This window comes from Pecten maximus, chromosome 7, assembly GCF_902652985.1.
Source record: "Pecten maximus chromosome 7, xPecMax1.1, whole genome shotgun sequence".
Classification (NCBI taxonomy): Eukaryota; Metazoa; Mollusca; class Bivalvia; order Pectinida; family Pectinidae; genus Pecten; species Pecten maximus.
In genome coordinates, this window is record NC_047021.1 from 45958298 (window position 1) to 46030386 (window position 72089).

Genomic DNA, 72089 nt, shown 5'->3' on the forward strand with positions numbered 1-72089 from the left:
CCGTAATCTTGCAGTTACCTCCCTTACAACAGTAAATACGTTCCAAGTATCGCCTACAACAAGCAATCCCGTGCACATAACAACAAGATATTATCATTTGCATTTGATTTATTGGTCATTTTCGTCAAAGGAAAATGGTATATGGAAATCGATGACAACGTTAACGCTATGAGTAGTCACCCTGACCACAAATGCTACCTAATTGTAAGCCTATATAAATATGTACAGTTCTTTCTCGCAAACACGTAGAGTATGATACAATGTATCGTCTCGTATGCCGTTATTGATATATTTCTTTCTCTAAATTATAGAAATGCACACCTAGTTGATAATGATGTAACATTCTAGAATATATATATTACACATTTAAGTAATTCGCGGACATATTTGCAGACCTATGCTATAATGTCAGCCGTTTTGGAATGAACACGGAAGAGCAAAACTTTTTTAAACATCCGGAGACGAATGCGCCTGCGCAATAGTTGTTTACATATATATATTGACCTGGAGTTATTCGCAAAGTTCAGGTTCATTTAGTCTTCACATTTCGCTAGCGTTATGCATTTCCCAAATCGTATGCATCTTGAAAACATCTACTGAATACATTTCAACATTTTCGGTAAAACTACTATATAAAACGAAGATGTTTTTGCAAGTAAATTATTTGAAGCGTAAGGCAATGGGGGCAGCCATATTTCATTGAAACAGACAGTAGATGGCGTATTGGTGAATGTGGTTACCAAATATGGTCATATTTCTCAGTCCAGTTCTTGATTGCAATAACCGAACATTAATGTTCGTTTAAAAAACACTTAAAACAGCACCTAAATCAACGCTTAAAACAACACCTAAAACTACACCTAAAACACCACCTAAAATTACAGCTAAAACTACACCTAAAGCAACACTTAAAACAACACCTAAAACAACATGTAAAACAACACTTAAAACAGCACCTAAAACAACACTTAAAACAACACCTAAAACAACATGTAAAACAACACATTCTCTTTCCCTCGATCGCCACGAACACCCCCCTTGACAACCAAAGACTTTGGTCTTTTGTGATTTTATTTTCATTTTCACTGGTGTTAGGCAAGGATCGCCAATGTCAGCTATACCAGGTTTTCTTCTGTCAAATGGACCTTTTCAGTAAGAAAATCAGAATTTGACCTGCATCTCATTATCATATAGGACTACATACATATTTATAAAGAGAAACGTAGATATGGCAGTCAAAGGCACTGGTCATTCTAGGGCGGGGCATAAATATCAGGATTTTAGTAAAACCAAACAAATGTTTCCCTTCACACGCCCGACGTTGACTATGTGGTTTTTGATACAATGATAATTATTTAAGTTACAAATGATAGTGCAATAACAATGTTCACAGTGCTGTTATTTGATAAGGAATCTGGTTTACCACTACAGTGTACTGTAAGATTGAAAGGTAAATCCGGCTAATCGCTCGCCTGGCTCATTTACAAAGACTTGAATACTCTTAGAGATGCTGCAGATCTTCAAACCTACGTTGATAGGTTGCTAGAGGGAATACTTTTTACTGAGCAGGAAGCAAAGAAGGCTTTGAAGGCTTCCAAAGTTCACCAAAAAGATTTTACCTCTTATATAGGACAGTCTCCAACGCTTCTGTCTGTTTGGTAAGGTCCTTTTGTAATAACAAAGAAATACGGCCCGGTCGTGTACGAGGTCAGTGAGCGCATGACCGTTTGAAACTTTTCTTATCTGATGTCCTTTTGTGATAACAAAGAAATACGGCCCGGTCGTGTACGAGGTCAGTGAGCGCATGACCGTTTGAAACTTTTCTTATCTGATGTCGTATCAGCCTGGTTACCAAGGTTAAACATTCTTTTGATGTTTCTGTTCTTCCTACAATTGTTGAGGACTACCATTGTCCCTCTGATCCACAGGAACCAGCGACTATTGAAAAGCCGATGTCTTACGAGGAGCAGCTCGATCAGTCATACCCGCCGTTGACTGAGGCGAACGAATCAAACCAGGATATGAAAACATTCATAGCAGCCCAGTACGGGTGGACAAGCAAAAACCTCTCGGTTTGGACGAAAGTATAAGAAGACACCTAATCGACTTGGTGTTTAGTTGGAGCTAGTTGTGTGTTATATACTGCTATGTACGTTTTCCGTTGTTCGTTGAGTTTTACCGCCATTAAACCTAAAGCTCTAAAGATCTTGTTATTTAACAAGACTACAGCGAGCCACCCAGCATAACACTATTGGGGAGAGTTGTTCAGATGTCCTGTCGGCAGTAAGGGCTAAGGGAAGGTCCCAGTCAGACTGATTTAATACGTTGATAACGCGTCTACACAGAGAGTTATATCGTATATTTCGGCCAATCCTCTTGTTTGGGGATGGTATGGATTTGAAAACAGGTGTTCAGTTAAAAAAAACTGCATCCATGGCGTCGTTGATTGTATTACAAAACTCGCCACCTTGATCAGTGATAATTATTTATGACACACCGTGCATGCAATCGAATCCACAGCATTCGGCTTGTCTTTGGTAGGCATCAATTTACTTTGTTAAATACTCTGTAGGTCTTTTATGTTGTAGTCAAACTAGAATCCCGTAGTCTCTATATCGAATTAACAGAAGTAACCATTCGGAAGTCAGTGTGACATATCTCTCCTGTTACCACGTCGCTCCAAACCTTAAGTTGTTTTACCTGTAAGACATGAGGTAATTCAGTTAATGGATCATTTCTGATGTTGATTAGTACATCAATGTAAAGATATCAAACGATTAAGTTACAATTTTTTCGAGAAATATCACTTTTTAAATAACCGATAATGATTCAATTGAAGGGAATATGACTGGTTCATTTTCCTTTAGTAAAAAAATAAACCACTTAAACTTATTAATTGTCCAATTTTGGACCCGGTCACTTTTTTCCATATCAGAAAATTTGCCAGGGACATTTTTTTCCATCGTAGAAAATATACCAAGGGCACTTTTCCACAGAAGAAAATATACCTGGGTCACCTTTTTCTGTATTAGAAAATATACCCAGGTCACTTTTCCACGGTAGAAAATATGTCACCTTTTTCTGTATTAGAAAACATACCCTTTATTTTTCTACTGAAGTTGACTAACTTTTGAACTTTTTACCCGATATATTAACGTATTTAAGAAATCATTCACGAGACACACACGTGTTACTTATCTGCAGTATAGACAGTCTACTTTTAAACTCCTTTCCCTTCACTAGAATGGCCAAATCGAAATCTATCTAATTTGTAATCAGAATTGCAGTACGAATGAGGATGTGCGTGTTAGATATTGGTCGTAGATTGAACAAAACCCAATTGATGTTTTAAAAAATCTCAGAAATATTCAATTTCTCTAAGATATCTTTAAATACACAAAACATAGTTCCGATAAGCTTGTCAAAAAGAACACCAAACACTCGGTTAACTCTGATAATTAATACTTATTTCAATTTCTTTTGTTAATAATGCTGATATTTAACATTCAAACGTTCCGGGTCAGGTCATAGTGACGTCACCCTATCGAGAACAAGAGCATGTTCAAAAAGCACGTGTAGCTTGTCTTTTCCCTAGGGTGAGATAAGAACTCACCCCGGTAAAACTGCGGATATCCCTGTCCAGGGTAAGAGAAAGATGTATTCTCTGCTACACCCAACCCCCCGGTGGCAATAACAAACAATCATTGATTGTCCACAACGCACTAACGATGCCATAATAATAAAATACATACGAGAGGGATATTGCCATGGAATGTGTTATTTCATTATATAGCTACACGTATTTACCGTTTTTTATTAAGTTTTTGGTCTCTTATGCGTGTTTGTGAATTTCACTTTCGAACCATTTACACGAAAACAGCCATTCGGGTTCCAACACGTGCATCGAAGGCAAAAATGATATCGCTAAAAATCTGTATGAAATCGGACTTTAAAAATAAGCACACACCAAGATTAACACGTTGGCACATTAAATACTGCAAACACATTGCAATCAATATATGTTTATAACTCATAATTACGTTTTTGTCGCTGTCATTCTTTCTACTTTCACTTCATGCCGCCATCATGCCGTTTATGTTATGAAAATATTAATGCGCACAGGAACCTCCGATATCAAATTTCGCATGTAAGTATATATTGTCTGCCATTAATTATTTTAATATGTTTTCTGTATTTCTATTTATCATAACTTTACGTTTAATAACACCACATAATCAATTTGACGATAATAAATATATTTCTATTTCCGATAGCGTAGGGGGCCAACCGATTTACTTACTTCCGGATTTATGTATCTTCGTTGGTAAATTTTAATTGAAAGTGTGTTTTTGTGATAATTGGACTCTAATGACGAAGTAACGGATAGTGTGACATTTCATTACAGTTATGAGCTTATTATGCATTGATGAGGGACGCAATCGCGTTGAAGATTTTTCAACAACATGATCTCAGGTAAGATTCATGTGTTATAAAACGACAATTTTGACAGGTAAGTTGTTGATTTCACAAGGGTGTATTATAGGATATAAATCTTTTTTAATATGGCAGGAACCGATTCTTTCGGTTTATTAGCTACAAGTTTTTAAGAGAAATATACAAAATCCAATATAGTTCAAACTGAAACATTGATAATATTCATACAACTATTGTTATTCGTAAAGTCCATCATACAATTTACCCTATTTGGCCCCTTTATGTATGTGCAGTACGACAACACGTACAACATGCGTGTACTACTACAGCTTAAAGGTGCCGTGTGACCACATGGATACTGTTGATGTATTTGTATAGATTAGATAATTGCCATAATTAAGGATTTTCTTTTACTGGTGACACTTATATATCATACTCTATATACAGATGACTGATCTACCCAATGAAATCCTGTGTACATATATGTATGTTTACCTGATGATACCTGATACCTCTTCTTCTACGTCACTGGTTAGCTGATATCAGCTAATTCTGACGCATCTTGTAGGAATAACTCACTTTTATCCGGTTGCCCATCATAAAAAACTTGGGTAAAACTTAAAAGGTACTTTGTGCCAATGTGGTTATTTAGACCATTTTTAGAAACATTTAGAGTGGGGGCTTCTACTACTGAACTGGGGATTAAACTCCACGAATCCACCACTCGTCGACTAAAAATTCCCTGTGTGACTGTCGTTCTGCTCTGGTTTTTATATAGTTTTTTTAATGTCCTCTGGTGTTAGTTTGTGCCATCGTGAAAAGCATGTTTTTATCCAATATATATGTCTATATTGTTGAGTATTTTGTAAACTTCAACGACATCATTACATTTACGTCTGTATTCTAGTGTTGGTAGCCCAAGCTTTTTTAGTCTTTGGTGATATGGCAGGTCTTTTATGGAGTGTACTCTTTTTGTAGCTTGTCGTTGGACATTTTCAATCACTATTTGGTCTGTCCTTAGTTACCAGACTTGTGTTGCATATTCTAAATTTGGTCGAATCAGGTTTATATAGTGTTAGAAACATGATTGTGTTCATGTACAGAAAATTTCTAAAAATTAGACCCAGAATACTATTTGATTTACTGACTGTTTGGCTAACATGTTGACTAAATTTCAATTGTCAAAGGTCACCCCTAGGTCTTTTTCTTTTGCTACTTTCTCAATTTGATTGCTAGGAGGAAAGTGGTTTTGGGCTTGATGTCCAATGTTTAGGTGCGTACATCTTTTTGTATTCAGTGTTAGGGTAACGTACATCGATGGTTATCTCCTATGTACTCCGGCTTGGTCCACCATTAAAACTGTCATGTCCTTACATAACCATAAGTGGTTTACTGGACGTTAAACTCTAGCTCCCCCTTCGTACTAAATATTGTAAACGTAACATTAATGGGCAGGTGTAGACGAGGAAAAATGCTGTTTTTACGTGAATAAGGGCAATTTTCTGTTTTTATTCCAGTAAAATGATATAATGAGAAAATGTTTCATTTCTAATTCCACAGTTCCAGAACCCACTTTATCAACAAGAAGCAGTGGACGTAAAAGATGCATGAAATTTGTTTTAATTTTTTATGCATTATTATTAGTTTGTAGTGATATTTCTTGCAGTCTTATTATATTATGGGCTTGTGACCGGTTTATACAGGTGTTCAGTTTATACAAGTTTTTGGTGTATATACAATTAAAATGTATTCTCTGTGTGTTTGCTTTTTAGATGTTTATAATGTAAATACTCTTGATTTTTTTGTTATTTTTGTCCTGCATGTGAATTATTTGTTCTTAGAGAAATCTCTTGTAAATGTCTCTCAATTCACTTCAGGGAAAAGATGGTGACAGGAAAGCTGTTTATGAAGTTGCATATGAGGGGGAGGCAGCTTCCAGCACAGTATCAAATTTGCAGCAAGACTTGGACAAAGGTTCCCTGAAGTTTATAGATATTTAGGTAATATTTAACATATGTTACAGTTAAAGTAAACATTATGGCCTTCATTTGTTTAGATGGAGATAATTGAGGTAAGAAATGAAGCTTGAATAACAGCTTATTGGTGCATAATTACATGTATAAAGTACAAAGTGAAGTACAATAATGTGAAGCAAAACACCATAGAGGTTGATGTAAAGGTAGACCTTATGAATGGTCACCTATAATTTTGGGATATAAGTCAGTTGATGGGTAAATTTTGTCACTCCAGTCAGCCAGTCGCCTATCCAGTCAGTCACCACTGCAGTGAGCCACCTCTCCAGTAGTGTACACAGCCACCAGTGCAGTAAGTTTATTTGTTAATGTGAACACAGTTCTACATTACTGTATTTATCATAGAGACACCATGTGACTGTTTATACACATTTGAAAATATCTTACAATAAAGATGTTCAAGAAAATAATATAATATTCAGGAGACCTTTCTATCATTGAAAACGATGACGTAAGAAGCACTATTAGCAAAGGTCCCAAATACCATGAAGCACAACCTATTAAATGGACATAACATTTAAAGTGCTCATTGATTCTGTTGAAGTAGAATAACAAATATACATACCATAGGTCTAAACCCCCCAAAAAAGGACATGAACTCAATAGTCAAGGGACAAGAAAAAACAAACAAACAAACATACAGCGACAGGACACAACATGAACCTCCATAAAAATCATGATGGGTGCCACATGCGGAGCAGGAAATGCTTACCCTTCCGGAGCACCTGATTTCACCTCCAGTTTTTGTGGAGGTTCATGTTGTGTCCTGACACTGTGTGTTTCCTAAGTTTCACTTGTTATGTCCTGTCCCTTGACCATTGTGTTCATTTTAGTCCCTTTGTTTAAATGTGCAGTATATATTTGTTCTTCTATTCTATTACAGTCAAATGTAGACAGTGAGTCCGGCATTAAGTCAGTCATCAATCGATCAGTCCAGTAGCCAACCAGTCAAATCTGCTATCAACTAAGTAAGCTATAGTTTTGTTTATTTTAGTTTGTTTGTGTAAGTGTAGTTGTTTATTAAGTTTTATTGACAAATATTGATTCAGCTAAGACCATTCAATGTGCAGCTTTGTTATCTCTCCTCAAAAATAGATCATTCAATAGATTATTTTAATTGTAAACTAAGTCCATTGAAAACTATTACTTGATAATGATTAAGTGTCCTCATTTTACAGATAAATGTAGAAAGATATTGTTTGAAACAAATTTACCACTTTCACTTTTCAGTCAAATGTACACATGGACTCGGCCATCAGTCAGCCACTAGTCACCAGTACAGCCACCAGTGACCAGTATGTCACCATTCAACAGTATGTCATGATCAGTCACCAGTCCAATTGCCAACATTGTCACCAGTTCAGTTACCAGTTGCTAGGCACCAGTCCAGTTACCAGTCATCAGTCCAGTTACCAGTCATCAGTCCAGTAACTAGTCACCAGTCACTAGTCCAGTTACCAGTCACACGGCACCAGTCCAGTTACCAGTCGTCAGTCCAGTTACCAGTCATCAGTCCAGTTACCAGTCACAAGGCACCAGTCCAGTTACCAGTCATCAGTCCAGTAACTAGTCACCAGTCCAGTTACCAGTCATCAGTCCAGTAACTAGTCACTAGTCCAGTTACCAGTTACAAGGCACCAGTCCAGTTACCAGTCATCAGTCCAGTAACTAGTCACCAGTCCAGTTACCAGTCCAGTAACTAGTCACCAGTCCAGTTACCAGTCATCAGTCCAGTTACCAGTCACAAGGCACCAGTCCAGTTACCAGTCAGCAGTCCAGTTACCAGTCATCAGTCCAGTAACTAGTCATCAGTCCAGTTACTAGTCATCAGTACTAGTGTGTCACCACAATCTGACAATCCTATAGTAGAGTAAGCCAGTAGTGTCAGTCACTCTTTTCTAAAGCCAATATGAGTGGGATTTGATTTTAAAAAGTATATTTGTTATTTTGTGTACAAATTAAGAGAATAAATTTCATATTATCAAATGTTTAAAAAAATAAAGGCAGACATTGGAGAATACCTGATTTTTAATTTTTATTATTCATTTCATACATACAATGTATCTATGTATATACTCTATACATGTGTGGAAAGAAAATGATAACAAAAATCCTTCCACCATCATCACATTTTCAGGGATGAAAAAATCCCCCCCCCCCCCCCCCCCCCCCCCCCCCCCTCATTCTTTGTGGAAACTTAAAACTCCGAAACAATACATTAACCTTTGGCCTAAAAGCATTCAAAATTGCAAAAGAAATGAGATAAAAAATGTCAAGGGGAATAACTCCTATAAAAGTTTTGCATTCATGGGCCTCCATACTTACTAGTTGGAACTACTTTTATGTAAGCAACATGGCTTCTCAGTGAAGCCATTTTGACTTGACCCTTGGTTGAAATTTATGACTGAGATGCTGATATACGGAAACGTAATTAAATTTCATTTGTAAATATGTATAGGTGGAAGATGTCAGAATATGAATATTGATAAATCAGATTTTAACATGTGGTGGTATCTGAGATTTTGAAACATTTCTGGAATCCACTTTAAAGTCAGTTTTTAATTTAATTTTCACATTTATGAATTTCTTGGTATAGTAAATATGTGTTTTATATCATACCATAGACATTGAGTGCATTTTTGTTTTTTTATCAGTAATTTTTGAAGAGTTTTTAGTCCTTCTACATGTAACCCCAATATGGCTGACATTAGTAAGTCCAATAGTCCTTAATAACCACTAGTTATCAACATTACAATCCAATATACATAAAACCATTACTATCCATACATCTATAATGCATATATATGCATTAACTTTCATATCCTAATTACATAGTTCACAAAATGATTTTTATAATAATAAAAAAGAATTTTCTGCTCAACCTGGACCACCGAGTGCGTTGCCTGAACTGACCTGGCACTGCACGTGCCACAGGTACCTCAAGTACCGCCACCTGGCGGTCAGACTGGCAGAGAAAGTAATTTCCCGCTAATTCCAGTGTCAACCGCGGGAAATATGATTTCTGCCCTGTCGATAAGCACGTGCAGTCGGCACGTTCATTTTCCATCAGGGTGATCCACCATACACTTGAAAATTTTGGGATGGGCAGTATTTCTACCATGAGGAGGTAATTTTTTATATCTCTGATGCCAATGTCTATGTCTATGAACGCTGCCATTATATAAATCATTACGGAATTATAAATAGCACACACCACTCCCTCAAACCCCTCAAAGATTGACGAAAGTTGTTGCGATTGATAATCACTTATTCAAAAGTGTCCTTGGTGCAAGTTTTCACCTGCGCTGGTCGATAAATCATTAACTTATTGTAAATTCAATAATTATAGGATATTCTTCCTAAAGAAAAACTAAACCGGAGAAATTTCAATTCAATTCATTTCTAAATGCAACACAGCATATAGGATATCAAGATATTCAAATATATGTATATATATTGCAAATTGAATGACAAGATGGCGGAGAACAAAACACAAGCAATATAATTACGACACATAATCATTAATGAATTACATATTGATTTTTAAAAACTTGTAACTGATGAACGATAATTGAGTATTTACGTAATGCAAGCCTATGACGTCATGACAGTATGACGCCATGATTTAAGCATATACTGCTCAAAATAAGTAACTAATTTCTACATATTTACAAGAAAACTATACATCAAAATTGTGATCTTAATTTCCGAATCATATTTAATTTAGCTACTTATGAGGAGGAGGCTTTCCTGTCTGCTGTGGCATCCATTACAAATTTTACCACTTGTACTGGAAAAAAAAATGTATTAATTTACATACACTTCAACGACGATGATAATGCTTTTTGATGATGTTTTCTTTAATCCAGGAAATTAATTTGCAGGACAAAGAAGCACAAAATTTACTTCGTCCTTGACGTCATTTTTGTCAAAAACTGTGCATAGTCTTTGACTTCTAGGTGCTTTTTTGTAGCGCCCAGATTGAATATTAATTCCTTGCATACGGAATCGACTCAAAAACGTTTTAGATTTATAACACATTAGCTTAATAAGATAACATTGAGCATTGACTGTATCCACAACATTGTAACAATGTTACCCTGATTCAGCTGAACGACCAGGCAAAAAGTTAAGTTTAATATAATTTTTATATCATTTACAATTAGAAGAGTACGTGTGACCAATGTATTAGGTTGCATCAGCAGGAGTGACCAATAGTTATCACCGACAAACGAGGTCATAGACAGGATACGGTAATCAGTTAAAGGTAGAACAATAAAAAGAGGAGATAACTCGTCACAATATGTTTGTTTAAATAACATCTCGAAGATATATCAAACGCATTGCGTAATTCTGTAATATATACTTGCATCAAATGATTTTCATTTAAAATATAGTGGCTGGTCAAAACATAACCAAAACCAAAACTTCAAAGCTCATTTTTAATATGATCAACCCAATCATTTAAAAAAAATCGTTATTCAATTCGACATGTGCATCATAACAGGATTTTAAAACGCGATTATCATTAAAAATATAGCAGAATTCATAGTTTTCTTAACAAGTCTTTGAGAAAAAGGAGATGAATCTTTTTCAATTTGTGGTGATACAGCTTGTCTCCATACTTCACATCCGTAATTCAAAACACATGCAACATAAGTGTCAAATAAAGATATTTTCGTTTCAGTATTAGGGGTGAATCCTTTCATTTTTCTAGTGATAATATGCTTTTCGCCCTTGAGAAGTCAAAGTATCTACTGCTACAGTAAATCTACCTTTAAAGTAAAAAAATCAGTCCAAGGTAACAAAACTTATCGACAACGTCTATTGAGGTTTCCATTAAAAGTCAAGCTTTCAGAGGGAAGCCCAGGGATTTCAACTTCCCTTTTTTTTCTTTTTTTTAATGTTTTATTAACATTATTATTGATTATGTTCTCATTGAGTATTTTTCAATGTGATAAGCATCCTTGTATTTTGGTATAGAGACCTCTCCGTCTTTGTGTAGCACTTTTCCAAATTTATCGGGTATCCCTCAGGGTTGCCTTCATGTGGGATTGCAGTGAGCTCCTTGTGGCCAGTAACCAGTGATTCCCGATAATGGTTCACTTGCTCGTGTTGGGTATTAATTTACTTGGCGTTGCTGGGGTTTTATCCTGGAGATGACGATTGGCGAGATGTCAATGAAGATGGGTATATGATCTAATGTGTTTGTTGATACCAAATATGGGCAAACACAGCAATTCTACTCTGGATTCCAATAATAATAATGATAGGGAAATCTTATTTATTAACATCATTTTAAACGAACATTAATGTTCGTTTAAAACTGATGTTAATAAATAAGATTTCCCTTTATTATTATAATTCCTATTAACTTTTAACTTTTAACGTTTAACTTCTTATTAATAGCAAGGGTCATTTAAGGACGAGTCAGGGTTTGGAGAGGAGGAAAGCCGGAGTACTCGGAGAAAACCACCGGCCTACTATCAGTACCAGGCAACTGTCACACGTGGGTTTCGAATTCAAGACCCAGATGTAGAGAGTTAGAGTCGAAGTGTCGGGACACATTAACCACTCGGCCAGCACGATACTATAAACAATAGTAAAGACTACACCCTCCCCAGGGGGAAATGTTAGGCCTCAGATCAGGAATTATATAATTTTGATAAAGCACCTTAAGATCCTTCCATCTATGGAGATTATTTAATTCTTTCACATCTGGATATTGTGAAAGTGTTTTGAATTTCAGTAAATTTAAACCTTTTTGACCCCGCCAAAAAGGCCTTTTCGTTGTTGAGAAAAAGGCGTGTTATATTACCATTCAACCACAGAATTATCTCTCTGTCCATGTTATATTACCATTCAACCACAGAATCCTCTTTCTGTCCATGTTATATTACCATTCAACCACAGAATTATCTCTCTTTCACAGAATTATATAACCATTCAACCACAGAATTATCTCTCTGTCCATGTTATATAACCATTCAACCACAGAATTATCTCTCTGTCCATGTTATATAACCATTCAACCACAGAATTATCTCTCTGTCCATGTTATATAACCATTCAACCACAGAATTTTATAACCATTCAACCACAGAATTATATAACCATTCAACCACAGAATTATCTCTCTGTCCATGTTATATAACCATTCAACTACAGAATTATATAACCATTCAACCACAGAATCCTTCTCTCTGTCAATATGTTATATAACCATTCAACCACAGAATCCTTCTCTCTGCCCATGTTATATAACCATTCAACCACAGAATTATATAACCATTTAACCACAGAATTATCTCTCTGTCCATGTTATATAACCATTCAACTACAGAATTATATAACCATTCAACTACAGAATCCTTCTCTCTGTCAATATGTTATATAACCATTCAACTACAGAATCCTTCTCTCTGTCAATATGTTATATAACCATTCAACCACAGAATCCTTCTCTCTGCCCATGTTATATAACCATTCAACCACAGAATCCTCTTTTTGTCCATATGTTATATAACCACTCAATCACATAATTATCTCTCTGTCCATGTTATATAACCATTCAACCACAGAATTATCTCTCTGCCGATGTTATATAATCATTCAACCACAGAATCCTCTTTCTGTACATGTTATATAACCATTCAACCACAGAATCCTCTTTTTGTCCATATGTTATATAACCATTCAACCACAGAATTATCTCTCTGCCCATTTTATATAACCATTTAACCACAGAATTATCTCTCTTCCCATTTTATATAACCATTCAACCACAGAATTTTCTCTCTGCCCATCTTATATAACCATTCAACCACAGAATTATCTCTCTTCCCATTTTATATAACCATTCAACCACAGAATTATCTCTCTGCCCATTTTATATAACCATTCAACCACAGAATTATCTCTCTGCCCATTTTATATAACCATTCAACCACATACTTATCTCTCTGCCCATTTTATATAACCATTCAACCACATAATTATCTCTCTGCCCATTTTATATAACCATTCAACCACAACCTTTCTCTCTTTCTAAGTATAATAAAACTAGTGAATCGTAAAATAATTATCTCTGCCAACGTGTATTACCTTTCAAATTATGAATCATCTACGCCGACAAAACAACAATAATTTTGTCATTCAAAATGACATTCTCACAATTCTCCTACACATAATATTTTGAGCCAGGTAAGGTAGTATTTCTTCAATTCCTTCTCATGGAAAACCGTTTTTAAGTCCGTTGTTTAATTTCCACAAGTCCAAGGCGAAGCTGTGTCGGGAACTGTACTAGGTACGGACCATGGTAGATAAGCCCTTTGGGAATAGTCAGCGTTTTAGTCCCTGATGAGATAGATTATGTACATGACAGACACCTAGATGTCGTTTTAATTAGGATTTGGTTCCTCAGATGGTTCGGCCCTGGTTCCACCCTGTAATGTATAAATATCATACAGCGTTATAAACAGATTATCCATTTGACCATTATTTAACGTTCCCGTGTTCTTTTGAATATTGTTCTTCCACAATCAAAGTACTGAGACTTATAATACAGTCTATATCACAAACTATAAATGGCATTTATACCTCTAGCATAGGCAAAGGGGAAGTAACTCCATACTATATGGATTGTAAGGGTTGCACAATACATACACTCATAAGCAAACAGTACTTGTTGTGTTGATTAGTAATGACTACATGTTTGCTATATATATATATATAATGATAATATAACTTAGCAACACAAATGACGAAGGAAGACAATATTTTGACTCGTGCCCTGACCGGGCCTCGAACTCACGATCTACGGCACCCAATCGCCTAGCCAGAAATACCAGCAGCTTATACCACTGCGCCACATCGGCGTTCTAAAAAAAAAGAACGCTTCAATGGCACAGTGATGGTCGGCCCTATAACCTGACATGATCATTGTGGAGGTCGTCTATAAGATGATATGAATACCTGGATCGCAATGTATTTACATACATGGATACGAATAGTACATAATTATAGATATTTCTCTCAGTACAACTACGACAGGAATACAATGATTATGTAATATATGTATCCACACAGTGTACTGGTGGATTGCCTACTGAATTAGTTTTTAGGCAATACCTTGGTACACTAATACCAAAATAATATATTGATAGTGCAAGCAGTAGATGGTTTATACCACAAATTCCAACATTCTACACATAACCGCCGGAAACGGGTGATTTATTGTCTTTAATTTCTTTGTTTGCAACAAGCTGCAACTTGTAATTGCTATAAATGGCAAGCACAATTTTAACTCATAGAAGACAAAGTAACAGATCAGTCATATCGGCATTAAGACGTCGCCGAAAATGCAGGGATACATCGAGATTAAATGTCCCGTCACAATATCGAATTCGACAAACTGAAATCCTCAGAAGGAACGAGCACTTTCATGTCTTGTAGACATATTCCTAATTTCCAAAAAGTATATCTTCCTTTCTATATATATGTGTGTCTATACAGGCATGAGAGAACAATAACATCTCTCACCTTTACATACATGGATGCGAATTGTACATGTATATGTATTTCGGATCACCAACACATATTGTACATAATATTATGATACATTGTGATAATTATTTGATAAATAACATAGTAACACAGTTTTTTGACTCGTGCCCTGACTGGACCGATATACATAACTATCATCGATATTGTTATTTGTTTAACGCTTAGAATGCTAGTTTACAATATCAATGATTTTAAAAATGAATATTATAACACAAACAAGAAATGTCTTAAAAAAAGACCAACGGCATAGTTTTAATGCTGGTGGTAATAATGTAAAACTGCTGGTGGTAATAATGTAAAACTGCTGGTGGTAATAATGTAAATCTGCTGGTGGTAATAATGTAAAACTGCTGGTGGTAATAATGTAAATCTGCTGGTGGTAATAATGTAAAACTGCTGGTGGTAATAATGTAAATCTGCTGGTGGTAATAATGTAAATCTGCTGGTGGTAATAATGTAAAACTGCTGGTGGTAATAATGTAAAACTGCTGGTGGTAATAATGTAAACCTGCTGGTGGTAATAATGTAAATCTGCTGGTGGTAATAATGTAAAACTGCTGGTGGTAATAATGTAAAACTGCTGGTGGTAATAATGTAAAACTGCTGGTGAAATTTAATCAACGAACTACAATGATGTAATGCGTTTCAGCACGGATAACAAAATTATATCAGTTAGAGCAATTTTTGGTGATAATAAGACTGCATTTGAATCAGGAATATAATTTTATTAATGTGTCATTTGAATAGATACATCCACTTACTCAGCTTCCATTCGATCTTAACTTTGTTTCGTTTTTAACAGCATATCTGCATTTTGCATTTCCCGCTACATTGACCAATCACATACTTCATCTTGACCAGTAACGCCACCTGTCGCGTCATATCCGGGACCAAAAGAATAGTACACGGCTATGACGAAAAAGATCAGTTTTTAATCCCAGGCCACACAAGTAATGTCTACTGAGTAACATAATCTAGTCATGTCGACACCATACGACTCATAAACAGGAGATACCGACACAATGGAGGAATCTTATCGCCCAACAGTCCGCGGGTAACCCGAATATAATCAGTGCTGCTGGAACATTCACTCCGACCCCCACGTGCTAATGGTGTAGTAGGTCCAGATATTGTTCTCAGTGTGGAACCTACCTAACATGTAACAGAACCTGACATCTGTACAGATACACTGACGTGTAAAATCATAAAACCACACACAAGCCTTATTATTGATCATCCTTACCATACCAACCCTTAATATTGATAATCCTTACCACACACAACCCTTAATATTGATAATCCTTACCATACCAACCCTTAATATTGATAATCCTTACCATACCAACCCTTAATATTGCTAATCCTTACCATACCAACCCTTAATATTGCTAATCCTTACCATACCAACCCTTAATATTGATAATCCTTACCACACACAACCCTTAATATTGATAATCCTTACCATACCAACCCTTAATATTGATAATCCTTACCATACACAACCCTTAATATTGATAATCCTTACCATACCAACCCTTAATATTGATAATCCTTACCACACCAACCCTTAATATTGATAATCCTTACCACAAACAATCCTTAATATTGATAAACCTTACCATACCAACCCTTAATATTGATAATCCTTACCACACACAACCCTTTATATTGATAATCCTTACCATACCAACCCTTAATATTGATAATCCTTACCATACCAACCCTTAATATTGATAATCCTTACCGCACACAACCCTTAATATTGATAATCCTTACAATACCAACCCTTAATATTGATAATCCTTACCGCACAAAACCCTTAATATTGATAATCCTTACCATACCAACCCTTAATATTGATAATCCTTACCGCACACAACCCTTAATATTGATAATCCTTACCATACCAACCCTTAATATTGCTAATCCTTACCATACCAACCCTTAATATTGATAATCCTTACCATACACAACCATTAATATTGATAATCCTTACCATACCAACCCTTAATATTGATAATCCTTACCACACACAACCCTTTATATTGATAATCCTTACCATACCAACCCTTAATATTGATAAACCTTACCATACCAACCCTTAATATTGATAATCCTTACCATACCAACCCTTAATATTGATAATTCTTACCATACCAACCCTTAATATTGATAATCCTTACCACACACAACCCTTTATATTGATAATCCTTACCATACCAACCCTTAATATTGATAAACCTTACCATACCAACCCTTAATATTGATAATCCTTACCATACCAACCCTTAATATTGATAATCCTTACCACACACAACCCTTAATATTGATAATCCTTACCATACACAACCCTTAATATTGATAATCCTTACCATACACAACCCTTAATATTGATAAACCTTACCATACCAACCCTTAATATTGAACCTTACCATACCAACCCTTAATATTGATAATCCTTACCACACACAACCCTTAATATTGATAATCCTTACCACACACAACCCTTTATATTGATAATCCTTACCATACCAAGCCTTAATATTGATAATCCTAACCACACACAACCCTTAATATTGATAATCCTTACCATAAACAACCCTTAATATTGATAATCCTTACCATACCAACCCTTAATATTGATAATCCTTACCATACCAACCCTTAATATTGATAATCCTTACCACACACAACCCTTAATATTGATAATCCTTACCATACCAACCCTTAATATTGATAATCCTTACCACACACAACCCTTAATATTGATAATCCTTACCATACACAACCCTTAATATTGATAATCCTTACCATACCAACCCTTAATATTGATAATCCTTACCATACACAACCCTTAATATCGATAATCCTTACCACACCAACCCTTAATATTGGTAATCCTTACCATACCAACCCTTAATATTGATAATCCTTACCATACCAACCCTTATTATTGATAATCCTTACCACACACAACCCTTAATATTGAACCTTACCATACCAACCCTTAATATTGAACCTTACCATACCAACCCTTAATATTGATAATCCTTACCATACACAACCCTTAATATTGATAATCCTTACCATACACAACCCTTAATATTGATAATCCTTACCACACACAACCCTTAATATTGATAATCCTTACCATACCAACCCTTAATATTGATAATCCTTACCACACACAACCCTTAATATTGATAATCCTTACCATACCAACCCTTAATATTGATAATCCTTACCACACACAACCCTTAATATTGATAATCCTTACCATACCAACCCTTAATATTGATAATCCTTACCATACACAACCCTTAATATTGATAATCCTTACCATACCAACCCTTAATATTGATAATCCTTACCACACACAACCCTTAATATTGAACCTTACCATACCAACCCTTAATATTGAACCTTACCACACACAACCCTTAATATTGATAATCCTTACCACACACAACCCTTAATATTGAACCTTACCACACACAACCCTTAATATTGATAATCCTTACCACACCAACCCTTAATATTGATAATCCTTACCATACACAACCCTTAATATTGATAATCCTTACCGCACACAACCCTTAATATTGATCATCCTTACCACACACAACCCTTAATATTGATAATCCTTACCACACACAACCCTTAATATTGATAATCCTTACCACACACAACCCTTAATATTGATAATCCTTACCATACCAACCCTTAATATTGATAATCCTTACCATACACAACCCTTAATATTGATAATCCTTACCATACCAACCCTTAATATTGATAATCCTTACCACACCAACCCTTAATATTGATAATCCTTACCATACACAACCCTTAATATTGATAATCCTTACCGCACACAACCCTTAATATTGATAATCCTTACCACACCAACCCTTAATATTGATAATCCTTACCAAACCAACCCTTAATATTGATAATCCTTACCATACCAACCCTTAATATTGATAATCCTTACCATACCAACCCTTAATATTGATAATCCTTACCACACACAACCCTTAATCTTGATAATCCTTACCATACCAACCCTTAATATTGATAATCCTTACCACACACAACCCTTAATATTGAACCTTACCATACCAACCCTTAATATTGAACCTTACCATACCAACCCTTAATATTGATAATCCTTACCATACACAACCCTTAATATTGATAATCCTTACCATACACAACCCTTAATATTGATAATCCTTACCACACACAACCCTTAATATTGATAATCCTTACCATACCAACCCTTAATATTGATAATCCTTACCATACCAACCCTTAATATTGATAATCCTTACCACACACAACCCTTAATATTGATAATCCTTACCATACCAACCCTTAATATTGATAATCCTTACCATACACAACCCTTAATATTGATAATCCTTACCGCACACAACCCTTAATATTGATCATCCTTACCACACACAACCCTTAATATTGATAATCCTTACCATACCAACCCTTAATATTGATAATCCTTACCATACCAACCCTTAATATTGATAATCCTTACCATACACAACCCTTAATATTGATAATCCTTACCATACCAACCCTTAATATTGATAATCCTTACCACACACAACCCTTAATATTGAACCTTACCATACCAACCCTTAATATTGAACCTTACCACACACAACCCTTAATATTGATAATCCTTACCACACACAACCCTTAATATTGAACCTTACCACACACAACCCTTAATATTGATAATCCTTACCACACCAACCCTTAATATTGATAATCCTTACCATACACAACCCTTAATATTGATAATCCTTACCGCACACAACCCTTAATATTGATCATCCTTACCACACACAACCCTTAATATTGATAATCCTTACCACACACAACCCTTAATATTGATAATCCTTACCACATACAACCCTTAATATTGATAATCCTTACCATACCAACCCTTAATATTGATAATCCTTACCATACACAACCCTTAATATTGATAATCCTTACCATACCAACCCTTAATATTGATAATCCTTACCACACCAACCCTTAATATTGATGATCCTTACCATACACAACCCTTAATATTGATAATCCTTACCGCACACAACCCTTAATATTGATAATCCTTACCACACCAACCCTTAATATTGATAATCCTTACCAAACCAACCCTTAATATTGATAATCCTTACCATACCAACCCTTAATATTGATAATCCTTACCATACCAACCCTTAATATTGATAATCCTTACCACACACAACCCTTAATCTTGATAATCCTTACCATACCAACCCTTAATATTGATAATCCTTACCATACACAACCCTTAATATTGATAATCCTTACCATACACAACCCTTAATATTGATAATCCTTACCACACACAACCCTTAATATTGATAATCCTTACCATACCAACCCTTAATATTGATAATCCTTACCATACACAACCCTTAATATTGATAATCCTTACCATACCAACCCTTAATATTGATAATCCTTACCATACCAACCCTTAATATTGATAATCCTTACCGCACACAACCCTTAATATTGATAATCCTTACCATACCAACCCTTAATATTGATAATCCTTACCATACCAACCCTTAATATTGATAATCCTTACCATACACAACCCTTAATATTGATAATCCTTACCATACACAACCCTTAATATTGATAATCCTTACCACACACAACCCTTTATATTGATAATCCTTACCATACCAACCCTTAATATTGATAATCCTTACCATACACAACCCTTAATATTGATAATCCTTACCACACACAACCCTTAATATTGATAATCCTTACCATACACAACCCTTAATATTGATAATCCTTACCACACACAACCCTTAATATTGATAATCCTTACCATAGGGAGAACAATTAAATCTTGACAGGTTAATGTCCGGGGGGGGGGGGGGGGGGGGCTTTCGTCCGGAGGGGATTTTGTTCTTGGGGGCTAATGACCGGGGGGGGGGGGGGGGGGGGGGTTTTTGTCTTACACTCAAATAAACGTAAGGCAAAAGTTTAAATATTACTATCAATAATGAATAACCTACAGTCGAACCCAATTAATTTGAAATCGGATTTATTGAAATATCGTTTAATTTGAAGTGAAATAAAATCCCCGTCCAAATGCCTTCTTTGTCTTTGTATTGTTTCATCGGTTATTTTGAAATCGGTTTATTTGAAATATCACTTTATTAGAAAGGAAATTATTGCTCCCGGCAATGCTAAACCATTGTTTATGTATCGCTTAAATTGAAAGTGACTGGCTTAGATTATATAATTACCGGCCGTTACGGTACGTGCGTCCGATTAATAGATAGGTAAAAATGAAATTCTGATTTACACAATACAAATAAATTGTAACTTTTAATCATTAATGCGTTCGTTATGAGCATGAATCTGTATTTGTTTACGAATATACCTCGAGGGACACAGTTTATTTTGGCTTCTGCTACATATACACATCGAAATTGACTCTCATTTAACTACACGCGAGACAATAACAAATGACGAGGCCATGATTAGGGATTTGACAGACAATGATAACAACGTAACCAGAACAGTAATATTGACAACGACCCTCAAACAATTCGTGAAAATCCATCTATCATCGACGCACATGTCCGATTTCAGACGGTAGTTTCTTGGAAAGTAGCCCGGATGTACCGGAAACTGTTCTAAACAAAAACAAGCAACAGTCGAAGACTTCTCCCGTCGAACTTAACAATATTTTTAATAAACTGTGAAACTATTATCGTTTTGGAACCGATTGTTAATACCGACTAAGTATAATCAACTATATTGAACAATGGTGTGTTGTTTACTGAAATATTATCGGCAAAAGGCTAAAACCGGTTAATTTGAAGTATTTTTCCATTCCCCGAGCATTTCAATATAACTGGGTTCGACTGTATCATGCAAAAATGTACATGAAAACTTCAACTTTGATTCTTGAAAATGATAAGATACTGGCGAATGTCGCTTTCCATGAAAAGAACCTGGCGGTACCCTGTGATCATGCAACAATTATTTTTTTTACATAATTATATCACGATTAACTACTATTATACAGGGCAACCATCAAGGCAAGCTTGTAAGACTTTTACAAGCAAATTAAATAAGAACAAAGACAATTAATGTTGAATTGAAAATGGCCGTTTATTATATTAAACGACGGATGTTAAGAATATAACATCATAGATAACAATTCTTTCCTTAAAAGTCTTAGATGGGGGTCAAAACCCGCCACAATGATTTCTGTAAACACATGTACATAAACCTGTAATATTGGTGTTACAGAAATCATCCCCCATCTTAACTATATTTATATATTATAAAGTTATATTTCAAGCTATGAACCATCAAATTGGTCAGTGTTTTAGAGAGAAATAAAAAAAAAAGAAAACAATTAGAATAAATAATTTGTTTAATACTGATCTGCTCATACTGGTGTTGGTATTTACCTGTAGAGCTAGGGACTAGGAGAGGCTTACTCAGGCGTGAAGGTGTGATACCTGGGTGAGCTGAAACAAAAGCCAAGGATAGGAAAGGTTACACTTCTTTTGTTTATAGACTGAAGTATCACTTTATAACAGGGTCTTATTTTTGGGTTGTTTACTAATATAGTAGAAATTTCATATAAGTTACGTTGTGATCTAAAAAGTATACCTACACCCTACTTTGATGTAATACTATCAAAATCTGCTTCTTTATGTATATGGAGAAAATTTTGATTATATATCTTTTATGTTTATTTCTATGTATTATCAAACTAAACTAAACTGATATTTTGAAATTTCTACTATTCTATTCACGACAATTACTACATGCCATAACCTAATACTAAGTCCTTTACATGGAATACAAACCATTATAACTTTTAATATCTATAATAAAGTAGCCTATATCATTGATAAATTAAGTAGTCCAATAGTCTTTTACAGATATACCCAGCTATAAGATACACTCAAAACTAATACAGATATTGTAAAGGGAGATGTTTTAGGAACCTGATAGCACCATGTAATCGATGATTATTGATAAAATACTACTTGTATTATAACATAACTATTTATAATTAATTATATTACTATTTATACTTTTACGTATGATGACAGATGAGCTATTTGCAGACATATAATTTTGCTTATGATGCAATGAAATACAGTGTCACAATGCTAACTTGAAATGTGTGAAATATCCACTTCTGTCGTGAGCTGCATCATTGTATTATCCTGTATACGTGTACCACTGTCGCTGACTAATTGTCATTATTTGCTAAGCTATTGTGTCATCAAAGATAGATATAGCATTTAGTCACTAAAACACATAAAATATTGTGATATATACGTCTATTATATATGTTTTTGGGTAGTCCTTTTGATATCTCTAAACTTTAGACATATGTGTTTTAATTTTCACAAATAAATTATCACAATGATGAAATATTTCCCTATTGCATCCTAATTATTTCAAGACCTGATATCCATCAATTAGGTAATTATATAAGACAGCTTCATGGATGAGCGCTCCAGGCCAGGGCTAGCCACTGAGCTTGGTGGTCAGGGATTACGGCTGTCCAGGTAAGGTAGTATACAGCTAGCAGTGCTGGTGTTGCTGCTTGATAAAATAGCCCGAGGCAAATCTGTCAAAATTAGTCCTTGTTCCAAGAAAACTAGTCATTTTCTCCAATTTTAGACACTGTCCTATATTTCTAGTACCGACCAGGAAAAATAGTCAATATTGAAGAATAATAGGACACATCACCTAGTTTTAGACAGTAAAGAGAGAATTAGAGAGTATTCATCTTTTTTTAGACATTGAGGGAAATAATAGACACTGAAAACAATATTAGTGCCTATCACGGAAGTACATTTAACAAAATTCGGCTTGAAGGCAAAAAACTAGTGTGTGAATTTCATAATTAGATATGTTTCTGAAAAAATAGTCTGTGCTGTGCTAAATTAGTGCTTATTTGGTAAAATTGGTGAAAAATTCTAAATTAGAAGAAAATATGAAAAAACTAGGACATTCGTGTCTCCCAGTGCACCGGCAGGCAACGACTTACGAAATGACATCCCACCCAAGGGGTTGAAGTTTCATGGAATGGACAACTGGGTGGGCTTCAAGCACAAATTCATAACATATGCTGAAGTAAAAAACTGGACAGTCAACGAAATGAGGGACAATCTCTGCTGGAGTTTGGAAGGAAAGGCTAGTGACCACAGGCGCTTGCATAGAAAATATTACTTTAATTTTTTTTTTGATATGACAGTGGTATGTGTAATCTGTTAACCTGAAGGTTGGCAACTACGCCACGAGCGAAACGGCACCCCATCTCACTTCAACCGGCTAAAAAACACATTTATTCAAACTGACACGGCGCACACTATATGCGACCGTCATCAGAAAACATTCATCTTTAACCTACCGTGCCACTCAATACGAATTGTTTCATTCAAAACACAATAATCCGTGAAAACATCGCCGAATTCCTCGCTCAGAACGCCATTTCTCAAACTGCTCCCCGAGCCTGTCCAGATTCTTCATTTACATACGGGGTTCAAAGGTCATGCGATTATATGATCGTCAGGTGTACTTTTGGGCGTCATCTCCGCATGCATTTTGTCCGCAAAATGCTTCGGCTCGCTGAAGAGTTTCGTCTAAGTTACGGTTATTTGAAGAGTTTCGTCGATGAACGATGATTTATAATAAATTATTCGTTATTTTGAACGTTTGATTACCATGCACCGTATATGACAGTACACCGCAGGCCCGGATCCAGGAATTGGAAAGGGGGGGGGGGGGGGTCCAGTAATTTAGTCAAATACCTATAAGGGGGGGGGGGGGGGGGGGGGGGGGGGGGGGGTCCAGTAATTTAGTGGTAATGTGGTAATGCGAGCGCCATAGGCGGGAGCCGAATTTTTGTTTGGCGAGGGGTCTGGGGGCCAAAATGTCGGAACAAAATTTCGGAAAAATGAAATGATTAAATGATTATAGCAAATTTTGCAATCTTTCGAGAATAAGATTTTCGATAAGTGGAAAGGGGGGAGGGGGCATAAATTGATTCACACAGAACGTCATTATCGTATCGTTTTCTAAATAATGAAATAATTGTCACAAAGGTAGAACAAAATGCTTATTTATTGATTAACTTTTGTCAGTTTACTGAAATCTGGACGAACAAAAAGAAAAGTGAATCACGAATAAGACTGTCATCAGGTTACTGGAACGTATACATGTGTACCAACATTACTTACTTCAGACCTGTTCATTTATTTCTGCACATTTTACAAATATCATGTCGTCGTCAAATACGAAAATCATACTTCAGACCTACCAAACGATTTGTACGTTGTGATCTATGATCCATCATCAATTTATTTTCATTTCCCACAATGTTAGATTTAATGTTTGCTAGAAGTTCTTCGAGTTCAAACCAGATTTTATGAGTTCATCTATCACTGTATGATTATAGGAATATTGAGTTCCTTCAGTCATTTTGTTTTAAACCCCTTTTTATTCAAATTTTCGAAACAGTATTACTTTCTTACGTTATTTCGGTTTTAATACACTCGATATCATCAGTTTGCCCTTAGTTTTAGTGTCTACAATCAGGGGCGGACACAGGATTTTCAAATAGGGGCGTGCGAAATTAAAAGGGGGGGGGGGGGGGGGGGGGGGGGGGTCCGCCGGTACTCCCCCTGAAAAAATAGCAGGTTAATGCAAAATCCTGCATTCTAGTGTATTTCACGATAGATTCATACCTGGTGTGTTTTATAAAAACAAGTATATGAGAGATGTTTTTAATGATTTGATATGGTTATTTCGCTGATTGATACGGGAATTCGTTTTTTAAGATACCCTTACTTTGACAATTTTAGGGGGGGCTTTAAATCCGCCAGTGACAATGTCAAAGAGTTTAACGCATTGTAAAATGTATTCTTTGTAATATTCAATTATCCATTTATTCCACTTTACATCGCTCGCATATATAAAATTTAAGTTATTGATGAATTACCTTATTAGTTGAGTGTGTAAGCATCAAACGCTACACTAATAATAATCAAACTGGCTGAAGTGCTTACAGAATTATGAAACTGAATTAAAATGAGAAAGAAAAGAGAATACTTGAGGGGGAAGTAGTGGTTATTTTGTGTCAACGCCAGACTTTTATAGTATTTTAGGGCTAACGCCAGAATACCCAGAACAGCCTCTTATTCTTATCGATATTGTGTGTGGTATACATTTTTAACTAGTCATGTAGGGGTCATTTTTTTTAAGAATTGAAGATTGGCATAGCCCTAAATATCAAACAACTATCAGCTATTACCCCATCCAAATTTTAACTTCGAAAAATTTCAACTGATACTGCTTGTTCATGGTATACGTATAATGTCCCGGCCCTGTCTTGAACAAGTTATTGAGCACTGTTATATGCAATCTTTTTGATTGAAAACGAAGTTCAGCAACTACCGAAATGATGCAGTTGAAAAAAAGGAAAGGACGATCTCATCACTGCATGGCATTAAAACATGCTATCTTATTAGTCCGTGATATCGCAAACGACGTCCTGTGCATGCACCTGTAAAATAAAGTATGCCGAGATGACCCCAAAAAGTGCACCCGGTGACAGTCGATTAAATAATCGCATGACATTTGAACCCGTATGTAAATGAAGAATCTGGACAGGCTCGGGGAGCAGTTTGAGAAATAGCGTTCTGAGCGAGGAATTCGGCGATGTTCTCACGGATTATTGTGTTTTGGATGTAACAATTCGTATTGAGTGGCACGGTAGGTTAAAGATGAATGTTTTCTGATGACGGTCGCATATAGTGTGCGCCGTGTCAGTTTGAATAAATGTGTTTTTTAGCCGGTTGAAGTGAGATGGGGTGCCGTTTCGCTCGTGGCGTAGTTGCCAACCTTCAGGTTAACAGATTACACATACCACTGTCATATCAAAAAAAAAAAAAATTAAAGTAATATTTTCTATGCAAGCGCCTGTGCTAGTGACTACTACGCCAACACGGTCCAGCTTGAAAAGCGTTTTGGCGGTATGCTGTTACCAGACACAGCACAAGACCAGCTAGCAATTTCCAGTCAGAAAGACGGGGAGACCATTGAGGATTGGGGAGACAGGGTGATGCAGTTGGCAATACGAGCGTACCCTGATCTTCCCGAGGAGTTTATGCAGCGACAGGCTATGAAAAGGATCTGCCACGGCTGCATTGATGAAGAGGCCGGACAATACGCTGCAAACTTGAGTTGTGATTCGGTCGAGTTGGTGTTGGATAAAATAAAAAGTTTTAAGTTCAATCATCAAACGATCTTTGACAAACCGAGTGTCAAACGCGAAGTTCGCGAAGGTTTGGTGTCCCGTGACACTGACTCGAGCAGTGATGGTGAACCAGAGTCGGCACCCAAAGCGCGCCCGAGTCGACGTTCCTTTCAGATGGGTAAGCCAAAGAGAGACTTGAATGTCGACAAACGGATAGACAGAAGGCCAAAGTCTGATCCAAGTTGACGATGGCCTACAAAAAACGCCGAGACCTCTAGTCATACGACAGTTAAAGTCTCCATCTATGATCGTTATACCGGTATTAGTCCATGGTAAGGAAATTAATGCTATAATTGATACTGCGTCGGAGGTTACATTGATTTCCGACAAGGTTTATCAAGGTTTACAAGACCCACCTGTGGTCATTGAGGAATTTACTTTGCGAGGTGCCGTTAGAGAGATGGAGATGAAGGGATGCTTGTTGGACTTAGCCCAGTTAGAGCTTGATGGCCTTAGCTTCCAAGAAAATCTGTATGTTGCACCGATTGAGGACGATATGCTGATTGGGTTGGACTTTATGGCCAAGCATAAGGCTACGGTGGATATGAAAGAGAATACTTTTCATATTCAGGACAGAACAGTGCCCTTCAAAACGAAACTGGAGGCCTCCGTTGACGCTGTCTCGGCTATCAGGATCAGAATAGCTCGTCGGGTCACTGTGCCAGCGAGATCTGTTCTTCGCTTACAGTGTGTCGCCGAGCAACCCCTTGAGGAGAAAAGCTACTTCATACAACCAGAGATTATGGCAGTGCTTGCGTGCCGTGTATGCTTCAACGGTAACCAAGGTCCAACGATGTCATTTATCAACCCGTCCGATAAAAAGGTTACCCTGTTCAGAAATCAGCGGGTTGGTGTCGCATATGAAGTAGATGAGATTGTTCCCGAGGGATCACCGGAAATGGGTACCACATTCCGTATCCGTCAACTCTCTACATCAGAAGCCACGGAAGTTCCAGAACATTTACAGGACTTAAAACAGCTGTTAGTTACTTATGATGATGTTTTTTCTGCGAGCGAATTTGATATCGGGAATTTTCGGGCCATAGAGCACGCCACTGACACAGGCGATGCTGACCCAATTAAACAGCGTTTCCACAGAACGCCAAGCTGCTTTGTTGGGGAGGAGGAGAAGCACTTGGAAAAATGCTCAGAGCTGATGTCATTGGACCCTCAATGTCGGAGTGGGCGTCATCTCCAGTGTTGGTACGGAAGCGTGACGGGAGTGTGAGATGGTGCATTGACTTCAGGGCTCTCAACAATGTTACCAAGAAGGATGCATTTCCTTTGCCGTTTGTGGAAGAATGTATTGACACTCTGTCAGGGAACATGTGGTTTTCAAAACTGGACGCCACATGGGGCTACTGGCAGATTAAGGTCAAGAACGCAGATAGGTGTAAGACAGCATTCACCACCAAATACGGTTTGTATCAGTTTAAGCGGATGCCCTTTGGTTTGACCAACGCACCTAGCACGTTCTCGAGAGTCATGAGTTTGATATTGAGAGGGCTGCACTGGAAGATAGTACTCGCTTTTCTTGACGATGTGTTAGTCCTCGGTAATGATTTCACGGATCATATGGACAATCTTGGCCCAAGTGTTCGAACGGTTTCGTGAATACGGCATCAAACTCAAGGCTAAGAAATGTGACCTATTCCAAACAGAGGTCGAGTATCTCGGTAGGGTTGTAGGGCGCCAAGGGATGGAGATCAGCAAGGGATCGATCGAGACCATGCGCAAGAGACAGACTCCTGAGTGTACAAAGGACGTCGAGCGTTTCTGCGGGTTTGCCAACTACCACAGGAGTTTTATCAAAGACTTTGCTGAACTGTCCGTACCGCTGTACGCCATGACCGGGAAGAATAAATTTCATTGGGAGTCAGAACAACAGGATGCCTTCGATAAGCTCAAACAAGCTTTATGTAGCGCCCCTGTGCTGACAATACCGACGCCGGAGGGTAAGTTTATCTTGGACACTGACGCATCTGATTTCGCTATCGGGGCCGAGTTGTTACAAGTACAGGACGGAGAGGAGAGATGCATTTCCTATTGTAGCTTTGCGTTAACTCCAGAGCAGCGCAAATACTGCACCATCAGGAAGGAGCTCCTCGCGGTTATTCGTTTTTCGCGACATTTCCGTCACTATTTGTTGGGGCGCCATTTTGAAGTCAGGACTGACCATAGTAGCCTTCAGTGGTTGATGAACTTTAAGAATCCTAACGGCCAACTGGCACGCTGGTTGGAATAGTTAAGTCAGTACTGGATGGAGATTCATCACCGATCCTGAGGTAAGCATGTCAACGCTGACGCCCTCTCGCGAATGTCCGAGGACTACATCTGCCAGGAATACAGACATAGCGTCTTGCCGGAACAGCTGCCGTGTGGTGGATGTGATTACTGTACAAAGAGGCACCGCGAGTGGAGCCATTTTATTGACTCCGTTGACGATGCCGTGCCGCTAGCAAATCCGTCACCAGCAGTTAGAACGGTTACTCAGGACGTCGACAAACTCACCTGGGTGCTGGGGTATACTTGGGCAGATATTATTAAAGCTCAGCAGGAGGACCCTAAGCTAAGCATTTATGTTCTTGGCTTAGATCACGTCAGACTCCCGCTGATGCTTTGATGTTAAGCAGCCCAGAGATAAAACATTATTGGATTAACAGGGAATTGTTCGCCCTTGATGACGATGGTGTTTTGTGGAAGCGGAGTGCAAGCTGCCTAACTAGCAAACTCTTGGATGTTCCCGAAAATCTGAGGAAGGAGATTTTGGCCCTTACACATGACTTGCCGTCCGCCGGACACCAAGGTCAGGAGATCAGCCAACGGACAGGTTGAGCGATTTAACCGCACGGTAATGGACGCAGTACGGTGTTTCACAAGTCGGTCCACTAGCCATTTGGACGAGTTCCTACCGCAGTTAGCGGGGGCTATCAGATCGGCTGTAAATCGTAGTACTGGGTTCACACCTAATATGTTAATGTTGGGGAGGGAAGTAAACACACCAGTTGAACTTGTGTTCCCAGGTCCTCATCCTGATGAAGATTCTGAGGATTATGAGTTGTATGTCTCGACTCTAGCTACAGAGATACAGCGCGCTCATGAACTCGCTCGTAGTAAGCTGGTCACGAGTCAAGCTATCAACAAGCGTGATTATGACCTTAAAGCTTATACTAGATCATACTCAATGGGTGACGCTGTATATGTTCTAGATACAGCTACAGTCAAGGGAAGATGCAGTAAACTCTCCCATACCTGGAAAGGACCCGCATTAGTGGTACGTAAACTCACTGATTACGTCTACGAGGTAATGCTCAGGAAGAAACTTGTAACGATTAACCATGATCGTCTCAAGCTTTGCAAAGATAGAGATCTACCAGCCTGGTTACTAAAACAGCGCAAACATCATGTTAGCAACAGTGTTCAGGGTCAACCGGCTGTTGTCACAGCTGACAAGAGTAAGTTCTGTGTATGTCGTGGCCCTGACAACGGTGAACTCATGATACAGTGCGAGGAATGTAGGGAATGGTATCATGGGTCATGTGTGGGTGTAACCAGGGAACATGCAGAGTTAATTGATGTTTATCCCTGTCCTGAGTGTTTGCCAGGGAATAATTAGTGTGTTCTTCTTTCCTCAGAGATGTCTGACAGTCCAAACCAAAAGAGATCCTGGAAGCAGGGCCATCCCAGGTCAAAAACCTGGACGTCTAGATCGTCAGCGGGGATGCGAGGCCCTCAAAAGATTTCTCGACAGACTGTCAAGGATCTTCGTCGCGGGGAGGAGACAATCCTGCAGTGTGTCCGTCGAGTGACACAGGAGGGGACGTTGCTGGAGCCTACAGCATTTATACATCTGTAGTGTCTCTAGTCGCCCCTGATTTGAAGGAAGCGGTTTGCCTCCAGTATGATCTGGCCCAGAGACGGACCGATAGACGATGGATCCACGAGACGAGAACCAACTGCAGCTACGATCTGCCAGACGAGTGGATCGAACAGCACCTGTCGTCCGTGGATGGAAGTCGGCTATCCAGACACAGGAGGAAAGCAGCTGCTACGCCCCGGGAGCCGGCACCGGATATGTGCAAAGACATCCGTCTTAAAACTGACCCGTCACTGTCGGTTTTCCGTGGCAACGCCAGTGGGGGAGAGCCAATGGCGACAGCCAATGACAATGGTGACTTGGACCTTACGTCTGGTGTTCCAGTATCTACACCTGTTGTTTCCCAGGGACATCAGGAGGAGGCCATGGACACATTAGCACCGTTGTCGCCAGCACCTATCCCTTCAGCCAGCGGGACCCAGCCTTGTCGTCCGTATCACGAGAGTGATATGGGCGTTGCTGGGACCGAGAGGCCTTTGGTTTTGACCGCCAGGGAACAACTTCCGAAGAAGGTGACCAGACCTGTGAGCCCAGTGCGTGCACCCTCACCGTCGCCATCACCGTCATCAAAACCAACCCAGCAGCCAAAGACTCTATTTCTATCTTCTGTCCTCTATCTGGTTGTGATTCGAAGGACAAGCGGACTAAGCGACATGCAGTGGCAAAACATCTGCCTGCCGTTTTTGCCGACGTCTGTTCCAACGTCCCTGGCCAGGTAGAGGCATTGAAGTGGCTAGTTAGGAGAGCCTATGGGAGAAAGGCAACTCTACAAACAGCTGTGGACAAGGTCAACACATCTAGGATGATTCCGGTAGGGAGCGTCCTAGATCCATGCCATGAGGACGTCTTCAGACAAGCATGTGGAGTGCTGGGAATCTAGAGACCGGAGAAGTTCTCCCTTCACCCCGTCAACTCCCCAGCATGTCTGTTATTCTGGAGATGCCTACTGACCATTCTGGAGTCCTGTACCTCAGCCCAAAGACTGGACTTTTACAGTTACAGGATGGCCCGGACCACAGTGGAGCTGCCACCAACTCAAGTTGAAACTAGCGCCATCGAGGTTTCAACACCAACCCCAGAGACCACCTACGAGGAAGAGCTCCCCGGACTGGAGGAGTACGTCGTTGTGGACCAAGTCAGCTCGGACGAGGAAGAGCCCTCGCGCCTCTCAGGACTCCGAGTGATTGACCGCCACTTTCACCTCGACAGGACAAGCCGCCAGATCTGGGGGAAAAGTAGCGGTCACACCGTCGAGGACCTGCTGGAATACAGCTATTCTGATGGTGTGATCGAGCGACCGGGATTGCCAGTGGACGTGGTTGGAGGTGTCATTGTCTACAGTGAGCCCAGCACCTATCCACCTGTGGATTTCACGCTGCAGGGGCCCTGGAGAGTGGATGTGGGTGTCCATCCAAAGCATTTTGAGACACTCACAGTCGAACGGAAGATCTGCCTCCAGTGACTACTGGAGCATCCAAAGGTTGTGGCCTAAGGAGAGTGCGGACTAGACCGTACCATTCCTGCCGCCAAGTGGAGACGCCAAGGGGTGGTTTTCGCCAAACTACTCAGGATGGCGAGACCAGCGCAGCCTCTGGTTCTGCACTTGAGGGGAGTAAAGGAGGATGTTTACGGCACGGATGTCTACAGGTCTCCCAGATTGAAGGTCTCCGAGCGATCCCTAGGGACCGGTTACTCCTGGAGACTGACTCTCCGTACTTCCCACCCGGGAAGACCAGAATAAGCACTCCAGCTTACATCGGAGAGACAGCCGCCATTGTAGCCGCCCACCTGGATGCTAGGACCCCAGAAATCCCGGAGCTTGCAACCAGCAACGCTACAGCCCTGTACGGGTTGTAGGAAGTAGATTCTCCAACTTGTCACCTGGGGATCCATTCAGGTCTCAAGCCGTTACCACTGATGAGCAGATACCTGGACTGTAAATATTTATTATATATATGGTACTCAGCCTCTTGGACGTGTTCCCGGACGGGAGACTGATGTTCCTATTATTTATACCTTTAACGGAGTAGGAGGGACTTTAGAACGGGGAGGAGTGTGATGAAACAGGACTGAGCCAACAGTAATTGTCCGCCTTGCCGGAATGCCGTGGGGATTCGGGAAGTCTCGGGTGTCTTCGAGCTTCCGGTGAAAGCGCGCGAGTCAAGCCAGTCTTGAGATCTACGCCGACCTGTCAACATTGAATTGGAAGTTCTACTTGTATTGTCATATTATATTGCTGTTTGTGCTGCGCCCGCGCTGCTTGGTAAGCATACTATGTGATATGTCAGTGACCATTATTGTATATGTATGTTATATGTGGTGACGCTACACGTGGTTTCACTATAACATTGATTCAAAAGCTTTCGTCCATAGGGTTTACATGATTATCCTGATTTTTTCTTTCACATACAGTGGTATCCGGTAAGCAATTTAAAATGTTAGACAAAGCATGGAAAGGTAATTTACCAATAATATCATTTTCTCTAAAATCACTACTTTTACACATTTCTTCGACTCGCCAAGGCCTATTGGTGTCCTCGACGAAGGCGCGACGATTTACCCCCAAACACCCAAAAACACCCAAAACTACCCAAAAACACCCCAAAACCACCCAAAAACACCATAAACCTACCCAAAAACACCCTTAAATGTCGAGATAAATGCATGGCAACATTAATTATGACATTTAAAAGGTCCTTCACCAACCTGATTAGTACTGATTTAGGTTCTCAGTTCTGAAATTGTAAAATGTATATTCGAAGGGAGGTAACTCTAACAAGCAAAGACTATATTTGACGCGACGATTTACCCAAAAACACCCAAAAACCACCCAAAATCACCATAAACCTACCCAAAAACACCCTTTAATGTCCAGATAAATGCATGGCAAGTTTAATTATGACATTTAAAAGATTCTTGATTAGTGCTGATTTCGGTTCTCAGTTCTGAAATTGAAACGAAGTATATTCGAAGGGAGGAAACTGTAACAAGCAAAGACTTCAAAAAAATGACCACGTGGCTTTCGGTACATACCTCGTGGAAGAATAAGAAAGAAAAACTGAGGATCCAGTTCTTGACATTTATTCAGAATAAAATTAAATATATCACCACAACAATAATGATAATATAACGTTTACAAATATGCATTTTAACAATAATAAATGCAACCTATAAACAAGAGGCCCTGAGGGCCTGTATCGCTCACCTGGATTTCATGAGATATGAAACAAGAATGATGATTAAGTATATTTGTCACTGGTATTGCTATGTCAATATATCATAGGCATTTTATATGGGTATGTGAGTTTTTTTATGCCAAAAATGCATTATTCAATGAAATGAAATTGACTTTTGGCGCAACTCCAGATGCTACCACACAAATTAGCCCGAGTTTGCTCTGGCCCTGTCACCATGTCTGGTGTAGGGCCAGAGCGCACTACTATATGAAAACGTGGAATTCTCCGACACCGTTTGGTGTCGCTAAGAATCTGGTGCAAATACAATAAAATCGGGAGTGACATAACACCTACCTTACATATATGGATAAATGAGATATTTATTTACCCCAGAACACCCATTTAGTCCCACATAGGTGTTTTATTCCGTCCGTATAGACCCTCGCTTTACGCTAGTCAAAATTTCATACTGTTGACCCGCCATTTTGTAAGTGATAGTAATGTAGTGTCTCGGGCCGAGTTGACCTGATTACTTACGCCGGAAGTGCGTCACGGTTCACTGGCCCGTGCCAGATAAAGATCTACCCCGTGTACAGTCTCTTCACACCTGACCGGCAATCAGACAACACGTGTGTTAGACCATCTCTCGTTTTTAACGGAGTCAGTATATCTCTACGTAAGTAGTGTCAGTTATCTTAGTGCTCCGGGCTTTTAGCTAGGACACTAAGCCAGTATATTCTATTGGATAAGTATTTGACTGCTGTATCATCACCGTATCCTGACCTGTCCAGCGACCCGTGGTGATATAGATCGACCTCCATTGTAAACCAGATAGCGTGACCAACAGCGAGGTAACTAGCTTGTGGTGTAACAGCAACGTTACTTTAGTACGACTAACCACCCGAATCGGAACGCAATGGACCGAAAAGACCACATATCAATTATTGTGTTTTTCTTCTTACATAGTTAAAATTAAGAAAACTAAGCTTATTATTTCCCAAAACCTGTTATATTCAATTCAAAAATTTATTATTTATAAACTATAAGCGGTAAAATATATAAAAATAAATGTTGTATTTTTTTTCTTTTCGCTCCATCGCGCACTGATCAGGGTAATTAGGCCGCCCACGACCTACATAGTTAGCAATATGGCGTCGAGTCAAGTATGAAATTTTCACTAGCGTAAAGCGAAGGTCTATACGGATGGAATAAAACACCTATGTGGGACTAAATGGGTGTTCTGAAGTAAATAAATATCTCATTTATCCATATATGTAAGGTAGGTGTTATGTCACTCCCGATTTTATTGTATTTGCACCAGATTCTTAGCGACACCAAACGGTGTCGGAGAATTCCACGTTTTCATATACAATGTAGTAGTGCGCTCTGGCCCTACACCAGACATGGTGACAGGGCCAGAGGAAACTCGGGCTACACACAAATGTGAGCGATATCCATTACTTAGTTTCAGAAAAGAAGTTGTTTAAACCAATTGACCCCTTTTGACCCCACCCTCTGCATCCCGGGGTCAGTTCCTTCCGTTATAAAATTTTGAATCCCTAACCAAAAGGATGCTACCAGTCAAATATGAGCTGTTTCATAGAAGAATTTGTTCATATCAATTTAGCCTAATTGACCCTTTTTGGCCCCACCCCTAAGTCCCCTGGGTTTGTACAATTTTGAATCCCCACCCCATGACCATGCTACCATACAAATGTAAGTGATATCCATTGCTTAGTTTCAGAGAAGAAGTTGTTTATATCAATTCTGCCAAAATGACCCCTTTTGGCCCCGCCTCTTAGCTCCCCGGGGGTCAGCTCTGTCATTTATACAGTTTTGAATCCCTACCCCGGGGGTTGTATCAAGCAAATATATGACCCGTTATAATAGAAAATTAGTAAGATGATACACTTTGTATTTGACCCGTTATAAAAGAAAATAGTAAGATGTTACAAGTTGTATACGGCTCGTTATAATAGAAAATTAGTAAGATGTTACATGTTATATATGGCCAGTTTTAACAGAACATTATATCCCTGGTAGCACTTGTTATAACTAATTCACAAATATAACTCAAAAAGTTTATTCAGCCCTTACATAATTGTTATCTAATTCGCATTAATTGCAGGCACGTGTTCACGTTTGTTTCCAATACTTTCTATATATTTCCTATACGGAGCGTACCATATACAGAGTTTTGATATAGATGCCAAGCGTTAATAAAAAATAAAATAAAATTACTATGGAAATATGAAAAACAAGTAAGTAGTAAAAATAAAAAATAAAAACAGATTTACTTCAATTCATTTACAAATATTAAAGCAATATCAGAATCAAAAACAAGAACTTGTTAATTTGTTCAAAAAATAAAGGTCGGCTTATGACACAAGCAAATTATATAAAGTTCTTTGATAATCATTTAGATAACTTATTTAACTATACATCGGTATTGAGTTTCATTCCTAATAATTATTGCATATATTTCACCAAAAATATGGTAATTAGTTGCCTCGCAAAATGTTAATCGTTGTATATCTTTTACAATCGTTCCACACGTTTAAATAATTATAGATGGCGCGTTCCTCATTTTATATGGACCACGATACATATCGCACATGTACCGTTCCAATCGCCCATCGTGCGCACATTTTTCTGGTAGCACACCACAGTAAGACAGCCTGGCCATGGGCAATTTTTTTGTTAAGCAAATAACTCCTGTATTATGATATGCATAAAAAATGAAAAAATAAATGTACACTATAATTGGTATATTCAGTATGAAGTAGTACATACAGGCTTCACATTTATTAAAACAAAAATCAATAAATTGGTTCCGGATTTTAAATATCCGGATTTTCCGAACGTGTGTTTACACAGGAAATTTAGTTTTGCCTACAGCGCAAAATGACAGCCCACAGAAAAGGTAAGATAGCGGAAAAACTTAATTTACAACATATGTCCAAACAAGATTAATTCTGTCTTTGGGATAGAGATATTTAATTTTAAATAGGTTTCAGAAAAAAAATTGTGTAGAGAATTGTGCCATTTTGGGTCAAATATCATAATATTTTGCAATTTTTGAGAATTTTTTAAGCTGTTACCATGGTATTCACAGCTCTAAAAATCACAGAAAATATCAGTTTACTTATCCTTCAGAGCTCTATTAAAATTGCAAATGTTGTACATATTTCAAATATATATACTTTATTGGAGGTTATATGTAAGGTTAACTGGCAATGTTTACATATCTAAAACATGTGCCATATTTTTCAGAATTTGGCATTTTTACTGTACACTGCTACCTCTGCACGATACGTATAGCACATATCGCACATCGTGCGTGCGCACATCGTGGAACGTTGTGCGATCACATAACTGTACAACTATATCTCCTCCCCGTCCATCTATTCTTGGTACTGACTTAACATCGAAACCGGGAAGAGTTACGTCATCATTTTCTTTCACCCAACATTCATACAGACATACAAAATCATGTAGAGCAATAGTATTTACAAAATCACTGTCACTTAATTTGTTGACAAGGGATCTGGAAACATTCCATGATATCACGGTGATGTCGTTGTCCTGTCCGTCCTAGTGTACAGTATATGTCCTTCCACTAGAAGATTCGGGGTTTCTACTAGAGGCTGAGCCATTTCCGGTGTAGTGATTAACGCGGTGATTGTCGAAGGTTGTTCTTTCGCGAACGCGGGTCGCCATACTGTTTTCGTGTGTGTCAGAGTCGGAAATACTTCCGGTGCGTTCGTTGTCGCGGGAAATTCCTATTGACATTCTCACGCGATCGCGCGTCCCTTTACTGCTTGTTGATGCCAGGCCTGGACTCAGCAGAGAATGAACTCGCTTGCATACCATTATCATTACGCTGCTTAATGATTGGACCATTATAAAGCTTTCCATTGACGATGAGTTTGTCCTTGCCATGTCGTAACTGTGACTACATAGGACGGTACACAGGACGATGGGTCCTTTGGTGTGGTTATAGAGGATTAAAACCAGGTCGATAAGCTTGACTCAATGATTTATTTGAATTCACATCAAGTTAAATGCATTACGCAAAGTTATAGAGTGTAAAAGGTGGTGTATGGTGGTAAAATCGCCAAATATGGGCATACACAGCAATATAGAAATTTAACTGTTCGTATAATGAAAGAAATTAACGTGTTCGCCGTATGTTGACCCCTACTTTAAGAACTAGCGGTAACAAACTGACCGTATGACCGTATCCTTGATCTGTCGTCCATGTTGTTTTCTGATCGGTACCGATATGCGTAGTTAGGAACCAAGGTGGACCTACATATGGAATTTGAGAAAGATCCCTTCATTAATTTCTTCTAGATCTAGCGGTTGTAAACTTCTATTGTCAACACCAAAGATGGCCGCCTGTCGATCAGATGATGGAAGGCTAAAAAGACCCAGTAAACTCAACTAAAAACTCAACTAAACTAAAATTGGGGAGAAATGGCAAATGCTACATAAAAAGTATGCCCAGGAAACACCAGATCTTGATATACCCTCAACAAATCTCTATATACCCCCAACAAATCTCTATATACCCTCAACAAATCTCTACCTCAACAAATCTCTATACCCCAACAAATCTCTGTACCTACAACAAATCTCTATATACACCCTCAACAAATTTATATACACCCTCAACAAATCTATATATACCCTCAACAAATATCTATAACCTCAACAAATCTCTATACCCTCAACAAATCTCTATACCCTCAACAAATCTATATATACCCTCAACAAATCTCTATACCCACAACAAATCTCTATATACCCTCAACAAATCCCTATATACCCTCAACAAATCTATATATACCCTCAACAAATGTCTATACCCTCAACAAATCTCTGTACCCTCAACAAATCTATATATACCCTCAACAAATCTCTATACCCTCAACAAATCCCTATATACCCTCAACAAATCTTTATACCCTCAACAAATGTCTGTACCCTCATCAAATATCTAGACCTCAACAAATATCTGTACCCTCAACAAATATCTATATACCCACAACAAAATTTCTATACCCACAACAAATCTCTGTACCCTCAACAAATCTATATACCCTCAACAAATCTCTGTACCCTCAACAAATCTATATATACCCTCAACAAATCTCTACACCCTCAACAAATGTCTATATCCACAACAAATGTCTATACCCTCAACAAATCTCTGTACCCTCAACAAATCTCTGTACCCTCAACAAATCTATATATACATTCAACAAATATATATATATACCCTCAATAAATCTCTATAGCCGCAACAAATATCTGTACCCTCAACAAATTTCAATATACCCTCAACAAATCTCTATACCCTCAACAAATCTATATACCCTCAACAAATCTCTGTACCCTCAACAAATTTCTATATACCTCAACAAATGTCTGTACACTCAACAAATCCCTATATACCCTCAACAAATCTCTATACCCTCAACAAATGTCTATATCCACAACAAATGTCTATACCCTCAACAAATCTCTGTACCCTCAACAAATCTATATATACATTCAACAAATATATATATATACCCTCAATAAATCTCTATAGCCGCAATAAATATCTGTACCCTCAACAAATTTCAATATACCCTCAACAAATCTCTATACCCTCAACAAATCTATATACCCTCAAATCTCTGTACCCTCAACAAATTTCTATATACCCTCAACAAATTTCTATACCCTCAACAAATGTCTGTACCCTCATCAAATCTATATACCTCAACAAATGTCTGTACACTCAACAAATCCCTATATACCCTCAACAAATCTCTATACCCTCAACAAATGTCTATATCCACAACAAATGTCTATACCCTCAACAAATCTCTGTACCCTCAACAAATCTATATATACATTCAACAAATATATATATATACCCTCAATAAATCTCTATAGCCGCAACAAATATCTGTACCCTCAACAAATTTCAATATACCCTAAACAAATCACTATATCCTCAAAAAATGTCTATATCCTCAACAAATGTCTGTACCCTCAACAAATCCCTATATACCCTCAACAAATCTCTATACCCTCAAAAAATGTCTGTACCCTCGTCAAATCTCTACACCCTCAACAAATGTCTGAACCGTCAACAAATCTCTAGACCTCATCAAATATCTGTACCCTCAACAAATCTCTATATACCCTCCACAAATCTCTATACCCTCAACAAATATTTGTATCCTCAACAAATCTCTATACCCTCAACAAATCTCTGTACCCTCAACAAATCTCTATACCCTCAACAAATATCTATACCCTCAACAAATCTCTATACCCTCAACAAATCTCTGTACCCTCAACAAATCTCTGTAGCCTCAACAAATCTCTATATACATTCAATAAATCTATATATACCCTCAACAAATCTCTATACCCACAACAAATCTCTATATACCCCCAACAAATCTCTATACCCTCAGCAAATGTCTGTACCCTCATCAAATCTCTATACCTCAACAAATCTCTGTACCCTCAACAAATCTCTATACCCCAACAAATCCCTATATACCCTCAACAAATCTCTATACCTCAACAAATGTCTGTACCCTCAACAAATCTCTATAGCCGCAACAAATATCTGTACCCTCAACAAATTTCAATATACCCTCAACAAATCTATATATCCTCAACAAATCTCTGTACCCTCAACAAATTTCTATATACCCTCAACAAATTTCTATACCCTCAACAAATGTCTGTACCCTCATCAAATCTATATACCTCAACAAATGTCTGTACACTCAACAAATCCCTATATACCCTCAACAAATCTCTATACCCTCAACAAATGTCTATATCCACAACAAATGTCTATACCCTCAACAAATCTCTGTACCATCAACAAATCTATATATACATTCAACAAATATATATATATACCCTCAATAAATCTCTATAGCCGCAACAAATATCTGTACCCTCAACAAATTTCAATATACCCTCAACAAATCTCTATACCCTCAACAAATCTATATACCCTCAAATCTCTGTACCCTCAACAAATTTCTATATACCCTCAACAAATTTCTATGCCCTCAACAAATGTCTGTACCCTCATCAAATCTATATACTTCAACAAATGTCTGTACACTCAACAAATCCCTATATACCCTCAACAAATCTCTATACACTCAACAAATGTCTATATCCACAACAAATGTCTATACCCTCAACAAATCTCTGTACCCTCAACAAATCTATATATACATTCAACAAATATATATATATACCCTCAATAAATCTCTATAGCCGCTCAACAAATGTCTGTACCCTCATCAAATCTCTATACCTCAACAAATCTCTGTACCCTCAACAAATCTCTATAGCCCAAAAAATCCCTATATACCCTGAACAAATCTCTATACCTCAACAAATGTCTGTACCCTCAACACATCTCTAGACCTCAACAAATATCTGTACCCTCAACAAATATCTATATACCCACAACAAATCTCTATACCCTCAACAAATCTCTGTACCCTCAACAAATCTATATATACCCTCAACAAATCTCTACACCCTCAACAAATGTCTGAACCCTCAACAAATCTCTAGATCTCATCAAATATCTGTACCCTCAACAAATTTCTATACCCACAACAAATATCTATACCCACAACAAATCTCTATATACCCCCAAGGGGGTGCTTCCAGGCGAATATGAGTGATAGCCAAATTGACCCCTTTTGCCCCCACCCCTCAGACCCTCAGACCCCTCGGGGGTCAGCCCCACCATTTGTACAGTTTTGTGTCCCCATCCTATAGGGATGCTTCTGGCCAAATTTGGTCAAATTCCGATCTGTGGTTATGAAGAAGAAGTTAATTGTTGACGGACGGACGGACGACGGAAGATGGACGCCACGGTATGACATAAGCTCGCATTGGTCCTTCGGACCAGGTGAGCTAACAAGGTGGTCGAATGCTGGCTCCGGGGCTCGCCCCCGAAGAATTCTGGTGAAATAAGCAAAAAGGGCTTGGAAGTTTAGTTAATGTATGGTGAAAATATCATTTCTTTCGGTTGAATGTAATGAATTAGAATGAATTGTTTTCTCCTATTATGGAGAGGGCCGCTGGATGGCGTACCCTTGTCGGGTAGCGGAAACTGCCGAAAGTTCCCGAGTAAGAAATCAGGTGTGCAGGTAGCGCACGTGCATTGTTCGTTCAGCGAGACCACGTTGAAGGCTAGACACGTATTTGTTAACGAGTATGTATTTGTGAATTCTTGCAGTGTATTGTCAGGAACAAGGGAGGGATCTTGTTTTATGGGTTTAATTTTTTCTTAGACTTTGGTGATTAAATTCGAGTGATTCTGCCTCGGCGTGGTCGAGCCCTTGCATTTATTTCGTTGTTGTGTTATTTCTTGGTATGGGATTATACGTACGTTTTTGGACCGATACAGTCATTGGAGAGAACGAGTGCTTTAAAATACAAAATACCAAAACGGAACAATATAGACATTTATATTTCGTGAGAATGGTTATAGACTTAAACCAAATGGAAATCAGCCCAAAGTCAGCCGAGGCGAGTCGAGACTATGCATCGCCTCTCACATAGTTCAACATACCAGAACTGTGAATGAGCGGAATTTAGTAAAAAATACTTACTTTGTGTGTAAGGGAATTTATAGCATGAAAAGGATGATATATTGAATAATGATGATGATAATGATGATATCATATATGTGATGTGATTATGATCTTATGTGCGAGTGTATGTGTATGGGTTATATTTTTGTATTTTACTATGCTGAAAAACTTGAACAATAAAATAAATACAAAAAAAGAAAAAATACTCACTTTGGTTGGTTTACCTCGTGGTTTGCTCGGCTTATATTCTTTCTGAAATGCAACATAAATGATTATAGACTGCTTTCTGAAAGTATTGTTGATTACTGAACGGTAATTCATATGTAAGAAAGTATTGTTGATTACTGAACGGTAATTCATAACAGTGTTCAGATATTATAGCAACACTTCACAGCATCTTAAAATAAATAAATAAATAAATAAATGTCAAATAATATCATATTATGATACTTTAACAAGCGGCAATGTAATGGAGGGTTTTAGATGTACGGTTGTTGGTCATAAACTTGTTTTATTCAAACCCTTTTGAAACTCTTATTGTAATAATAAATTAAGAGTTGGAAAAGTGTTTGAATAAAACTAGAGATTTTAGCCTACTTGACCTTGAATTAACATTTGAACAAACTTGGTAGCCCTTCATCCCAGCATGCTACAGGTCCAATATTAGGTCTCTGGGCCTCTTAGTTATTGAGAAGAAGTTGTTTAAATGGAAAAGTTGCCGACGGACGCCGTGCCACGGGGCACCTATGGTCAGTACCTGACAACTGCCCCACGTAGGTTTCGAACTCGCAAACCAGAGGTGGAGGGCCAGTGTTAAAGTGCCGGGACACCTTAACCACTCGGCCACCGCGGCGTCTAGCTAAGAGAGCCCTAGTACAACATTTCAACATTGGAAATAGAAACCTTCAAGTTTTACATAGAAGATTAAGGTTTAAATGTAGTAATCTTAAACAACATTTTTACATAAGAAATTACGTGCATTATGTTCATGTGGATTAGTAGGAAGTGCCCACTATTTTTTACAATCTTGTGGCAATTACAAGATTATAGACACAAAAAACGTATTTCAGCTAGATATAACGCCAACTGAATAAAAACTTTGCTATGAATCAACACAGAAAAATGATCATATTCTTGACATTACAAAAATACATTAAACTAAATATACGTTTTAGCTGAGATTTTTGAACACATTAAGTCATATATCAAATGTTGTACATTTGTATTATATACATTTATACGTAGCTCTATAAGTTAATTTTATTTACAGGCGTCACTGTCGTTTATTTCTTCTATTGATTCTATTCACCACATGTATATATGTCCATTGACATTAATTGTAACACGTAAATATTATTATTATTTTATTTCATATTGATATAAGGTGTTCCAGTTCCGAAGATTTTTATTTGGCTTTGTACGTACATGGGAAAGGAATAAATATGAGCTCTAAGCTTGTTTTCCCATCCCATAATAATATTTGTATATGTGTAGAGGATTTTTAGTAGGCGCGGATACTGGATTTTCGAAAGGGGGGGTCCAGTAATTTAGTGATAATGCGTGTGCCGTATGCGCGATCCGTTTTTTTTCCATTTTTAAGGCTATGAAAAAATTCCATCCTCCCAGGACGCTAGTGTCACTAGTGAAAAATATCACTTTTGCTGATTTGACCAATCAAATTAATGATTAGAAAATACCAAAATAATTGACCAATCAGAAAGCCCGACATATATGTCAGCACCTGGACAGGGGGAACTACTTTTTTTGTTTATATTAGGCCTAGTTAGCATACGGGGTAGGTTTTTTGTTGATAAAAATGTAATAAACAGAATATCTAACAGTGTCTTCAGTACGCAGCACGAGTGAAAAATATCAAAATATTAGTCCCACTCGTGAAATATATTTGGTATTACTGAAGACACTGTTAGATATCCTCTATCTCTCATATCACTACCAAATTTTTGGCAAAAGTTTCCAAATATACTTATACTTATATAAAATACTTATGATATTCTGAAAGATTATACCCATTTCAAGCAAACAGTAAATTTGCACGCAAATTTCATTCCTTATATGGTAGTGATGAACGAATGAATAATTCGCCGATCAAAATTGCCTTAACTTGACCGACTTTTGACGTGGCCATGATCAAATTGTCATCATCCGAGAAAAGAAGTTTTATCAACAATACTCTGAAAAATCAACGATGAAATGAGTTTTCCAATTTTACATATAGTTAGATTGGCACCCCGACGTATCTGATCATTTTACGGAACACACTGTACTTTGTATTGCTCAGTCACATTTTGTTATAAAATACTACGTCACTGCATGACGTCACGACTGTCATTGTCATTCATATATATATAGTTGAAGGCTATTAGGAGCGATGTAGATGTCGGTCGCAATGAATATGTAAATCTGCATACGAGATAGAGGGAGGTATGAAGGGATACCAGTTTAACAGACATATATTACGTCTGGTTTGACTAGTAGTTTCCGGGATTTCCGACATTTAGAACTCTATTTACACGTGATTGGTTTCCGAATGGTTTCATGTTCCAAACCTAGACTCTATATGATAATTGGTTTCCGAATGGTTTCATGTTCCACACCTAGACTCTATATGATAATTGGTTTCCGAAGGGTTTCATTTTCCACATCTATATAATAAATGCAATGTTGGTACCAATAAAAGAATCTATATTTCTGAAATATGGTGAAGGATGTGGCGTTATATTAACAGATGATCTATCATTTTTTAAATAAGCTAAGTGATGTATCTATGTTGAGACGTAAACTTTGTACAATATCATGACGATTGCCGTGTTTGTGTTCCCTCCAAAAAAGAATGCAAGGTCATCCCTTGATTACTGTTAAAGGAAATGGTAATTCACTTCCTAGAACAAACAAGATAATTATGTAGTAAGAGGAGCAGATACATGTTATCCCTTTGTGTGATGGTACAACATGGCGTGACATAAAAGGATATTATCACTGAGACTAGGCGGTGACGTGGTCCACAAAGAAGAAAACCAGGATGATTTAATATCACATAACTTTTTATTGTATACATAACATTGGCGATATACACTATACAACCTACTGACTGTCCGCACGAAAAGTTAATTTTAAGATAATTATTTATGTGTCAGGTTATAACAAATCGAGACGAATTTAGGAAAGGAAGCAGAAAAGGGCTATATCTTAATGTGATATGGGTATATATAACAAGCCTCCAGAACATGACATCTTTAGTTCAGTATATATAACAAGCCTACAGAACATGACATCTTTAGTTCAGTATATATAACAAGCCTACAGAACATGACATCTTAAGCTCAGTATATATAACAAGCCTCCAGAACCTGACATATTTAGTTCAGTATATATAACAAGCCTCCAGAACATGACATCTTTAGTTCAGTATATATAACAAGCCTACAGAACATGACATCTTTAGTTCAGTATATATAACAAGCCTCCAGAACATGATATCTTTAGCTCAGTATATATAACAAGCCTCCAGAACATGACATCTTTAGCTCAGTATATATAACAAGCCTCCAGAACCTGACATCTTTAGCTCAGTATATATAACAAGTCTACAGCACCTGACATATTTAGTTCAGTTTATATAACAAGCCTCCAGAATATGACATATTTAGTTCAGTATATATAACAAGACTCCAGAACATGGCATCTTTAGCTCAGTGTATAAAACAACCTTCCAGAACAGAACATGACATCTTTAGCTCAGTATATATAACAAGCCTCCAGAACATGATATCTTTAGCGAAGTATATATAACAAGACTCCGGAACATGACATAAGTAGTTCAGTATATATAACAGTCCTCCAGAATATGACATCTTTAGCTCAGTATATATAACAAGCCTCCGAAACATAACATCTTTAGCTCAGTATATATAACAGTCCTCCAGAACATGACATCTTTAGCTCAGTATATATAACAAGCCTCCAGAACATGACATCTTTAGTTCAGTATATATAACAAGCCTCGAGAACATGACATCTTTAGCTCAGTATATATAACAAGCCTCCAGAACATGACATTTTTAGTTCACTTTATATATAAAGCCTCCAGCACATGACATCTTTAGTTCAGTATATATAACAAGCCTCCAGAACATGACATATTTAGTTCAGTATATATAACAAGCCTCCAGAACATGACATATTTAGTTCAGTATATATAACAAGCCTCCAGCACATGACATCTTTAGTTCAGTATATATAACAAGCCTCTAGAACATGACATATTTAGTTCAGTATATATAACAAGCCTCCGGAACATGACATATTTAGTTCAGTATATATAACAAGCCTCCGGAACATGACATATTTAGTTCAGTATATATAACAAGCCTCCAGAACATGACATCTTTAGTTCAGTATATATAACAAGCCTCGAGAACATGACATCTTTAGCTCAGTATATATAACAAGCCTCCAGAACATGACATTTTTAGTTCACTTTATATATAAAGCCTCCAGCACATGACATCTTTAGTTCAGTATATATAACAAGCCTCCAGAACATGACATATTTAGTTCAGTATATATAACAAGCCTCTAGAACATGACATATTTAGTTCAGTATATATAACAAGCCTCCGGAACATGACATATTTAGTTCAGTATATATAACAAGCCTCCGGAACATGACATATTTAGTTCAGTATATATAACAAGCCTCCGGAACATGACATATTTAGTTCAGTATATATAACAAGCCTCCAGAACATGACATATTTAGTTCAGTATATATAACAAGCCTCCAGAACATGACATATTTAGTTCAGTATATATAACAAGCCTCCAGAACATGACACATTTAGTTCAGTATATATAACAAGCCTCCAGAACATATGATATATTTAGTTCAGTATATATAACAAGCCTCGAGAACATGATATATTTAGTTCAGTATATATAACAAGCCTCCAGAACATATGATATATTTAGTTCAGTATATATAACAAGCCTCGAGAACATGATATATTTAGTTCAGTATATATAACAAGCCTCCAGAACATGACACATTTAGTTCAGTATATATAACAAGCCTCCAGAACATATGATATATTTAGTTCAGTATATATAACAAGCCTCGAGAACATGATATATTTAGTTCAGTATATATAACAAGCCTCCAGAACATGCCATCTTTAGCTCAGTATATATAACAAGCCTCCAGAACATGACATATTTAGTTCAGTATATATAACAAGCCTCCAGAACATGACATCTTTAGTTCAGTATATATAACAAGCCTCCAGAACATGATATATTTAGTTCAGTATATATAACAAGCCTACAGAACATGACATCTTTAGTTCAGTATATATAACAAGCCTCCAGAACATGACATATTTAGTTCAGTATATATAACAAGCCTCCGGAACATGACATATTTAGTTCAGTATATATAACAAGCCTCTAGAACATGATATCTTTAGTTCAGTATATATAACAAGGTTCAAGAACATGACAAATTTAGCTCATTATATATAACAAGCCTCCAGAACATGACATATTTAGTTCAGTATATATAACAAGCCTCCAGAACCTGACATCTTTAGCTCAGTATATATAACAAGTCTTCAGCACATGACATATTTAGTTCAGTTTATATAACAAGCCTCCAGAATATGACATATTTAGTTCAGTATATATAACAAGCCTCCAGAACATGGCATCTTTAGCTCAGTGTATAAAACAACCTTCCAGAACAGAACATGACATATTTAGTTCAGTATATATAACAAGACTCCAGAACATGACATCTTTAGCTCAGTATATATAACAAGCCTCCAGAACATGATATCTTTAGCAAAGTATATATAACAAGACTCCGGAACATGACATAAGTAGTTCAGTATATATAACAGTCCTCCAGAATATGACATCTTTAGCTCAGTATATATAACAAGCCTACGAAACATAACATCTTTAGCTCAGTATATATAACAAGCCTCCAGAACATGACATTTTTAGTTCAGTTTATATATAACAAGCCTCCAGAACATGACATCTTTAGTTCAGTATATATAACAAGCCTCCAGAACATGACATATTTAGTTCAGTATATATAACAAGCCTCCAGAACATGACATTTTTAGTTCAGTTTATATATAAAGCCTCCAGAACATGACATCTTTAGTTCAGTATATATAACAAGCCTCCGGAACATGACATATTTAGTGCAGTATATATAACAAGCCTCCAGAACATGATATCTTTAGTTCAGTATATATAACAAGCCTCCAGAACATGACATATTTAGTTAAGTATATATAACAAGCCTCCAGAACATGACATCTTTAGTTCAGTATATATAACAAGCCTCCAGAACATGACATCTTTATTTCAGTATATATAAAGCCTCCGGAACATGACATATTTAGTGCAGTATATATAACAAGCCTCCGGAACATGACATCTTTAGCTCAGTATATATAACAAGCCTCCAGAACATGACATCTTTATTTCAGTATATATAAAGCCTCCGGAACATGACATATTTAGTGCAGTATATATAACAAGCCTCCGGAACATGACATCTTTAGCTCAGTATATATAACAAGTCTCCAGAACATGATATCTTTAGTTCAGTATATATAAAGCCTCCAGAACATGATATCTTTAGTTCAGTATATATAACAAGCCTCCAGAACATGACATCTTTAGCTCAGTATATATAACAAGCCTCCAGAACATGACATATTTAGTTCAGTATATATAACAAGCCTCCAGAACATGACATATTTAGTTCAGTATATATAACAAGCCTCCAGAACATATGACATCTTTAGTTCAGTATATATAACAAGCCTCCAGAACATGATATCTTTAGCTCAGTATATATAACAAGCCTCCAGAACATGACATATTTAGTTCAGTATATATAACAAGCCTCCAGAACATATGACATCTTTAGTTCAGTATATATAACAAGCCTCCAGAACATGATATCTTTAGCTCAGTATATATAACAAGCCTCCAGAACATATGATATATTTAGCTCAGTATATATAACAAGCCTCCAGAACATGACATCTTTAGCTCAGTATATATAACAAGTCTTCAGCACATGACATATTTAGTTCAGTTTATATAACAAGCCTCCAGAATATGACATATTTAGTTCAGTATATATAACAAGCCTCCAGAACATGGCATCTTTAGCTAAGTGTATAAAACAACCTTCCAGAACAGAACATGACAGATTTAGTTCAGTATATATAACAAGACTCCGGAACATGACATCTTTAGCTCAGTATATATAACAAGCCTCCAGAACATGATATCTTTAGCGAAGTGTATATAACATGCCTCCGGAACATGACATAAGTAGTTCAGTATATATAACAGTCCTCCAGAATATGACATCTTTAGCTCAGTATATATAACAAGCCTCCAGAACATGATATCTTTAGTTCAGTATATATAACAAGCCTCCAGAACATGACATATTAAGTTCAGTATATATAACAAGCCTCCAGAACATGATATCTTTAGTTCAGTATATATAACAAGCCTCCAGAACATGATATCTTTAGCTCAGTATATATAACAAGCCTCCAGAACATGATATCTTTAGTTCAGTATATATAACAAGACTCCGGAACATGACATATTAAGTTCAGTATATATAACAAGCCTCCAGAACATGATATCTTTAGCTCAGTATATATAACAAGCCTCCAGAACATGATATCTTTAGCTCAGTATATATAACAAGCCTCCAGAACATGACATCTTTAGTTCAGTATATATAACAAGCCTCCAGAACATGATATCTTTAGCTCAGTATATATAACAAGCCTCCAAAACATGACATATTTAGTTCAGTATATATAACAAGCCTCCAGAACATGACATCTTTAGTTCAGTATATATAACAAGCCTCCAGAACATGATATCTTTAGCGAAGTGTATATAACAAAACTCCGGAACATGACATAAGTAGTTCAGTATATATAACAGTCCTCCAGAATATGACATCTTTAGCTCAGTATATATAACAAGCCTCCAGAACATGACATATTTAGCTCAGTATATATAACAGCCTACCAGCCCACGACAATCTTTCGCTCAGTATATATAACAGCCTCCAGAAGACATGACTATCTTTAGTTCAGTATTATAAACAAGCCTCCAGAACATGATATCTTTTAGTTCAGTATATATAACAAGCCTCCCCAGGAACATGACATCTTTAGTTCAGTATATATAAAAAGCCTCCCGCCACATGACATCTTTAGCTCAGTATATATAACACGCCTCCCGAACATGACATATTTAAGTTCAGTATATATAACAAGCCTCCAGCACATGACAGCTTTAGCTCAGTATATATAACAAGCCCCGCACAGACATCTTAGTAGTATAATAACAAGCCCAGAACATGACATTATTTAGTTCAGTATATATAAAACAAAGCCTCCAGAACATGATATCTTTAGTCAGTATTATAATAACAAGCCTCAGAACATGAATCTTTAGTTTCAGTATATATAACAAGCTCCAGCACATGAAATTCCTTTAGCTCCAGTATAGCTAACAAGCCTCCGAAACATGACATCTTTAGTTCAGTATATATAACAAGCCTCCAGAACATGACATATTTAGTTCAGTATATATAACAAGCCTCTAGAACATGACATATTTAGTTCAGTATATATAACAAGCCTCCAGAACATGACATATTTAGTTCAGTATATATAACAAGCCTCCAGAACATGACATATTTAGTTCAGTATATATAACAAGCCTCCAGAACATGACATCTTTAGCCCTAACACTAGCTCAGTATATATAACAAGGATGGATAGTATTGCAGCAGCAGTACAAAGTCCCCTGCCTGACCTAGGAGTGCACATATTTATTTCCCATTTTTTTAAACGACCGGGGGGTACATGTTATACTGATCAGGTATACCAAGCTTTGTTAAAATCGGAGTAGTACTTTAGGAGGAGTTGTCCGGACAAGTCTCAACCAATGAGAAGACGGCGGCCATTTTGAAAAATGTTTTTTCGAGAAAAACATGTGGGATGCACAACTACATGTTATATTGATCATGTATGCCAAGTTTTGAAAAAATGTGGGTGTGTTTTTGTAGTTCCGGTAAGTTATATTATATTTTTACTTACTGCCGTGTTTTTTGGTAATCTAGGTAAGTTAAATAATACTTTACCTTACTGTTGTGTGTGTTGGTAGTCTAGGTAAGTTATATAATACTTTACCTTACTGCCGTGTGTTTTGGTAGTCACGGTAAGTTATATAATACTTTATTTTTCTGCCGTATGTTTTGGTAGTCCCTGTAAGTTATATAATACTTCACCTTACTGCCGTGTGTTTTGGTAGTCCCGTTAAGTTATATAATACTTTACCTTACTGCCGTGTGTTTTGGTAGTCCCGGTAAGTTATATAATACTTTACCTTACTACCGTGTGTTTTGGTAGTCCCGGTAAGTTATATAATACTTTACCTTACTACCGTGTGTTGTGGTAGTCCCGGTAAGTTATATAATACTTTACCTTACTGCCGTGTGTTTTGGTAGTCCCGGTAAGTTATATAATACTTTACCTTACTGCCATCTGTTTTGGTAGTCCCGGTAAGTTATATAATACTTTACCTTACTGACGTGTTTTGGTAGTCCAGGTAAGTTATATAATACTTTACCTTACTGCCGTGTGTTTTGGTAGTCCCGGTAAGTTATATAATACTTTACCTTACTACCGTGTGTTTTGGTAGTCCCGGTAAGTTATATGATACTTTACTTTTCTGCCGTGTGTTTTGGTAGACCCGGTAAGTTATATAATACTTTACCTTACTGCCGTGTGTTTTGGTAATCTAGGTAAGTTATATAATACCTTACCTTACTGACGTGTTTTGGTAGTCCCGGTAAGTTATATAATACTTTACCTTACTACCGTGTGTTTTGGTAGTCCCGGTAAGTTATATAATACTTTACCTTACTGACGTGTTTTGGTAGTCCCGGTAAGTTATATAATACTTTACCTGACTACCGTGTGTTTTGGTAGTCCCGGTAAGTTATATAATACTTTACCTTACTGCCTTGTGTTTTGGTAGTCCCGGTAAGTTATATGATACTTTACCTTACTGTCGTGTGTTTTGGTAGTCCAGGTAAGTTATATAATACTTTACCTTACTGCCGTGTGTTTTGGTAGTCTAGGTAAGTTATATAATACTTTACCTTACTGCCGTGTGTTTTGGTAGTCCAAGTAAATTATATAATACTTTACCTTACTGCCGTGTGTTTTGGTAGTCCCGGTAAGTTATATAATACTTTACCTTACTGTCGTGTGTTTTGGTAGTCCAGGTAAGTTATATAATACTTTACCCTACTGTCGTGTGTTTTGGTAGTCCCGGTAAGTTATATAATACTTTACCTTACTGCCGTGTATTTTGGTAGTCCCGGTAAGTTATATAATACTTTATTTTTATGCCGTATGTTTTGGTAGACCTGGTAAGTTATATAATACTTTACCTTACTGACGTGTTTTGGTAGTCCAGGTAAGTTATATAATACTTTACCTTACAGCCGTGTGTTTTGGTAGTCCAGGTAAGTTATATAATACTTTACCCTACTGTCGTGTGTTTTGGTAGTCCAGGTAAGTTATATAATACTTTACCCTACTGTCGTGTGTTTTGGTAGTCCAGGTAAGTTTATAATACTTTACCCAACTGTCGTGTGTTTTGGTAGTCCAGGTAAGTTATATAATACTTTACCCTACTGTCGTGTGTTTTGGTAGTCCCGGTAAGTTATATAATACTTTACCTTACTGCCGTGTGTTTTGGTAGTCCAGGTAAGTTATATAATACTTTACCTTACTGTCGTGTGTTTTGGTAGTCCCGGTAAGTTATATAATACTTTACCTTACTGCCGTGTGTTTTGGTAGTCCCGGTAAGTTATATAATACTTTACCTTACTGCCGTGGGTTTTGGTAGTCCCGGTAAGTTATATAATACTTTACCTTACTGCCGTGTGTTTTGGTAGTCCAGGTAAGTTATATAATACTTTACCTGACTGCCGTGTGTTTTGGTAGTCCCGGTAAGTTATATAATACTTAACCTTACTGTCGTGTGTTTTGGTAGTCCAGGTAAGTTATATAATACTTTACCTTACTGCCGGTGTGTTTTGGTAATCTAGGTAAGTTATATTATACTTTACCTTACTGCCGGTGTGTTTTGGTAATCTAGGTAAGTTATATAATACTTTACCTTACTGCCGTGTGTTTTGGTAGTCCCGGTAAGTTATTTAATACTTTACCTTACTGCCGTGTGTTTTGGTAGTCCAGGTAAGTTATATAATACTTTACCTTACTGCCGTGTGTTTTGGTAGTCCAGTTAAGTTATATAATACTTAACCTTACTGCCGTGTGTTTTGGTAGTCCAGTTAAGTTATATAATACTTTACCTTACTGTCGTGTGTTTTGGTAGTCCAGGTAAGTTATATAATACTTTACCTAACTGCCGTTTGTTTTGGTAATCCAGGTAAGTTATATAATATTTTACCTTACTGCCGTGTGTTTTGGTAGACCCGGTAAGTTATATAATACTTTACCTGACTGCCGTGTGTTTTGGTAATCTAGGTAAGTTATATAATACTTTACCTTACTGCCGTGTGTTTTGGTAGTCTAGGTAAGTTATATAATACTTTACCTTACTGTCGTGTGTTTTGGTAGTCCCGGTAAGTTATATAATACTTTACCTTACTGCCGTGTGTTTTGGTAGTCCCAGTAAATTATATAATACTTTACCTTACTGCCTTACGTTTTGGTAGTCCCGGTAAGTTATATAATACTTTACCTTACTGCCGTGTGTTTTGGTAGTCTAGGTAAGTTATATAATACTTTACCTTACTGCCGTGTGTTTTGGTAGTCCAGGTAAGTTATATAATACTTTACCTTACTGCCGTGTGTTTTGGTAATCTAGGTAAGTTATATAATACTTTACCGTACTGTCGTGTGTTTTGGTAATCTAGGTAAGTTATATAATACTTTACCTTACTGCCGTGTGTTTTGGTAGTCCAGATAAGTTATATAATACTTTACCTTACTGTTGTGTGTTTTGGTAGTCCCGGTAAGTTATATAATACTTTACCTTACTGTCGTGTGTTTTGGTAGTCCAGGTAAGTTATATAATACTTAACCTTACTGCCGTGTGTTTTGGTAGACCCGGTAAGTTATATAATACTTTACCTTACTGTTGTGTGTTTTGGTAGTCCAGGTAGGTTATATAATACTTTACCTTACTGCCGTGTGTTTTGGTAGTCCAGATAAGTTATATAATACTTTACCTTACTGCCGTGTGTTTTGGTAATCTAGGTAAGTTATATAATACTTTACCTTACTGCCGTGTGTTTTGGTAGACCCGGTAAGTTATATAATACTTTACCTTACTGGCGTGTTTTGGTAGTCCCGGTAAGTTATATAATACTTTACCTTACTGACGTGTTTTGGTAGTCCCGGTAAGTTATATAATACTTTACCTTACTGCCGTGTGTTTTGGTAGTCCCGGTAAGTTATATAATACTTTACCTTACTGCCGTGTGTTTTGGTAGTCCAGATAAGTTATATAATACTTTACCTTACTGCCGTGTGTTTTGGTAATCTAGGTAAGTTATATAATATTTTACCTTACTGCCGTGTGTTTTGGTAGTCCCGGTAAGTTATATAATACTTTACCTTACTGACGTGTTTTGGTAGTCCCGGTAAGTTATATAATACTTTACCTTACTGCCGTGTGTTTTGGTAGTCCAGGTAAGTTATATAATACTTAACCTTACTGCCGTGTGTTTTGGTAGACCCGGTAAGTTATATAATACTTTACCTTACTGTCGTGTGTTTTGGTAGTCCAGATAAGTTATATAATACTTTACCTTACTGTCGTGTGTTTTGGTAGTCCAGGTAAGTTATATAATACTTTACCTAACTGCCGTTTGTTTTGGTAGTCCAGGTAAGTTATATAATACTTTACCTTACTGACGTGTTTTGGTAGTCCAGGTAAGTTATATAATACTTTACCTGACTACCGTGTGTTTTGGTAGTCCAGGTAAGTTATATAATACTTTACCTTACTGCCGTGTGTTTTGGTAGACCCGGTAAGTTATATAATACTTTACCTGACTGCCGTGTGTTTTGGTAATCCAGGTAAGTTATATAATACTTTACCTTACTGCCGTGTGTTTTGGTAGTCCAGATAAGTTATATAATACTTTACCTTACTGCCGTGTGTTTTGGTAATCTAGGTAAGTTATATAATACTTTACCTGACTGTCGTGTGTTTTGGTAATCTAGGTAAGTTATATAATACTTTACCTGACTGTCGTGTGTTTTGGTAGACCCGGTAAGTTATATAATACTTTACCTTACTGTCGTGTGTTTTGGTAGACCCGGTAAGTTATATAATACTTTACCTTACTGCCGTGGGTTTTGGTAGTCCCGGTAAGTTATATAATACTTTACCTTACTGCCGTGTGTTTTGGTAGTCCCGGTAAGTTATATAATACTTTACCTTACTGCCGTGGGTTTTGGTAGTCCCGGTAAGTTATATAATACTTTACCTTACTGACGTGTTTTGGTAGTCCCGGTAAGTTATATAATACTTTACCTTACTGTCGTGTGTTTTGGTAGACCCGGTAAGTTATATAATACTTAACCTTACTGCCGTGTGTTTTGGTAATCCAGGTAAGTTATATAATATTTTACCTTACTGTCGTGTGTTTTGGTAGTCCCGGTAAGTTATATAATACTTTACCTTACTGACGTGTTTTGGTAGTCCCGGTAAGTTATATAATACTTTACCTTACTGCCGTGTGTTTTGGTAGTCCCGGTAAGTTATATAATACTTTACCTTACTGACGTGTTTTGGTAGTCCCGGTAAGTTATATAATACTTTACCTTACTGGCGTGTTTTGGTAGTCCAGGTAAGTTATATAATACTTTACCTTACTGCCGTGTGTTTTGGTAGACCCGGTAAGTTATATAATACTTTACCTTACTGCCGTGTGTTTTGGTAGTCCAGGTAAGTTATATAATACTTTACCTTACTGCCGTGTGTTTTGGTAGTCTAGGTAAGTTATATAATACTTTACCTTACTGCCTTGTGTTTTGGTAGTCCAGTTAAGTTATATAATACTTTACCTTACTGCCGTGTGTTTTGGTAGTCCCGGTAAGTTATATAATACTTTACCTTACTGACGTGTTTTGGTAGTCCCGGTAAGTTATATAATACTTTACCTTACTGGCGTGTTTTGGTAGTCCAGGTAAGTTATATAATACTTTACCTTACTGCCGTGTGTTTTGGTAGACCCGGTAAGTTATATAATACTTTACCTTACTGCCGTGTGTTTTGGTAGTCCAGGTAAGTTATATAATACTTTACCTTACTGCCGTGTGTTTTGGTAGTCTAGGTAAGTTATATAATACTTTACCTTACTGCCGTGTGTTTTGGTAGTCCCAGTAAATTATATAATACTTTACCTTACTGCCGTGTGTTTTGGTAGTCCCGGTAAGTTATATAATACTTTACCTTACTGTCGTGTGTTTTGGTAGTCCAGGTAAGTTATATAATACTTTACCCTACTGTCGTGTGTTTTGGTAGTCCCGGTAAGTTATATAATACTTTACCTTACTGCCGTGTATTTTGGTAGTCCCTGTAAGTTATATAATACTTTATTTTTATGCCGTATGTTTTGGTAGACCTGGTAAGTTATATAATACTTTACCTTACTGACGTGTTTTGGTAGTCCAGGTAAGTTATATAATACTTTACCTTACAGCCGTGTGTTTTGGTAGTCCAGGTAAGTTATATAATACTTTACCCTACTGTCGTGTGTTTTGGTAGTCCAGGTAAGTTATATAATACTTTACCCTACTGTCGTGTGTTTTGGTAGTCCAGGTAAGTTATATAATACTTTACCCAACTGTCGTGTGTTTTGGTAGTCCAGGTAAGTTATATAATACTTTACCCTACTGTCGTGTGTTTTGGTAGTCCCGGTAAGTTATATAATACTTTACCTTACTGCCGTGTGTTTTGGTAGTCCAGGTAAGTTATATAATACTTTACCCTACTGTCGTGTGTTTTGGTAGTCCCGGTAAGTTATATAATACTTTACCTTACTGCCGTGTGTTTTGGTAGTCCCGGTAAGTTATATAATACTTTACCTTACTGCCGTGGGTTTTGGTAGTCCCGGTAAGTTATATAATACTTTACCTTACTGCCGTGTGTTTTGGTAGTCCAGGTAAGTTATATAATACTTTACCTGACTGCCGTGTGTTTTGGTAGTCCCGGTAAGTTATATAATACTTAACCTTACTGTCGTGTGTTTTGGTAGTCCAGGTAAGTTATATAATACTTTACCTTACTGCCGGTGTATTTTGGTAATCTAGGTAAGTTATATTATACTTTACCTTACTGCCGGTGTGTTTTGGTAATCTAGGTAAGTTATATAATACTTTACCTTACTGCCGTGTGTTTTGGTAGTCCCGGTAAGTTATATAATACTTTACCTTACTGCCGTGTGTTTTGGTAGTCCAGGTAAGTTATATAATACTTTACCTTACTGCCGTGTGTTTTGGTAGTCCAGTTAAGTTATATAATACTTAACCTTACTGCCGTGTGTTTTGGTAGTCCAGGTAAGTTATATAATACTTTACCTTACTGTCGTGTGTTTTGGTAGTCCAGGTAAGTTATATAATACTTTACCTAACTGCCGTTTGTTTTGGTAGTCCAGGTAAGTTATATAATATTTTACCTTACTGCCGTGTGTTTTGGTAGACCCGGTAAGTTATATAATACTTTACCTGACTGCCGTGTGTTTTGGTAATCTAGGTAAGTTATATAATACTTTACCTTACTGCCTTACGTTTTGGTAGTCCCGGTAAGTTATATAATACTTTACCTTACTGCCGTGTATTTTGGTAGTCCCGGTAAGTTATATAATACTTTACCTTACTGCCGTGTGTTTTGGTAGACCCGGTAAGTTATATAATATTTTACCTTACTGCCGTGTGTTTTGGTAGACCCGGTAAGTTATATAATACTTTACCTTACTGTCGTGTGTTTTGGTAGTCCAGGTAAGTTATATAATACTTTACCTTACTGTCGTGTGTTTTGGTAGACCCGGTAAGTTATATAATACTTTACCTTACTGTCGTGTGTTTTGGTAGTCCAGATAAGTTATATAATACTTTACCTTACTGTCGTGTGTTTTGGTAGTCCAGTTAAGTTATATAATACTTTACCTTACTGCCGTGTGTTTTGGTAGTCCCAGTAAATTATATAATACTTTACCTTACTGCCTTGTGTTTTGGTAGTCTAGGTAAGTTATATAATACTTTACCTTACTGCCTTGTGTTTTGGTAGTCCAGTTAAGTTATATAATACTTTACCTTACTGCCGTGTGTTTTGGTAGTCTAGGTAAGTTATATAATACTTTACCTTACTGTCGTGTGTTTTGGTAGTCCCGGTAAGTTATATAATACTTTACCTTACTGTCGTGTGTTTTGGTAGTCCCGGTAAGTTATATAATACTTTACCTTACTGCCGTGGGTTTTGGTAGTCCCGGGGGGCCTTCCACGAGGTCGTTTTGGTTTCGGTTCTTCTGGCTAGAAATATTTGTTCAAAATTTTGCTTAAATTAATGCGAAAAGAAAACATCTATATACACATAAAGTTAGTTTGCTTTCTAAACAGGAAGTTAAAGCAACAACGGTTTAACATCTTTCGCGTGGGTGGCATATTTTAGTTATTTCACGAAATCACAGGGAGAAAGTAAACACGTTTCCCTATGGAAACCTCGTGACCGCATTCCGCGCGCACATTTACTTACCTGGTCAGGTTTTGGTTTCCGGGGTCGTCCTCTGCCCCTTTTAGTGGGCTGTGATGCCGGAGTGTTTTCTGCTGCCACTTCAGACGCCGTTGCAGCCTCCGACATGGTGTCAAATAACGGGGTTGGTGTACGATACAATGTGTATATGCACTGTTTAATATCACAAAAGGTTTAGCTAGAGGAAAAAGTCGACAAAAAGTTGGATCAAGAAAAATCTCAAACCACAGATATTATAGAGGATAACGTCACGTGATCCTTGAGACGGTGTGTTTTGTTACGTACCAACAACAAATAATCCGGTGATGAGCACACCTGACACCGTAAACAGTTCGTCAACTAACTTATGAATGAAACGCTGCGATCAGCTGGTGGCTGTGTGTATGTGTGTGACCTAGATAACTCACAGGATCCGTTCGGAAGCTCTACATCTACGACCTATAGAGTGCTTCAAGAAGTAGACCGAATGCACATTCCGCGGGAACCCCACACACATTCCATTGATGCAATCGGACGAGACGGATCGAGACGCGTACGTAGTTTCCCAGTCTGGGGATGAAACTTTTCTTAAGTTCTCGGAGACCGACAAAAATGTCGAGCTTTTTCTATCGTCTGGCAAATGTTCGCGTGATTTAAATATTCAGTGCGCCGTGTCGACAGCGCCAACTTGTACTTCATTATTAGCAGTACAAAATACTTCTTTTCTGTGGCTTGAACAATAGAAAATGAACAAATCTAAGTTTTTACCATTTTTTTTTTTTCAATATTGTCAGGCGACTTTTCGCTCTCAAGGCAAATATCCTACCACTAGACTAAAGGTCAATTCTCCCTTCCTTCTAATATATCTAGTCATGTGACCTTATTACTCTCCAATTAACAATATTCCTCCACAGTCATCGTCCTCCAGCAGCAATCATTCAGGTCCTATAGTTCATGTCATGGGTGTCAGACTAAAACAATATCAAAATAATAACGAAACCGTAATTCTAACTCAAAAACAACAGAGAATACCGACTTAAAACATTGAGAAGTCGTTTATAAGTTGGTAAAACTGACTAATCCCTTTGTCATTTTTGTCAATAAAATATGTTTAAACTAAACCGACATAATAACGAAACCTTGACTACTTGACTTGACTACATCTAACTAAACTTATTGACATGTAAATGCCGACTGTTCAGATTATATCACAACTTGTCATCATATTTTAGTCGTAAAAATAAAAATGACACAAACATACAATCAAAAGGGTGTAGCATCGTCTTATATTTAAATTCATATTATTACACCTGGCCTGAATCCAGACTGAGCGTCCGTTAATATATCGTGTCTGCTACAAACATCTAACAGTCTCTTGTTGAGAATGGATGTAAATAATTTGCATAAGCAGCTGATAAGGCTGATTCCACGGTAGTTACTAGGACATGTACGATCTCCTTTGTCATGGACCGGTACAACAACTGCGGTAGACCATTCGGACGGAAAGCACCTAGAATTTAGAATATTATTAAACAACTTAAATGAAATCTGATGATGATAACTTTACCATCGATGAAACATTTATTCAACAAACAGTCTAGGCCGTGTGATTTACCACGTTTAAGATTATTTATTACATCTTGTATTTCTTCTATAGTAACCTCTGCATCTAACTCTTCAAAAATTATAGCGTCATCAACTTCAGCCTCGTTTTCAAGTCCATTTATAGATACTGTTCTATCTGCATCGTTTGCAATATTTTTAAAATGGTCAAACAACTGATTCATAGGTATTTGTGATGATTTGTTATTTCTGGTTTTACTAAACTTTTTGTAAAAAATATTTCGGGTTGTACTTGCGCAAAAACTCCATCATATCCCCCTCGTGGATTAAGTATAGTCTTTTAAATTTCTTTTCGGATATTTTGTATTTTATACTGCCTTTTCTTTGCAATCAGCACAGCATGGGTCGCTGAATTCTTATTACTGTTAAACATTCTAAGGGCTCTTAGATGTTGTCTATATATACACACACACCACCATTCTTGAATATTGTGTTTTCTTGTTATGTTGGTTTTGTTTATTATAATTTATAAAACCCAGTATTCGCAAATATGGCATGATAATGTTTTCCATTCTGGTAAAAGTGTATGCTATAGAATGTTTAGATATCGTAAGGTAAATCACCTTCATATTGAAAACCTGTAGATTGGAAAACGTTCCCAGGTATATATATTGTGTATTCTACCATGTTTGCTATGCAACGCCAGTTTTGATTGGTTTAAAACCGTGTATTATTTTCCAATAATACACGCTCGTGAGTCAAGGCTGTTACAATTTTATATATCTAATATTCACACACTTTATGTAAGGTTACTATAGGCCAGTGGGCTAATGGGTTAGTCTTTCGTTTGATTTTTATCACGACGCGAGTTCGAATCCTACGAGGCCCCTTCCTTTTTTTTCTTTTCTTTTTTTTTTATCCCTTTTTTAATTTTCAAAATCAATGCCATATGATAGATGCTCTTGATCGTAGTACTGTAGTGTCTGTAAAGAAATGTATATTTCATCAACAAATAATGCAATACTCAAGAAATAAATTACAAGGTTTTCCCGGGGTTTCTTTGCTGTTTTTCTATTAGAAAGAGGTCGATCTCAGAACTAAACTGTACATGGTAGAATAGAAATAATCAACTTTGACTCGTGTATTGTTGCAGGATATGCAACTCGGACTCGGATATTTTGCAATTTTAATTAATAACTCAGGCCTGCGGCCTTCGTTATTAATTTAATTGCAAAATATCCTCGTCCTCGTTGTATATCCTGCAACAATACACTCGGACTCGGATATTTTGCAATTTTAATTAATAACTCAGGCCTGCGGCCTTCGTTATTAATTTAATTGCAAAATATCCTCGTCCTCGTTGTATATCCTGCAACAATACACTCGGACTCGGATATTTTGCAATTTTAATTAATAACTCAGGCCTGCGGCCTTCGTTATTAATTTAATTGCAAAATATCCTCGTCCTCGTTGTATATCCTGCAACAATACACGAATCATCGTTAACTATTTCTTAAATAAACAATCCATTGGTGATGACTACCACTATGTTTTTGAATGTGATTTTTCCGTATTGAAATAAATAAATATATTCCTAAAGACTATATTCAGTATCCAAATACTATAAAATACAAACAAATTTGGAAGTATCGAAAAGACAATGCGCTTTTCTACATTTTATTATGCAGACATTTCAGTCTCCACGTTAACAGTGCTGTCTATTGTCTAATGTTAATTATTTGTGTATATTCTGGTGTTGCTCATGTATCGTATATATGATCTGAGTGTCAAATAAAAACTTCTGATTATTACATTTATAGGGGACATCACTCCATATTAATCCGAGTCTGATGGTGGCCGTGTTTGTACAACAGGTAATTAATTCTAATCCAATTACCGTCGTGATGTGACTTTAAGGTATCTATTGTCACATTTTTCTTACCGTTCGAGTGTATAGTGTTTTCAGTATAACGCCGAAAGTCCTTATGTCATTAACGCATGGGAGTACGACTTTATGTTTTTATTCAACACACTGTAGGCCTACACCTACACATATCTACCTATGCTAGATTAAAGCACGTGTGTTGACATTAAAAAAATGTTTCCATCGTTTATCCACGAGATTTCTTTGGTACCTTTCTGTGAAATTCTTTACCTCTGAAGAAAACAGTTATACTGTTATACAACTACAGATACAAATGAATAATTACATGAAATTGTATTTGAAGGCAACCATTTAAAAATAAGCTTAATTAATGTAAAATTACCTCTTGTTTCGATTTAGGTATCCATAACACTTGACCTAGATGGGAATCCAGGCTGCGGTAACCGACAGGCTTAGACGATTCCTTGTTTAATGTGGCGATACCGTTTGTCTGGTTTGCGCCTTAAACCACAACCAGAACGATCGTAATATATAGAATGGAAATATCACTACCTGTTAAGTTCACAGGGTTTTGGTAAGTACATTGTCAATAGATCATTGATTTCTGTATATGATATTGATAGATTATAAAACATCACTGTCCGATGATGCCCCGACTACTGAGCAGTAATTGTTTAATTCTTGTTTGTCACATGTCAAATGTTTCCAGTATCAGTTTTGATTTCGTAGCCAAAACATGCCATGCCATGTACTCAGGTAACTTGGTTTGATAATCCTGGTGTCTGGTAGCCTGTTAATTAGATTCTAATCAGTTTACTTAGTACTTTAGGTGTTAATATGTATTCAATGGTTCGTTTCAAGTACTCTTGTACTTGAACAAAGTAATAGAGTATGATGCTTGGGTCAAGTTATATAAGATGATAACCCGTATGTAGAACAGACTCCGCGTCTTTCGTCCTGAGAACTCGGAACAGTAAGAAAGTTAAACGACATATCATTTTAAGGATTAAATGTTTACAGTATCAGATATTTGTACTTCATGATTTAATTGATTTTATTGCCTAATGTTAAAGGTTTAATGGAAATGTGTGACCAGATTGTTATATAAAACACAGGCGCTTGCATAGAAAATGAGAATTACAAAAAATATGGTAACAGATTACACATACCACTGTCAAATAAAAAAATGAAAATCACATTTTCTATGCGCCTGTGATATAAAAGTGCAAATAATTACATGCCAACTACTGATCAAGAATAACTGTTTTAAGCTGATTTGGTCGTAGGAGCCTAACCAATATTAATTGTCACAGACCAAAATGTCCCTAAAAACATATTGGTCTAAAATAACTAAAATGGTCGAGATATTTGTTAGGTTCTGTTCCTTATTCGTTATATTAGACAAACCATTTCCCAAGAATTGTTTTTATCTTGCTTGCATCTGATCCACTGTGGGACCGTAATAATTTAAGGGGCTACCCCCCCCCCCGAGATATAAACTACTTAACCGACACTGAACTTACCCCGCGAGGTATAAATTACTTTACCGACAATGAACTTATCCCGCGAAGTTAAAAACTACTTACCCGACACTGAACTTACCCCGCGAGGTATAAATTACTTACCCGACACTGAACTTACCCCGCGAGGTATAAACTACTTACCCGACACTGAACTTACCCCGCGAGGTATAAATTACTTATCCGACACTGAACTTACCCCGCGAGGTATAAATTACTTACCCGACAATGAACTTAACCCGCGAGGTATAAATTACTTATCCGACACTGAACTTACCCCGCGAGGTATAAATTACTTATCCGACAATGAACTTACCCCGCGAGGTATAAATTACTTACCCGACAATGAACTTACCCCGCGAGGTATAAATTACCTACCCGACACTGAACTTAACCCGTGAGGTATAAATTACTTACCCGACAATGAACTTTCCCCGCGGGGTATAAATTACTTACCCGACACTGAACTTTCCCCGCGAGGTATAAATTACTTACCCGACACTGAACTTACCCCGCGAGGTATAAATTACTTATCCGACACTGAACTTTCCCCGTGAGGTATAAATTACTTACCCGACACTGAACTTACACCCCGAGGTATAAATTACTTACCCGACACTGAACTTTCCCCGCGAGATATAAATTACTTATCCGACACTGAACTTAACCCGCGGGGTATAAATTACTTTACCGACACTGAACTTACCCCGCGAGGTATAAATTACTTTACCGACACTGAACTTACCCCGCGAGGTATAAATTACTTACCCGACACTGAACTTTCCCCGCGAGGTTATAAATTACTTACCCGACACTGAACTTACCCCGCGAAGTTAAAAACTACTTACCGACAATGAACTTAACCCGCGGGGTATAAATTACTTACCCGACACTGAACTTACCCCGCGAAGTTAAAAACTACTTACCCGACACTGAACTTAACCCGTGAGGTATAAATTACCTACCCGACAATGAACTTAACCCGCGGGGTATAAATTACCTACCCGACAATGAACTTAACCCGCGGGGTATAAATTACTTACCCGACACTGAACTTTCCCCGCGGGGTATAAATTACTTACCCGACACTGAACTTTCCCCGCGAGGTATAAATTACTTTACCGACACTGAACTTTCCCCGCGGGGTATAAATTACTTACCCGACACTGAACTTTCCCCGCGGGGTATAAATTACTTACCCGACACTGAACTTTCCCCGCGAGGTATAAATTACTTACCCGACACTGAACTTTCCCCGCGAAGTTAAAAACTACTTACCCGACACTGAACTTACCCCGCGAGGTATAAATTACTTACCCGACACTGACCTTACCCCGCGGGGTATAAATTACTTACCCGACACTGACCTTGCCCCGCGAGGTATAAACTACTTACCCGACACTGAACTTACCCCGCGAGGTATAAATTACTTACCCGACAATGAACTTAACCCGCGGGGTATAAATTACTTACCCGACACTGAACTTACCCCGCGAGGTATAAATTACTTATCCGACACTGAACTTACCCCGCGAGGTATAAATTACTTATCCGACACTGAACTTACCCCGCGAGGTATAAATTACTTACCCGACAATGAACTTACCCCGCGAGGTATAAATTACTTACCGACACTGAACTTACCCCGCGAGGTATAAATTACTTATCCGACACTGAACTTACCCCGCGAGGTATAAATTACTTATCCGACAATGAACTTACCCCGCGAGGTATAAATTACTTATCCGACACTGAACTTACCCCGCGAGGTATAAATTACTTACCCGACAATGAACTTACCCCGCGAGGTATAAATTACTTACCCGACAATGAACTTACCCCGCGAGGTATAAATTACTTACCCGACAATGAACTTACCCCGCGAGGTATAAATTACTTACCCGACAATGAACTTACCCCGCGAGGTATAAATTACTTACCCGACAATGAACTTACCCCGCGGGGTATAAATTACTTACCCGACAATGAACTTACCCCGCGAGGTATAAATTACTTACCCGACAATGAACTTACCCCGCGAGGTATAAATTACTTACCCGACAATGAACTTACCCCGCGAGGTATAAATTACTTACCCGACAATGAACTTACCCCGCGAGGTATAAATTACTTACCCGACAATGAACTTACCCCGCGAGGTATAAATTACTTACCCGACAATGAACTTACCCCGCGAGGTATAAATTACTTACCCGACACTGAACTTACCCCGCGGGGTATAAATTACTTACCCGACAATGAACTTACCCCGCGAGGTATAAATTACTTACCCGACACTGAACTTACCCCGCGAGGTATAAATTACTTACCCGACACTGAACTTTCCCCGCGAGATATAAATTACTTATCCGACACTGAACTTAACCCGCGGGGTATAAATTACTTTACCGACACTGAACTTACCCCGCGAGGTATAAATTACTTTACCGACAATGAACTTACCCCGCGAAGTTAAAAACTACTTACCCGACACTGAACTTAACCCGTGAGGTATAAATTACCTACCCGACAATGAACTTAACCCGCGGGGTATAAATTACTTACCCGACAATGAACTTAACCCGCGAAGTTAAAAACTACTTACCCGACACTGAACTTTCCCCGCGGGGTATAAATTACTTACCCGACACTGAACTTTCCCCGCGAGGTATAAATTACTTTACCGACACTGAACTTTCCCCGCGGGGTATAAATTACTTACCCGACACTGAACTTTCCCCGCGGGGTATAAATTACTTACCCGACACTGAACTTTCCCCGCGAGGTATAAATTACTTACCCGACACTGAACTTTCCCCGCGAAGTTAAAAACTACTTACCCGACACTGAACTTACCCCGCGAGGTATAAATTACTTACCCGACACTGACCTTACCCCTAAGGCATAAATTACTTACCCGACACTGACCTTGCCCCGTGATGTATAAATTACCTACCCGACACTGAACTTACCCCGCGAGGTATAAACTACTTACCCGACACTGAACTTACCCCGCGAGGTATAAATTACTTACCGGACACTGAACTTACCCCGCGAGGTATAAATTACTTACCCGACACTGAACTTACCCCGCGAGGTATAAATTACTTACCCGACACTGAACTTTCCCCGTGAGGTATAAATTACTTACCCGACACTGAACTTACCCCGCGAGGTATAAATTACTTATCCGACACTGAACTTACCCCGCGAGGCAATATGGACAAGCCCGTCAACTTGTTTGGCAGAAATTTATTGAGTATCATCAATGGCAGGAATGATAATGGTAAGAATGGAAGTTTTACGCTCTACAACGCAAATGATGCAAGTTTAATAGACTATGTATTGATAGATAAATCACATATGAGAATGATTGAACATTTTAATACTGGTAACTTAACGCAATTTTCAGACCATTCGCCCGTGACCTTCTCTATAATACTAGATAATTATACTGAGCCAGAGGCCGATACCCTGAACCGGTAACAATGATAGTTCGACCATTGGGTATAAATGGATTGATGATAATGAAAACGATATAATTGTAACTTAACCAAATAATATTGATCAATTAAGTGAGCTTTGTCACATCACTATTATTAGTGAAGATAATATAAATATAAGTGCAGAAGAGTTCTCAAATACCTTAAATGATCTGATAGTTCCATTTTGTTCACAAACCTTGGTTTAACGAAGTGTGCAGAGCCAGGTATCAAAGCTACAAACAAGCCTTAATTTAACAGGTGTAAATCAAATGAAAACCGGTTATTATTACTCTATAAAAAGAAATCATATAAAATACTGTAAAGCAAAACAAAAACCAACAAGGCAATATGTTGAACTATTTACGACAACATAATCCTAAAATATTTCAAAAAAGAAAAACACATCTAAATGTAATATCTCCTTAAGTGGTTTCTTCGGTCATTTTTCTGTTTGGGTAAAGCGGATATCACCGCCAATCTCGATCTGGACATAAGTAATGATGAAAATAGCTCAGCCATTAATGATCTTAATCCTATTAAGGCGAGTGGCATGGATGGTAAACTAAATGAATACTTAATATTAATGAGATTTTAGTCCCGTGTCTATGTACACGTTCTGATAGCGTGTTTAGATCTGGACACTTTCCATACAGCTGGTCAATTAGAAATATCGTGTCTGTCTATAAAAAGGGAAATATTGACGATACCAACAATTATAGGGGGGTCACATTAGTAAGCTGTCGTCTATACTAAACCGTCGTTTATTAACTTTCGATAAAAAGAACATAGTATTATAACCGACGCACAGTTTGGTTTCCGCACAGACCTGTCCACTGTGGATGCTATTTTCGCGTTACAAACTCTGATCAATAGAACACTGAAAAAGGCTGCTGCTTTATCGATTATAGAAAAGCTTTCGACTTTATAAATAGATAAAATTTGTGGTTTAAATTAATTAAAGAAGGTATAGAAGGGAAAATGTTAGCGATTATTAAGTCATTGTATGAAAAAGTCGAATGCTGTGTAAAATACTTAAGGATTGAATCTTGATTTGGTCGATTTCATGGGGTCATGAATTGAGTTGCTCTTGAGACAAATTTAATGAACTGCGAAGCAGTTCATGTTGAATTTGTCTCAAGAGCAACTCAATTCATGACCCTATGAAATCGACCAAATCAAGATTCAATCCTTATATTTCAATGGGTTTTTTTTTTTTTAATAAAAAGGTCGGTCTAGATATTAATGTCTCGAAGCTTGTGTAAGTCCAAATGGGGAAAAGCCCGAGGAGTTCCGGATTGTGCATGTCTAGTCGGTCAAGTAAAATAGTCCGCAATATTAGGATTAAAAACAGCATTATTTTGTCAAAATAGAAGTATTTAGCGTATCTGGTCTTTCTTAAAATACAAGAATACATTATAAATTTGATAATTTTAATAATTATTCTATGTTTATAACAACAATGTAGAAAAAGTGAAATCGTTCCGTGGAAGGATTTTAACCATATATTCATACGCACCGATCAGTGTTAATCTGGTCAAATTCATGAGCAAATGAAACAGATTAAGTTTGGTAGTTTCATTGAGTCCAACTTCAGTAGAAATTGAAATATAATGGATTGAAGTCAGGTTTTTTTCGAATGTAAGAATGGATAATTTCAGGGAGAAGTTATGTCTCCAATTTTATACCCTTTATATGTTAATGATTTTGAAATGCAATTTATCAATGAAAATTGTTCAAGTCTTGAACTACAGGAGTTAGATTTATTCCTCCTTATGTACGCTGATGATACAGTTATTTTAGCGTTAACACCAGAAGGCCTACAGAAGTTAGTAGACTCCCTATTTAATTACACCCGTGGGCCTTAACAGTCAATACTGATAAAACCAAAGTCGTAGTATTCAGAAATGGTGGAATTCGTAAGGAAAATGAAGAATGGTTCTCTAATGGTGAAGAATTAGAAATAGTAAACGAGTTCAATTACCTCGGTATGCTAATGAATTTTAATGGTAAATTTAGACAAACCCAGAAAGAAATCGGGGATCAAGGCAGGAAAGCCTTGTATGGTAAAGTATGTAGAGATAACTATTTTAATATTGAAACCCAATTATCTTCGTAACTAGTGTTGTAAATTATGCTTCCGAAATTTGGGGATTCCATCAAGCGCCCGATGTCGAGAAATTACACGTCAGTTTTTGTAAAAAAAATATTAGGTGTTAAACAAGAGATATCTTTAAAAAAAAAGATAAACGGCATAGTTTTAATGCTGGTGGTTATAATGTAAAACTGCTGGTGAAATAAACAAACTATTGCGTTTCAGCACGGATAACAAAATTATATCAGTTTGAATCATTTTTGGTAATAATAAGACTGTATTTGAATCAAGAATATAATGTCATTTATGTGTCATTTAAAAACATACATCCACTTATTCAGCTTCCATTTAATCTTAACTTTGTTTCGTTTTTAACTGCATATCTGCATTTTGCATTTACCGCTACATTGACCAATCACATACTTCGCTATATGTTTCATTGTAACATTAAAATTCATAATAAATTCCCAAAATCTCAAATGCAACTTTCCATCTCACCTGGCCAAGACCAACATCTGAGAAGCAAAATATAAAAGTTTCAACCCAGCATGTTGGGCATTTTCTGGCGATAGCTGTCAAAATGTGTCACCAACGTGGATTATATACATCCGGGTCAGGGGTAGAGGTCAAATCAGGACTCATCACACAGGGTCCTGGAGCACATAATAAATGATCAATATTATTATTTTACATCACAAAACCTAGATTGACATCTCTACTATAAATCCACATTAAATTTATCAACAAAAATCAAGTTCAAAGAGGCATTTGATTTGTTTTCCTAAAATACATACATTTTTGAGGGGACTTCATTCGTGGGGCCTGAACCCGGAAGTACTTAATTGTGGTCTCAGTCCTATTATTGACTAGGAACGCCACCTGTCGCGTCATATCCGGGGCCAAAAGAAAATTATACGGCTATGCCGAAAAAAGTACATGCAATCACTCTATCTACAAGGAATTGGGACGATACCCTTTAAATATTATTAAAAAATTTAAAATATTTAAATATTGGAAAAAATTGAGGCATACAAACAGAGACATGTGTCTCTGCAGAGACATATATACAGAGAGATTGGCAGCTCTCTATTTGCCCTTGTGTTTACATAGTGGCCCCTGACCTTCCCACAATCCTTTGCGGTCGCTCGGTTCAGTCTTCACTAGACGCCATATTGGAGAAAACTTGAAAACCAGACACATAATTATCGATAATTTCTATTTGAAATCATCACCAAGATCCAATTATGTGCTTTAATTTTATTAATATCAAAGTGCAGAAGTGTCATCAATATGAAATATATCACAATTTGCTGTCCAAGTGTTTGTATTTTGAGTATGAAAGTCAAGCACAACGCAGGAAAGATCGGCGGGAATCTCCAATTTTCGAAAAGTCCCTATGGGGTTTTCGAGAATACGGATAAATGACAACAATGTGCATGATAATCAAGACCACATTCCATAAGTATGATAGTTTTTGGTTAATGTGGTAACTTTTGTAGTGGCCTAGATAAAACAATGTGCTTTTTGTGTGCGTTTAAAATTGACGATGTTTTGGTCGGACGTAATGGC

At 37.3% G+C, this 72089-nt stretch overlaps 2 protein-coding genes and 1 long non-coding RNA gene across 3 annotated transcripts in view; 1 reads left to right on the top strand and 2 right to left on the bottom strand.

Annotated features, from left to right (window-relative positions):
- Positions 1-1950, bottom strand: part of LOC117330986 — a 10960-nt gene extending 9010 nt beyond the window's left edge. The window contains exon 1 of the mRNA XM_033889582.1: positions 1620-1950. Coding sequence (XP_033745473.1) covers positions 1620-1806 — 187 coding nt within the window. The 5' untranslated portion in view covers positions 1807-1950. The remainder of the gene's footprint in view (positions 1-1619) is intronic.
- Positions 1951-4222: 2272 nt separating this feature from the next.
- Positions 4223-7913, top strand: LOC117331255. Its single transcript, XR_004533448.1, has 5 exons — positions 4223-4473; positions 6312-6434; positions 6685-6759; positions 7351-7435; positions 7698-7913. It is a non-coding gene; the product is annotated as an uncharacterized LOC117331255 (long non-coding RNA).
- A 1412-nt stretch (positions 7914-9325) lies between these two features.
- LOC117330987 (high mobility group protein HMGI-C-like) lies at positions 9326-60398 on the bottom strand. The gene is made up of 4 exons (XM_033889584.1): positions 60000-60398; positions 59708-59776; positions 43323-43364; positions 9326-13912 (listed from the first exon to the last, which is right to left on the bottom strand). The coding sequence occupies exons 1-4, from the start codon at positions 60102-60104 to the stop codon at positions 13868-13870; spliced, it is 261 nt and encodes an 86-aa protein (XP_033745475.1). The 5' UTR covers positions 60105-60398; the 3' UTR covers positions 9326-13867.
- Positions 60399-72089: the final 11691 nt, after the last annotated feature.

What these genes read in the sequence shown, in the direction of transcription:
- LOC117330987 (XM_033889584.1), bottom strand. Translation starts at nt 60,104, where the DNA reads ATGTCGGAGGCTGCAACGGCGTCTGAAGTGGCAGCAGAAAACACTCCG. An exon ending in CCAAAACCCACGGCAGTAAG is followed by an intron (nt 43,365 to 59,707) that starts GTAAAGTATTAT and finishes GTTGCATTTCAG; the next exon opens with AAAGAATATAAGCCGAGCAA. An exon ending in CACGAGGTAAACCAACCAAA is followed by an intron (nt 13,913 to 43,322) that starts GTGAGTATTTTT and finishes TATACATTACAG; the next exon opens with GGTGGAACCAGGGCCGAACC.